Source organism: Schistocerca piceifrons, chromosome 7 (assembly GCF_021461385.2).
Source record: "Schistocerca piceifrons isolate TAMUIC-IGC-003096 chromosome 7, iqSchPice1.1, whole genome shotgun sequence".
In the NCBI taxonomy this organism is placed as follows: Eukaryota; Metazoa; Arthropoda; class Insecta; order Orthoptera; family Acrididae; genus Schistocerca; species Schistocerca piceifrons.
The window spans coordinates 563,014,625-563,086,713 of NC_060144.1; positions in this window are offsets into that span (position 1 = coordinate 563,014,625).

Sequence of the window (72,089 nt, forward strand, 5' to 3'; positions counted from 1 at the left end):
AAAATGATGTCCGTCAATCTCAATGCATTTGGCAATACGTGTAACGACATTCCTCTCAACAGCGAATAGTTCGCCTTCCGTAATGTTCGCACAAGCATTGAAAATGCGCTGACGCATGTTGTCAGGCATTGTCGGTGGATCACGATAGCAAATATCCTTCAACTTTCCCCACAGAAAGAAACCCGGGGACGTCAGATCCGGTGAACGTGCAGGCCATGGTATGGTGCTTCGACGAGAAATTCACCTGTCATGAAATATGCTATTCAATACCGCTTCAACCGCACGCGAGCTATGTGCCGGGCATCCATCATGTTGGAAGTACATCGCCATTCTGTCTTGCAGTAAAACATCTTGTAGTAACATCGGTAGAACATTACGTAGGAAATCAGCATACATTGCACCATTTAGATTGCCATCGATAAAATGGGGGCCAAATATCCTTCCTCCCATTAAGCCGCATCATACATTAACCCGGCAAGGTCGCTGTTCCACCTGTCGCAGCCATCGTGGATTTTCCGTTTACCAATAGTGCATATTATGCCGGTTTACGTTACCGCTGTTGGTGAATGACGCTTCGTCGCTAAATAGAACGCGTGCAAAAAATCTGTCATCGTCCCGTAATTTCTCTTGTGCCCAGTGGCAGAACTGTACACGACGATCAAAGTCGTCGCCATGCAATGCCTGGTGCATAGAAATATGGTACGGGTGCAATCGATGTTGATGTAGCATTCTCAACACCGACGTTTTCGAGATTTCCGATTCTCACGCAATTTGTCTGCTACTGATGTGCGGATTAGCCGCGACAGCAGCCAAAACACCTACTTGGGCATCATCATTTGTTGCAAGTCGTGGTTGACGTTTCACATGTGGCTGAACACTTCCTGTTTCGTTAAATAACGTAACTATCCGGCGAACGGTCCGGACACTTGGATGATGTCGTTCAGGATACCGAGCAGCATACATAGCACACGCCCGTTGCGCATTTTGAGCACAACAGCCATACACCAACACGATATCGACATTTTCCGCAATTGGTTCAAAAATGGTTCAAATGGCTCTGAGCACTATGGAACTTAGCGTCTGTGGTCATCATTCCCCTAGAACTTAGAACTACTTAAACCTAACAAACCTAAGGACATCACACAGATCCTTGCCCGAAGCAAGATTCGAACGTGCGACCGTTGCGGTCGCGCGGTTCCAGACTGTAGCGCCTAGAACCGCTCGGCCACTCCGGCCGGCCCGCAATTGGTAAAGGGTCCGTTTTAAGACGGGTAATGTATCACGAAGCAAATACCGTCCGCACAGGCGGAATGTTACGCGATAGCACGTACTTATACGTTTGTGACTATTACAGCGCCATCTATCACAAAGTGAAAAAAGTGGTCCAACTAAAACATTCATATTTCTTTACGTACTAGATGAATGTGTAATAAAAAATGGGGGTTCCTATTTTAGAAAAACGCAGTTGATATCCGTTTGTCCTATGGCAGCGCCATCTAGCGGGCCAACGACAGCGCCATCTGGTTTCCCCCTTCAAGCTAGACGAGTGTCGTTCTTTGTAGTTTTTTCGTTTGACGCTTATTTCGTGAGATATTTGGCCCGGTCACGATCAATGGACCACCCTGTTTTTACTGCGGGAGAGATCGGCGGCGCGGACGTGAACGTGAACGGGACTGGAGTCGAGGCGAGGCGATGCACGCGGGCGACCTTGACTGCAGGCCACGGGCTGGGCCGGACCGCGGCTGGCTCGCTTCCCACCGCCTGCACGGTGTGGCGCGGCGCGGCGTGGCAGGTTCACGAAAAGCCCCTCACAGCATCCACTGGGAGCACACACTGTGGAATCCTCAAGTCGTCGGTGGTACACCATCGCAAACGAAAGGCTATTTACCGTTTGCACGAGAGGCAGGCCGAGGCACGTTTGCAGCATATGTCGTATGTTATTCAGTGAGCCCGCATCTCGTGGTCGTGCGGTAGCGTTCTCGCTTCCCACGCCCGGGTTCCCGGGTTCGATTCCCGGCGGGGTCAGGGATTTTCTCTGCCTCGTGATGGCTGGGTGTTGTGTGCTGTCCTTAGGTTAGTTAGGTTTAAGTAGTTCTAAGTTCTAGGGGACTGATGACCATAGATGTTAAGTCCCATAGTGCTCAGAGCCATTTGAGCCATTTGTTATTCAGTGTGCACACTACGGCAGAAGAAAGGGCGAGGGCGCACCGAGCCAGGGGCCAACAATCTCCGCAAACCAAACTCACAATCCTCCCTGCCACATGGACAGACGCATCGGTTCGCTATCAGTAAATCAGAACATATGATGGAAGCTGTCAAGTGCCCTCAGTGCCGGAAAACCTCAAAACTAGCGACAAATCGGGGAAAAGAATTAAATTCCAGGAAGAAGATCGGAAAAACTGTAATGATACTTCCTGGCAGATTAAAACTGTGAGCCGGACCGAGACTCGAACTCGAGACTTTTGCCTTTCGCGTGGAAGTGCTCTACCAACTGAGCTACCCAAGCACGACTCACGCCCCGTGCTCACAGCTTTAATTCCGCCAGTACCCCGTCTCCTGCCTTCCAAACTTTACAGAAGCTCTCCTGCTTCGCAGTTGGTAGAGCACTTGCTCGCGAGAGGCTAAGGTCCCGAGTTCGAGTCTCGGTCCGGCCCACAGCTTTAATCTGCCGGGAAGTTTCATATCAGCGCTCACTTCGCTGCAGAGTGAAAATCTCATTCTAAAAACTGTAATGTTTGCGACGACATCGTAATTCTATGAAGGCACTGAAACTGGAGTATCAGTTGAACGAAACGGATGATCTTCACAATGGGTGATAAGATGATCAACAAACGTAAAACAATAGTAATGAGGCATTGCTGGAACGATGAATTTGGAAATGAGACGCTGAAAGCAGTAGTGAGTCTTAGTATTCGCACAGATGACGACAGCAAAAATTAGAAGGATATTTATAACTGTACATTTTTCCGGAATGTACTATTGCATGCGAATGAAACGTGGACTATAAACAGCAGAAAAGAACAGAACGGAAACATCTGAAATATGATGCTACAGAAAAATTTTCGAATTTTCATAACAAATTAACATTTATTTAATCGAACAAGCGAAAGAATACTGTATGGCACAAGTCGGCTACAAGGGGAGTAAGTTGAAATGACATATCCCGAGGCGTCGGGGAATGATTTGGCATTAGAAGAAGTTGGAAGGGGGGGTTAATGGAATGCCAAGGTTGGAAATAGCAAGCAGATTCAACTGGATGCAGATTGCAACAGTTACACTGGCTTGTAAACGGACTTGGGCAAAATATTCTGCCGTGAAGAGTCTTTGGGTTGATAACTGCAAAATAGTTATACGAACTAAGGCTGTTTTTCAAGAGTAAGGAAAGTCGCTTTGGCGGATTCTGCAGGACATATGAAGAAATAATTTTAAAAAAAGGACCACTTCTTACATTTGGAGACAGAATACAGCAATTACATGGAATCTGGATTGCATACCTGTGGTAAAAGATGGTCTGTCGACGTCGCCCTCTTCGCAGCCAGCAAGACGCGTTGGTTCTTCTGAGCGGCGCTGAAGCACACCTCAGCACAGCGGCATCTTGCGTCTTCTCGGATTCCTCACCGTTCCCGAAGATGGCACACGATCATCAAGGACGGCGCGTCCACCAGTCAGCAACAGGGCAGTTGTACTTAATCTCACACGAAATAAAAACAGATCAAACACTCCTTACTGTATTTAGCGTCAGGGCCTCGCCTAAATGCCCGACAAAAAAAAACTCCGGAGACAAGTAAAAACAACACCAGATTCGGAAACGGGGAGTCTAGTACGCACAGCAGCAAGACCGCACCACCGCCAGCGCTCTCGGCCTGGAAACCGCGGGACTCGGCAGCCAGACGCACGCACCCACGCACAGGACGACGCACGCACTCTACAACTACCTCGGCGTCGGCCACCGCTCGCGCCCGCACGACCGACTTGCGCGCCTAAACTGATGCAGCCGGCCCGACCGGTGCCGTGGTTCACACGGCCACCGCGGCGAGGCGCTGCGGTCGGGCACTGCTGCCAATAGACGGGCGGGAAATGAAGTTGTCAAATTTTTTGTTTCGAAGGAGTCCAAGTCTTCGTTGTCTACGGCGCCTCTCAAGAAGTTGCCAAAAGACGAGCGGCTCACGAATATAATACGAACTGCTCAGAAAGAAACCTTGAGACAAAGAGTACTTCAGTATTCCAACAGTTCATTGATCTATAACCATCGAAATGAGGCGAAAATGGTACCCATTACCACACTTTGAGGCTGAGTTCCCCCAGTTCTTGCAAAACGCAAATTCTTCTATGTTAGTTTTCTTACTCAAACGTGCTTCATCGCTTTTGTACCACCAGTATCGTGTTCTTACTTTTCTGAAATCTTAAGTTTCAAGTTGATTAGGCATTCTAGGACCTTCGTTAACTATCATAGTTTATTTGGCTTTCTTGTGTAAGTACCTAAGTTGCTCCAGTGCAAGCAGAGACGAAGGAACGCTGCGTAAGTTATTGTTAATACCAGCGGTTACACTTTTGTTAAAGACTAAACGTCAACTACAACGTATATATACGTTGTAAACATTACTCCATCTTACAATTAGTTTTGCAAACACAGCTTCCGTTACAGCATCAAAACACCGAACGATTATTATTAAACAGCCTGAAAGGACAGTGCAAAGAGTTACGAACTCACACATGGCACACAATTAACTTCCCAAAATATGTTGACCCTAAGTTTGGGGACTCAGTGGCACAAAAATCACTGTCGATGCACTTTTTGACGACAGCGGGACTGAAACAAGTACCAGTAACAGCAAAACGAAACAGAAATAGCGTTAAGTGAATTTTCCGTTGGCACTTCACAGAACAAGGCAAAAGTACGAAATATGATACACGTTCCTGATATTCCGCTCAATATTATTTATGTGATCACGAGCAATCCGTCGGCTTCTTAGGCCATCGGCTGGTAACAACTGAATGTTGCAGCCACAGATAAAAAGCCGCACGACTTACACGCATATCACCATTAGATATAACCACAGTCTAACATAACAGTCGCGACACTCACTGCTGTAAAAGTTGTTGCCGTTTGACAGATGGAGCGACACTAGCGCTCAGAGCGGCAGGTAAGGTGAACGTCAGGCGCGTCGTAAGCATAATGTTTGTTTGCATCCATTTCCTACGTAATTTCCGAATTATTAGAGTTAGTTTCTTGCCTCCAAGAGTTTGTGTAGTATCAGAAGGCATATATGTTTCTAAAAATGATTCTAAAATAAGGGCAAGTATGGACAAAAACCATGAATAGAGTGGCAAGCTACAACACATTCGTGAAGAAACGCTTATGACATTGGACAGAATTGCAGCTTACCACGTTGATATCAAAAGAATATAAACACACAGATTCATATGTAAGAAGCACAGACATGTACCTCTACATGCAAAAGCGATGGACAGCTCGTTTATCGTTCTGTAGGGCCACTGTGTCACTTGTTTCCACGACCTTCATCTTTATATTATTCTAAGTGGGACAAGCAACTGACAAATAGTGGGAGAAATATACTGGAAACATTATAATGAGCTGATTACATTACATTTCACGAAAAACCAAATATTTGAATAATTTTCAAACAATCTGTCTGTAGGCACTTTCTTTGTCCCATAATAGTTTCGCTTGAAGTCTAGCGATCTGCACATTCTGACACTTCACACGCTTTTGTAAGACACGAACAGCTGCACTTAATCTAACCACTTCATCGTCAAAGCAGGTCTTGTGTTGATGATTCTCACGAATCTGGCACTAATAAATGGAGAGTTGAACTAGCTGCTTCTGTGTCATAGGACTGTTTTACAGCTTTAGATTGACTGTCGAACCTTTGTGGCAGTTTCTTCTTCATCGTCAGTTGAGGTGGCTTATTTGGAATGTCAAACAGTGTGGATACTGCATTCCACACGAGTTTGTTATTGTCTGCGTTCATGACCTGGTTTTGTTCGAAATGTAGCGAACAAAACTCAATATTATTATACAGGTAAACCGGGTCTTTCTTCATAAGGTCTTCTCGTCTGCTATTAACTAGTCATTTTTTCTTCCTAAAACGAAACATTCATGGTTTATACACATACATTTGCAAATGAATCCTGACGATACAGTTTAGTAACATGATGGTATATACCTCTCAGGATCCTTAGTAAACCTAAAAAAGACAGCTGTGGTGTCTTCTTCCTATTGCTGATGCAATTTATTGCGCTACAGACGCTCCCGATGGTAAAAACCACTGTATAAATCAAAATAAACAATCACTATTCGCTTTCACTATCGCGCCAAACTCACAGTTCAACCTACCGGCCGCTTGGAGCGCTGCTGGCGCTGAAGGCAACAAAATCGAGGCGAAGTGTCGCGACTGTTATGTTAGACTGTGATATTACTGACACCAATACAGAAGATATGTAAAATGATGAGACATGGAATGTTTACTAAAGAAAGTATTACGTACACTACTGGTAATCAGTAAACCTAAGAAGCAGAGTGCTAGCTTAGTTTTAACGACCAAACACAGTTTCCTTTTCTCCTCTATTAGATGAAGTGTCAAGTTTTGCCAATGTCAGAGTAGAATAGAAAATTTCACCTATTATTAAATTAACGTGTTCCACATAATTTTTTCGCTAAATTCAACGATTCCTATCTAACATATAAGCGTATTACTGTAGTCTAATGCGTACTGTCAACACACATAGTGGTGAGAAAGTTGTTACCGTTTAACAGCTGGAGCAACACTAGCGCTCCAAGCGGTGAGAAAGCAAACACTGGCATGCGCCGTGAGGACTGTGTTTGTTTTTAGTTATTTCCTGCTTAATTAACGAAATAATTGTTATATTTTTGCGTTCCGTGCGTTAGTAAGTTATCAAGGCACACGGAGTATCATTAAACATGTATGAAAACGGAGGAACCATTCTGATTCGATGGCATAAGCAACAACTTATTCATGGAGAAATGCATACAGGTAATGGGCCACAACAGAGCAAACCCACAGCAGAGTCAGTCGAAATTTTGAAGAGTATTGGTAGGTAGGTCATCACAGAGCAGACCCACTGTAGTCCTGGTAGAAATTACGGTACTGGTGGGCCACCAGAGGTGCAGACCCACTGCAGTCCTTGTAGCAATTGGTGGGCCATCAAAGATGCAGACCCACTGTAGTCCTTGTAGAGATAATGGTATTGGTGGGCCACCAGAGGTGCAGACCCACTGTAGTCCTTTTAGAAATGTCCAGCAGCCATCTGTTGCGATTGTGCAGGTGCACATTCACCATCGAAGAGTCTTGTGGAGAATATAGCAAGTCCATAAACCACCACTTGTGCACTCACAAAGTTTTTGGAATTGTCCTTAGAACCAGCAGTGCTGTTATCCAGTCCCTTGCTGAATTATTAACACACGTGCAAACACTATCAGTCCCTACTTCTCACATATTGTCCATATACTATGACCAACAGAAACGTGTGCAGTGAAATGTAACTAACAAGTTAATAATATCATGAACTGGTGACAATTACAATTTAATAACATAAGAATATAATTACAAAGGTACAAAAACATCATTAAAGAACATAATAGTACAGATAACATTTGTAGTAATATGGGCTTTACAAAAGAATCGAAATAACATATACATCAGTGTTACAGGAATTATGACATGAGTACATACATAAAAGATCAGAGTAACTTTCGAAACATCAACTTCACACATGAGCATTAAACAGAACAGAATTAATAATATCTAACATCTTTACAAAGTAAATAACATATTATTAATGCCAATTATATTCGAGGATAACAGTATTCCTCATCATAGTGAATGTAGCTTAATATTAAAAGAGGAAAAAATTCTATGAAACTACACAGAGACAGGAAGAAAACAAATACACAAGGGTACACAAACACATAGTGGGATAACACCAATAGGAAAGGACAGGGTTCGTTTTCAGTGTAACATGTGGTACTGCAGTCCAACCCAAAACTTCATATATCTTTCCTCTTATTTCATCCTTTGTTTCCACCAAAAAAAATTCTATCTAAGCATGCTTTCTGTATTTATATGTTCACACATTTCTTACCTCAACATTTATTTCCAAGAAAATCCTACCTAAACCTGTTTTCTGTACTTTTTTTTCCTATAACTTCTCAATGCATTTCTTCCAATTCATCGAAACTCATTCTCTTAGAGGCTACCCCCTCTTAAGCTAACTTAAATCTACTGATCTCAGATGCTAAACTAAGGAACGAGGCAATGCAGCAGCACAAAATAAGTAATACAAACAACAATGACCAAAAAAATGGAAAACTGCAAAGCAAGCTACAGTAAATCTAAATTACCAAGCAATGCAACATTACAACTAATATGAGCCAATGTGGAGCAACAAGAAAAATAAATGAGTAGTAAAATTGGCTTAGCAGAGTAACACAAAGTCAAATTCAGTAACACTACGCCTGGCAAACAGCAGTAACTTATACCTAAACATGACATAGCTCAAGCAGAAAAAATATTACAGTAAAAACAACAATGCAGATAAGGGAAGTGTATATTCACATCTTAATGTCTATGTAAATTAAAGTGGTGCACCACAACAACTTATTGTAAAAAAAATATTACCATGTGCTTGAAAAGAGAATTATGTGTCCAGTTACTGTTACTAGTCCCTTCTTATTGTTCTTTCCTTTCCAAGTGCTCCTTTTTTAAAGAATGTGGATTACAAAATTATTATTTAATAGATCTGTTGACAGAAAGTGTTCACATTAGCAAATGCATTTTATTTTATAAAAGCAATGCTGCAACACAGCTGGAAACCAGATATCAAGTGAAATAAGCAACTACGAAAAGCAAAGCATAAAAATATCATTCAATAGTCATGTGGTATTTCGTAAGTCAGTAGCTCTCAACTCTCATAGAAAGACACTTGTCATAATCAGGTGTGCAGATGTACGAATATTTCCCATCAATTCATAAGCATTGCAGTAATTAGCACAAAGTACGAGTAATCATATGTTTTCAGGTAATGAGCGTGTAATATTTGCGATGCTTTCTACAAAGGAATGTCAATAGCAAGGTTAATGGAAGTAATGAGGGTGTCGCATTTGCAATATTTTCTCTAAAGGAATGTCAATGGCGAGGATAAAGGCCTGCCTTTTTTCCTTTTTTTTTCTACCTGTGCTTCCAGAAAGGCACACCCTAATGGCTTGTTCTCCAGGTGTTTGACACAGCTGCGTGCCCACGGCGCATTACGTGCAGGTGGTCACTTAACTTTCTTACGGAAATATTTACGACACCAGTTTCCGCTACAGTGACAGTCTCACATAAAAATATTTCACAGGTCAAGAATTAGCGTTGCAAATCTGTAGAAAGAAAATCCTATGAATATAACGTTGTCCAAAAAATTTTCGCCGGCATTGTGATACATTCATGCCTTTACACACATTTCATAACTCTTAAAGTACGATTCTTGGTTTCCAACATCATTTTTCACAAGTCAAGAGTCCCTACCCACTACTCATTATTCCTTACCTTATTCGTCGACACTGCTTCAGTATTTCATCATAAGAAATACGTAGCATAATCAAACTCCTCATATAGCATCAGCTTACTGATCATAAACATACCGCAACAGCATAATACACATAGTTATCATAGTAATACCATAACACCTAAGCCAAACCTCAAAATCGTCATAGCTTTCTGCAATAATTTCAAAACCTAAAAAAAATTCTCTGCTCATTTCAATAGTGTCATCTACCTCAAACGTACTTTAAAAATCATGATCCCATACCAAATATATCATTCAAAGCTCTCATAGTATCACAATGGTTTCGAAAAATGTGAGCATTTCTCAAAGTACAGACAAAATACAATTTCGTAAGTGTGAAGTTATCCAACTGTGTAATTACGTAAACATCTGTCACTGATGTAGTAAAAAAAATGTTTATCTCTCAGTTAAATGATCAGATAGCTGGGTAATTTGTGTGTTAGAGAAATATGGTACCGATGTGTAAAGTTGTATAAGCAAATACCATATTAGCTAGGGTTCCTTGTGGTTGCCAAACACATGGTACACAAAGTAGGCGTATACCCCCCTGAGGATAAATGTAATTATACTCCCAGGTGTTACAAATTACAGCAATGGAATGAAATGTATCACGGAAAACTTTCTTTGTAATTAAAAAATCTTTAAAATTAAATGTTTTAAGTATAAAATTAATCACTCAAATGCGTGTACTGTGGCGCTAAACTGTGCATCTTGTCGCAACATAATCTCTGTGGAAGTGTCGTAGTTATCGTCCTCCGAAAGCTAAGTTCTGCAGAAGTCAATGTACTTACCACATGATAAACAAGAGTGAAATGCTTTGCGTATAGATATCGTAGTTATTATGCTTATTGGCGTTATGAAGAAAGTACTGTACAGTAACGTATTGTTATGCCACGAAAAAGGCTGTCTCATTGTTGCTATACCACAAAAGTTACTACTAAAACATGTTTTTCTTCCTAGAAGAATTCAGAAAACTGTGCAGATATAAAACAGATACACTGCAAAAGCAACATTGTAAATTGTCACTCATTAGTAGCGTCGTGATAAAATCGTGTAGCTGTCACATAAACTAACCACTGTGTCATCTGGTATCTCACAGAAAGTACTTTAAACCCAGAATGTATTTTCAATTAAACCAAAATGTTGCATTAAAATCTCATTAGCACAACCAGTATGTGTCCTAAGTATGTAAGCCTGATAGTCGTTACGTAATCGTGCAACTAACAAGCAAGAATGTACAACTAACAACACTGTGTCGTCTGTTCATTATAACAATGCATTCGTAATTTCTGTTTAAATAAGTTCTCTTGGTTCTTGACTGGATATTTCACTTCAAACATTGTTACATGTTAACAGATTCTAAATCTGACAAAGCATACTAGAAATGTGAAGTGAAAAGTTTTATGGCAAAGACAAAGTTAAAAAGCAGATTATCTTTCAATAAACGGTTTTACATGTGAAATGTGGTGTAAACCTTTAGTCTTCCTAGTACGCAGAGTTTCAACTTCAACGCAATTATCATGTGGTATACGTCGGATTCTGTAAGGTCCATTGTAAACTAGAAAGAATTTGTGACTCAAGTGTTTCTTCTTATGTGACAATGAATGAGCTTTAATGAGAACTTTCTGACCAATATACAATTTCTTTGCATTTGCTTTACCGTGTAGTTTTCTCCTTTTGTCTGCTGCAGATTTTATATTTTTAAGAGCCAAATCAATTATGTCTTTGTGTCGAAGTTTACGTGTATTCGGGAAAGGTACAAGCTCTCTGATTCTGTTCGGTGGTTCTTCATTCTTCAGTACAAGAGTAGGTGGTAAAGCAGTGGAATCATGAGGCATTTCATTCAGCACGTTTTGAAATAAGTGTAAATATCTGTCCCAATGCTGATGCTTCCTGTGACAATAAAGTCTGAAAAGCTTATTGATTTCTTTCATAATCCGTTCAGACAGGTTACAATGTGGTGAGTACAATGAAATAAAAACAGGTTTGATTTTATGATTCCGAAGCATGCGTGACCAAACAGCGGATCTGAATTGAGGTCCGTTATCTGAAATGACTTTGCTAACGTGTCCAACTTCACGTAAGAAATTTTTAACAAAGGCGTTGGATACAGATCGTCCAGTGGCTTTACGTAACGGGGTGAAAGAAACAAATTTTGAAGAAAGTTCAACAGCGACTAGAACGTACGAAAATCCATTGGATGTTCTGACAAGCGGTCCCAAGAGATCAACAGCAGCAAATTCTTTTAATTTAGAAGGAATAATAGGAAACAACGGAGCACGATGTGAGACAGTAGATGGTTTCGCCTTTTGACAAAGTTTACAAATAGACAAGACTCTTCGAATTCTTTTTTCCATATTGTTAAAATAACAAGTCGTTCGAAGAATATGATAACATTTTCGTGGACCAAAATGTGCGTAGCTGAAATGAATGTACCAAATGAGCTTATTAACAAAATCGTCAGGAATGCAAAGTACCCATAGCTTGTCATCAACAGTGCAGCGTTTGAACAGTATGTTGTTTCTAACCAGATAATAATGCCGAATTTGTGTGTGTGTCTTTTCATGCCATTTGCTCTTGATGTCTTTCCAAATCGGATCTTTATCTTGTTCATGAGCAATGTCCTTTAAGTTTTCCTGAGTTTTTGCAAGTTGCTTAACCGAATCGGTAGATGCAGCCTAGTCAATTTTAGCCCACAAGGTCTCATGATTTTCATGAACAATGGTTTGCAGTTCTTTTATGGCTGCTTCGTGATTCTGTAATGCATTTTCATGCCGCGAAAAAATGGGTTGAAAATGCTCACAAATTTGTGTTTTTACATCATTACAGACTTTTTGACATTTCGATTCAATGTTATGTAACTCAGTAGTTAAATCTTCACGTGTTTGTTCAAGTGTGGTGTCTAACTTTTGAAGATTTTGTTCCATTGTGTCTAACTGTTGCTGTGTTTGTCTCTGGTGTTGTTCCATTGTGTCTAACTTTTTAAGATTTTGTTTCACTGTGTCTAACTTTTGAAGCTTTTGCTGTGTTTGTCCCATTTGTTGTATTAATTGTAATAACAATGCATTGGTGTCTGAAACATGTTCCTCAGTGCTTTTCGGCAGTGAATTTACACCGGAAACATTCACATTTTGACAAGCAGAAAATGTGTCTTGACTTATTTGAGAAAACGATGAGGATCCAAAACCTGAATCTACAGTATTTGCGAGATCGTGTCGTGTCATTTCGGCTTCCTGAGGCGAGCTATTGCCGACCGATCGATCGATAATGCTTCCCTCTTCACTAATTGTTTCACTGTCCACGCCATTGTTTGACGCCCGCTCCATTTCCCTGTGCACAGTTACCAAATTACTACTTTGAACATTAGTAAATTCATTACTCTGCGGCGCTGATAAGCTACGCTCGTCGTCACTATTATTTCTCAGTTTAGTTTGGAGCCTAGTGTTACGTTTTTCACACGCCATAATTGTCACAATATTTCACACGATAACACAGAAAAGCACAATTTGAAGTGCAAAATTAGGAGAACACATTAACGTAGCACTGAAAATAATATCTAGTTAATTGCAGCTGCGAAATACTTGGTGCAAATCTATATGCATGCCACAACTGTTTTACTGTACAACAACGAAAGGCTACAACTACAAAGGAGATTCTCTCTACAATTACGCGCTAGCAATAAACAAAAGCTACACTAAATACACAAACTACAAGAAAAAATCAGAAGATTCCAGTGAGGTATCCTAGGCTAAGGGTCGACATATGAAACGTCCCCTTTGAACAATTATACAAGACTGTGCTTAAACTGACACACAATATTTTGTTAGCGCAACGCAATCTGACTTTCAAAATTCCCTACAAAAGAATGGCCCTGACTAACATTAAACTATACCTTTCACAAATCACTTACCTCACAAAAATCTTCGCTGCTCAAGCTACTGCAATACTGCGAGCGCCACTACTGCCAGCTAAATAAAAGATTCAAACTATGGAAGGCACTAACTACTGATAGGGATAGTTAGCAAATGAAAGATATTAATAGAGAACAAACAATGTATTTACCTTGATATCATCATATATAAATATAGCAGTTCATGACAAATTTCAAAACTCCGCCATCTCTCTCCCCACATCCACCACTGCTGGCGGCTCACCTCCAACTGCGCAACGCTACGCGCTGTTCACAGCCAGCTGCCTAACACTACAATGTCGAGTATTACATCAATGCAAAGCAGCCACAGACTGCACACAGCACAGCCAGTGATTTTCATATTGAGCACTACGTAACGTTGCCAATAAGAAAACATAAACAGCCTACTTACATAGAGAAAACATAAACAGCCTACTTACATAAAAAACATAAACAGCCTACTTACATAGAGAAAACATAAACAGCCTACTTACAAGGGGAAACTTTATTGACACATTCCTGGGGTCAGATACATCACATGATCACACTGACAGAACCACAGGCACATAGACACAGGCAACAGAGGATGCACAATGTCGGCACTAGTACAGTGTATATCCACCTTTCGCAGCAATGCAGGCTGCTATTCTCCCATGGAGACGATCGTAGAGATGCTGGATGTAGTCCTGTGGAACGGCTTGCCATGCCATTTCCACCTGGCGCCTCAGTTGGACCAGCGTTCGTGCTGGACGTGCAGACCGCGTGAGACGACGCTTCATGAAGTCCCAAACATGCTCAATGGGGGACAGATCCGGAGATCTTGCTGGCCAGGGTAGTTGACTTACACCTTCTAGAGCACGTTGGGTGGCACGGGATACATGCGGACGTGCATTGTCCTGTTGGAACAGCAAGTTCCCTTGCCGGTCTAGGAATGGTAGGACGATGGGTTCGATGACGGTTTGGATGTACCGTGCACTATTCAGTGTCCCCTCGACGATCACCAGTGGTGTACGGCCAGTGTAGGAGATCGCTCCCCACACCATGATGCCGGGTGTTGGCCCTGTGTGCCTCGGTCGTATGCAGTCCTGATTGTGGCGCTCACCTGCACGGCGCCAAACACGCATACGACCATCATTGGCACCAAGGCAGAAGCGACTCTCATCGCTGAAGACGACACGTCTCCATTCGTCCCTCCATTCACGCCTGTCGCGACACCACTGGAGGCGGGCTGCACGATGTTGGGGCGTGAGCGGAAGACGGACTAATGGTGTGCGGGACCGTAGCCCAGCTTCATGAAGACGGTTGCGAATGGTCCTCGCCGATACCCCAGGAGCAACAGTGTCCCTAATTTGCTGGGAAGTGGCGGTGCGGTCCCCTACGGCACTGCGTAGGATCCTACGGTCTTGGCGTGCATCCGTGCGTCGCTGCGGTCCGGTCCCAGGTCGACGGGCACGTGCACCTTCCGCCGACCACTGGCGACAACATCGATGTACTGTGGAGACCTCACGCCCCACGTGTTGAGCAATTCGGCGGTACGTCCACCCGGCCTCCCGCATGCCCACTATACGCCCTCGCTCAAAGTCCGTCAACTGCACATACGGTTTACGTCCACGCTGTCGCGGCATGCTACCAGTGTTAAAGACTGCGATGGAGCTCCGTATGCCACGGCAAACTGGCTGACACTGACGGCGGCGGTGCACAGATGCTGCGCAGCTAGCGCCATTCGACGGCCAAGACAGCGGTTCCTGGTGTGTCCGCTGTGGCGTGCGTGTGATCATTGCTTGTACAGCCCTCTCGCAGTGTCCGGAGCAAGTATGGTGGGTCTGACACACCGGTGTCAATGTGTTCTTTTTTCCATTTCCAGGAGTGTAGTTAAACTGTAAATCCGACTTTCGAAACCTTCGTATGTCATAGAATTTTTTTGAATTACTTAAGGCTTGTTTCACCTCTGGCAGTGACTTGTATGTGTTCAAAATGCGATTTAAACTGTGATCACTCTACAACTGGTTGGGTATAAGGTTACTATATTTCCAAATGAAAAAGACCGGGAGGTATTACAATCTTTATGTGAACCACAATGGCTTACTTTTTTACAAAAGCATTTTTTCGTTTCCTCGTACCCTCTTAAGTGACTGTTGTCTTGGATTTGATGTTACCATAGTATTGAGAACAAGTGAGATCTATATATTTGTAACTGGCAGTCTCAAATTTTTTGCATATTGCACATTAAATCTGTTTTTTTTTTCATCAGTCCAACTTATATTTAATAAGGAAAATATCCTTTCCACAACTGCATTTGCACTGACGGCAGGAATTGTAAAAAAGTATTGCACAATTTTTAAAAGTTCTGAATATTTACTTCCAGAACGATTGCTCATGAAATTACGCTATCAATTAGTTTCAGTTTCCCTCTAAAAATGTTGATATGATTTCCAATTTCAGCTGTTCACTTAGAATATTTTTAGGCAATTTATTCCATCAAGCAATTCACTATCGTTCACAAGAACATTTCTATTTCTCAAATAGGCTACAGCGTTTTCCAATCAAGTTCTTTGCCAAGAGTTAATCAATCGAACACAGTGAATTCATCGTTTTGCATCAACCATTTGCTAATGTAATCACTACAAACACAATAAAAATCATTCACACCTTTTCTGAACACATTATCAATCTGATCACTGTCACATTTAGAGGTGACATCTCTTATTTTTAGGGGAACGAAATTGTTTTTAGTTCTCTCTTACAACCTTAACGTGGGGTATCACCCTGGACAGAATACTCTTCCACTACAGTCTGTTTTCCATCTTCATTGCCCAATATTTGTTCGTGCAGGTAACTGAAGACACTATGCAGAAACCACAGTTATCCTTCAGCCAGAGGATTTTCCAGGAAAACCCTAGTTGTAATGGGGACATGGTTTTCATATGTGATATAAGATTTAAGAGTATAGTACATTTGCAAAATTGTTTCAACTGCTGGGATAAGCGATAGCCATCTTCTCTTATTAGGGAAAACTACTTTCAGTACCTAAAAAATTCAACCAAGTTTTGTGCTCCCACAGCGTAAATTGAAATCTGAGAGAATACTATCTGGACAAAAACTTCCACATCCATCTCCGAATGTCTGAAGGAGTTCTACCAGCGTTATGAATAAAATGACACGAAGAGCCACTTACTAAAATGTTTTACCCCAATTCTGACTTCAGTTTACTGAACGCATCGTTGGAACCATATTGTTCTAGTCCGCCAAAGTTGATAGTGGTGTTATCACCGCCAAATGCAACACACTTTCGTGACATATTGTTTTTCTTAAGTACTGTGTCTGACATTTCGTTTGGATGATTTTGCCCGTCAAAAAGTTTAGTCTGCATGCCTCCCATCGGTAGAAAAAAGAACTAAATAACTACAGGAAAATGTTTAATATTTCCATGGTTGCTTGCATCAGTAGTAACACCAATGGCCGAGTGCACCAACCCCGATCAAAAGCCTGATAACCAAGGTCCCGCGATGGTTAAATGTGAAACGTCCCCTTAGAAAAATTATTGAATTACTGTGCTGATAAATCTCTTACATTATTTGATTTTCAAACAGCTGAGCAAGTCTGAACGTACTCAGACATTTCGCTCTTTACCTATTCTGATCAACACTAAACTGACACACAATATTTTTTAGTGCAACGCAGTCTGACTTTCAATAATCCCTACAAAAGAATGGCCCTGACTAACATTAACCTATACCTTTCACAAATCACTTACCTCCCAAAAAACTTCGTTACTCGAACTACTGCAATACAGCGAGCGCCACTACTGCCACCTAAATAAAAGATTCTAACTACTGAAGGCACTAACTACTGATAGGCATAGTTAGCAAATGAAAGATTTTGATAAAGAGCAAACAATGTACTTACCTTAATAGTGTTCAAAAGTCATAATATATATAGCAGTTCATGACATCCATTCTTACAAATTTACTGTTTCTGATGGACACACGTCCAGATCACCCGCTCTCAAAAATTCCGCCATCTCTCTCCCCACATCCACCACTGCTGGTGGCTCACCTCCAACTGTGCAACGCTACGCGCTGTTAACAGCCAACTGCCCAACACTACAATAGCCAACAACAATGCAAACCAGCCACAGACTGCACGCAGCACAGGCAGTGATTTTCATACAGAGCGCTACGTGGCGGTGGCGTTACCAATATGAGAACCTAAACAGCCTACTTACATAGCCCCCATGCTCCCCCCAAAAAATTTTACAATTTGTTTTGGGCAGTGGCCAATACAGATTTGAAAAAAAATTTTCATAATTACAATAACAAAGAAATCAAATGTACACACTTATCGATACAATGTTGGTCAAAAGCTAAAATTTTCTCACAGTCCATAAAGACAGTCCTGATCATTCCTCACAGTAAAATTGCAGTGTTTTTCTGAGTAGTAAAAGAAAATGCACACGGAAGTAGTGGATTTCCATGCAGTCTTGAAGAAGTAGTGTTGTCCTTCCAATGGAAAGACAGTGCTGACTCTTGACATGCAGACAGGTAATGGGCCACAACAGAGCAAACCCACAGCAGAGTCAGTCGAAGTTTTGAAGAATATTGGTTGGTAGGTCATCACAGAGCAGACCCACTGTAGTCCTGGTAGACATTATGGTATTGGTGGGCCACCAGAGGTGCAGACCCACTGCAGTCCTTGTAGAAACAATGGTTTTGGTGGGCCATTAATTATGCAGACCCACTGTAATCCTTGTAGAGACTGTGCAGGTGCACAATCACCATCGAAGAGTCTTGCGGATAATATAACAAGTCCATAAACCACCACTTGTGCACTCACAAAGTTTTTGGAATTGTCCTTAGAACCAGCAATGCTGTTAACCAGTCCCTTGCTGAAATGTCAACACACGTGCAAGCACTAACAGTCCTTTTTTTCACATATTGTGCATATCCTATGACCAACAGAAACGTGTGCAGTGAAATGTTCTTTAATTTGCTGAACTGGTGTCCATTACAATTTTATAACATGAGAATACAATTACAAAGATACAGAAAACATAATTAAAAACATAATAATACAGATAACATTTGTAGTAATACAGGCTTTACAAAAGAATAGAAATAAACATGTACATCAGTGTTACAGGAATTATGACATAAGTAAATATATAAAATAATGAGAATAGTTTTCGAAACATTAATTTCACATATGAGTATTGAAACAGTACAGAATAAATAATATCTAAACATCTCTACAAAGTAAATAACATATTATTATAAAAATTCTACAACATAACTCTTATTAGCTAAACACATAAAGACAGGAAAAACACAAATACACAAGGGTACACAAACTCATAGGCGGATAACACAAAAGGAAAGGACAGGGTTCGTTTTCAGTGTAACACTTGGTACTGCAGTATTTTGCAAACAAAACTTGTTTTTCTTGGAGATCTCCCTTCGTTCATCATTATTCCCAAAAAGTCCTATCTATACCTGCTTTCTATACATTTTTCGTATAACTTCTCAATGGATTTCTTCCAATTCATTGCAATTCATTCTCTTATATAGTCTACCCCCTCTTAAGCTAACTTAAATGTACTGAGCTCAGATATATATACCAAGGGACGAGGCAATGCAGCAGCACATAACAAATTAACACAAACAGCAATGACAAGAAAAATGGAAATTGGCAAAGCAAGCTGCAGTATATATAAATTAGCAAAGCAATTGCAATATTACAACTAATACAAGACAATGTGCAGCAAACAAGAAAAATAAATCCGTAGTAAAACTGGCTTAACAGAGTAATGCAAAGTCAAATTCAGTAACACTATGCCTGGCAAACAGCAGCAGCAAATGCTATATCTTATACCTAAACATGACAAAGCTCAAGCAGAAAAAATATTACACTAAAGACAACAATGCAAATAAGGGAAATGTATATTCATATTTTAATGTCTATGTAATTAAAGTGGTGCACCACAACTTATTCTACAAAAGAAATTACCAAGTACCTGAAAAGAAAATTGTGTATGCAGTTACTGTTATTAGTCCCTTCTTATTGTTCTTTCCTTTCCAAGTGCTCCTTTTTCGAAGAAAGTGGATCATAAAATTATTATTTAATAGATCTGTTGACAGAAAGTTTTCACATTAGCAAATGCATTTAATTTTATTTTATAAAACCAATGCTGTAACACACCTGGAAACCAGATATCAAATGAAATGAGCAACTATCTAAAGCGAAGCATAAAAATATCATTCAATAGTCTTGTGGCATTTCGTAAGTTAGTAGAAATTCTCTCAATTCTCGTAGAAAAACACTTGTCGTAATCAGGTGTGCAGATGTAAGAATATTTCCCATCAGTTCATAAGCATTTCAGTAAGTAGCACAAAGTACGTGCTCCACAGTATAATCATATGGTTCCAAGTAATAGCGTGTCATATTGGCGATGCTTTCTACAAAGGAATGTCAATAGCGAGGTTAATGGCCTCTTTCTTCTCCACCTAATGACTTTATCTCAAGGCGGCTTGCACACATGGCCGCTCACAACGCATTACGTCACGGTCACTTACCTTTCTTACCGAAATATTTGCGACAGCAGTTTCCACTACAGTGACAGTCTCATATAAAAATTTCACAGGTCGAGAATTTGCGTTACAAATGTGTAGAAACAAAATCCTATAAATATAACAGTGTCCAAAAAATTTTCGCCGGCATTGTGAAACATCCACGCATTTAGACTCATTTCATAACTTTTCAAGTACGATTCTTGGTTTCCAACACCCTTTTTCACAATCGCAGTCCCTAACCACTACTCATTATCCTTACCTTATTACACATATAAATATTCGTCGACACTTCTTCAATATTTCATCATAATAAATATGTAGCATAATCAAATTCCTCATATAACGTCAGCTTATTAATCATAAACATACCTCAACAGCATAATACACATTGTCATCATAATAATAACATCGTAAAAAGTCAGCCAAATCTCAAAAACGTCGTAGCTTTCTGTAATAATTTCAAAACCTAAAAAAATTCTCTGCTCATTTAAATAGTGTCATCTACCTCAAACATACTTTAAAAATCATGATCTCATACCAAATAAATCATTCAAAGCTCTCATAGTATCACAGTGGTTCCGAAAAAAATATGAACAGTTCACAAAGTACAGACAAAATATAATTTCATAAGTGTGAAGTTATCCAACTGTGTAATTGCGTAAACATGTGTCACTGACGTAGTACAAAAAATGTTTGTCTCTCTCAGTTAAATGATCAGATAGCTGTGTAATTCTGTGTTACAGAAATATGGTACCGATGTGTAAAGTTGTGTAAGCAAATACCATATTAGCTAGGGTTCCTTGTGCTTGCCAAACACATGGTACACAAAGTAAGCGTGTACCCCCCTGAGGATTAATGTAATTATAACCTCAGATGTTACAGATTACAGCAATGGAATGAAATGTATCACGGAAAACCTTTGTAACATTGTAATTCAAAAATCTTTAAAAATAAATGTTTTAAGTACAAAATTAATCACTCAAATGCGTGTCCCGTAGCGCTAAATGTGCGTCTTCCTGTAAGATAATTCTGTGGAAGTGTCGTAGTTATTGTCCTCTGTAAGTAAAGTTCTGCTGAAGTCAATGTACTCACCTCATCATAAACAAAAGTGAAATGCTTTGCGTATAGATATCGTAGTTATTAAGCTTATTGCCGTGATGAAGAAAGTACTGTACTGTAACGTATTGTTGTGCTACGGAAAAGGCTATCTCATTGTAGCTATACCACAAAAGTTACTACTAAAACACGTTTTACTTTCCAGAATAATACATAAAAATTGTGCAGATATAAAGCAGATACACTACAAAAGCAACAATGTAAATTGTGTCACACATTAGTAGCGTCGTGATACAATCGTCTAGCTGTCAAATAAACTAACCACTGTGTCATCTGGTATAGCTTAGAAAGCACTTTAAATCCAAATGTATTTTCAAGTAAACCAAAATGTTGCATTAAAATCTCATTAGCAGTACCGGTATATGTTCTAAGTATGTAAGCCTTATAGTCGTTACGTAATCGTGCAACTAAGAAGCAAGAATGTACACACAACAACACTGTGTCGTCTATTCACTATAACAATGCATTTGTAAATACTGTCTAAATATGTTCCCTAGGTTCTAGACTGGATAGTTAACTTCAAAATATTGTTGCATGTTAACAGTTTCTAAGTGTGACAAATTGTACTAGTGGCGTGACGTGAAAAATTTTATTGGAAAGACTTAAGTTAAAAAGCAGATTATCTTTCTATAAACGGTGTTACATGCGAAATGTGGTGCAAGCCTTTAACTCTTCCTACTATGCAGACCTCCAGCTTCAACGGAGGTATATGGTACATCGGTAAAGAATGCTCAAATTTTTCTCAAGGTTAGTGTCTATGTTATTTTTCTCAGAGCCATCCGGTGCATGTGGCTGCCTGCGGTGAGAGTCATTGTCTGCTATCTCTTTGTTGGCGTGCGTCGTTATTGGGATTAGAAGACCTAACTTGAACAAATTCACCTTGCTGAGAGGGCCCAGCCCTGTTTGAATCCCGCCAGTTCTGATGAAATTCAGGTCTGTCGTTATGATTATATCGTCTGTCGTCATGTCGGTAATTTCTGTAATTAATTTCTTGTCGGTCACGTCGTGGAGAACTTTTCGCTGAGTCGTAACTGCGTGGAGGACCGTTGTGCATGAAGTTATTCTGCCTCCCTTGATAATAATTGTTTTGGTTCCCATATTGTCTGTTTCTATGGTTGTCTTTGTCACATTCATTACTATGGAAATGCGATCTTTCTCTGTAATTATTACTACACTGCCAATGGTTGTCATACGGGTGGTGTCTGTTCTGGTCACGATTTACATTGTAAGAATAGCCTTGTCGTGTCCAGTTATTATTTCTGTCATCGTGGAATTGAGACGGATGTGACCTGTAATTGTTGTGCTCCTGTCTTCGCGTTCCGCGATTGTCAGTGTCAATTTCCAATTCTTGTAACAGTCTCTGAAAAGCTTCAATGTCGTCTTCGCAACGTCGTGCCAAAATAATATGTCGTAAATGTTCAGGCAATTTGATTAAGCAAATGCGGATGAGTTCTGAGGGGCTGTATGGGTTTGACAGGTACTGATTCTTGTGCAACATGTCTTCATAATATTTCACAAGATTGGAAAATTCAGATTGTTCGAAATGTTTCATCATTATGATGCTGTGTTTTACTCGGTCTTGTGTGGCTTGAGACCAATATGCTGAGAGGAAGGCATGATAAAATTCTCCTTCACTGTGACAATCATGAATGACCGATCGCATTCTTACAGCTGGTTCATTTTCTAATTAGCTACACATAAATTCTAACCCGTGCTCCAATGACCAGTTGGGAGGAAAACAATCAGAGAATTGATGAAGCCACACTTGTGAATGAATGTCGTTGCCGGAATTCTTAAATGCTTTGAATTTACGTGTACTAATAAACAGTTTATAGTCAAAATCATGTCGGCGAGTCGCATGTCTGTCATTGTTACGTCGTTTCGGCGGTTCCATCTCAAAATTCGGTGTACTTTGCCAATTTCTTTCATAATTTCCGAAGTGCCCTGTGTTATTATTTTGTGACTTCCGTATTTCTATGTCCCTCTTCCCGTATTGGAGCGCGAGTGTCCTCTGAAATATATAATTCTTGTAATACCTGTGTCAACTGATCTTGTACTTCCCGGATTTCTCTTTGGTGTTGCGTATTAATTTGATTCTGATTTTGTTTCAATTTCCTAATTTGTTCGTAGTCTTCCATGTCAGTGAAGGCTACAGGTCTTGTGTCAATCAGATCATCATCCACCTTTGTAGATAAGTTAGTGAACTGATCCGAAAGTTCGGCTACTTTCTCCGATAGTGAACTTATTCCTCAGTGTGTTTTTCTGAACCAAGTTTCAGAGTGTCCATTTGTGTTGAAAGCGTATCTACTGTGTCCTTTAAGTTTTCTTGAGTTTTTGCAAGTTGTGTAACCGAATCGGTAGATGCAACTGAGTCAATCTTTGCTTGCAAGGTCTCAAGATTTTCGTGAACAATAGTTTGCAGTTCTTTTGTGGCTGCTTCGTGATTCTGCAATGTATTTTCATGCCGCGAAAAAATAGGTTGGAAATGCTCACAAATTTTTGTTTTTACGTCATTACAGACTTTTTGACATTTCGATTCGATTTTATGTAACTCAGTAGTTAAATCTTCACTTGTTTGTTAAAACGTGGTGTCTAACTTTTGAAGATTTTGTTCCATTGTGTCTAACTTTTGAAGATTTTGTTCCATTGTGTCTAACTTTCGAAGATTTTGTTCCATTGTGTCTAACTTTTGAAGCTTTTGCTGTGTTTGTCCTATTTGTTGTATTAATTGTAATAACAATGCACTGGTGCCTGAAACATGTTCCTCAGTACTTTTCGGCAGTGAATTTGCACCGGCAACATTCACATTTTGACAAGCAGAAAATGTGTCTTGACTTATTTGAGAAAACGGTGAGGACCCAAAACCTGAATCTATAGTATTTGCGAGATTGTGTCGTGTCATTTGGGATTCCTGAGGCGAGCTGTTGCCGACCGATCGATCGATAATGCTTCCCTGTTCACTAATTGTTTCACTGTCTACGCAATTATTTGCCGCCCGCTCCATTTCCCTATGCACAATTACCAAATTACCACTTTGAATGTCTGTTAATTTATTACACAGTGGTGCTGATAAGCTACGCTTGTCGTCACTATTATTTCTCAGTTTAGTTTGGAGCCTAGTGTTACGTTTTTCACACGCCATAATTGTCACAATATTTCACACGATAACCCAGGAAAGCACAATTTGAAGGGCAAAATAAGAAAACACATTAACATAACACTGATAATAATATCTAGTTAATCGCAAGCGCAGCTGCGAAATACTTGGTGCAAATCTACATGCATGCCACAACTGTTTTACTGTACAATGATGAAAAACTACAACTACAAAGGAAATTCTCTCTATGATTATGCACTAGTAATAAACAATAGCTACACTAATTACACAAACTACATGGAAAAAATCAGAAGATTCCAGTGAGGTATCCTGGCAGGGTCGCCATATGAAATGTCCCCTCAGAAAAGTTATTGAATTACTGTGCTGATAAATCTCTTACATTATTTGATTTTCAAACAGCTGAGCAAAACTGAACGTACTCAGACATTTCGCTCTTTACCTATTCTGATCAACACTAAACTGACACACAATATTTTTTAGCGCAACGTAATCTGACTTTGAATAATCCCTACAAAAGAATGGCCCTGACTAACAATGCCATTACCTTTCACAAATCACTTACCTCCCAAAAATCTTCGTTACTCGAACTACTGCAATTCAGAGAGCGCCACTACTGCCACCTAAATAAAAGATTCAAACTACTGAAGGCACTAACTACTGATAGGCATAGTTAGCAAATGAAAGATTTTGATAAAGAGCAAACAATGTATTTACCTTAATAGTGTTCAAAAGTCATAATATATATAGCAGTTCATGACATCCATTCTTACAAATGTACTGTTTCTGATGGACACACGTCCAGATCATCCGCTCTCAAAAATTCCGCCATCTCTCTCCCCACATCCACCACTGCTGGCGGCTCACCTCCAACTGCGCAATGCTACGCGCTGTTAACAGCCAACTGCCCAACACTACAATAGCCAACAACAATGCAAACCAGCCACAGACTGCACACAGCACAGGCAGTGATTTTCATACAGAGCGCTATGTGGCGGTGGCGTTACCAATATAAGAACCTAAACAGCCTACTTACAAAAGTAAATTGTGTTTAAAATGTTCTTGCAGTGCACCAACGTTAATCGGTGGTCAACAGACCGTCGACTGCCAACCGTGCATTTGACCTCGCTAGACTCTGTACATTGCAATGGAACGTGCCCTGGCGACGCAAAGTTGTTAGTAAACATGAAATTGCACAGATAATCGCTGGTGTCACATTCTCTCTTTGCTGTGTTTTCCGTCGCCAAGCAGGAGTGTGTATAAGTACCTCAGTACCTATTTCTGATCTGTTCGTTTTTTTTGGAGAATAATGGAGAGTAAAAGAAGAACACCGAATTTCTCGAAGTACGAGATAGCTGTACTTCTTGAACTGGTGGGTGCAAATGCATCCGTTCTTGAAAATAAGAAAACTGACGGCTGCAGCTTAAAAGAAAAACAGGCAATGTGGTCCCATGTGGAGGCGCGATTTAATTCTACTCCTTTTAAGTTACTCATAAATTAATAACTTTTCTAGGTTCATCGTAAGCGTAGGATACGGCACTTCTGACTTTTAGTTTGAAATTTGAAAGTCTTATTGGCGTACCACTGAAATATGTGATAGGGCTATGTACATTTACGGTTGGAATTTGTTTGTTTGTTATAAATTTAAAGTCCAATGCCGTGCCACTGTTAACAAAATATTATGTGACTAACGGAAATTTTCTTGTTGAAAGTTGTGAACATACGTTTCTCAGTTAGCCCTATGCCGTATTCTTCATATATGCCTATACCACATTCTTTTTAATGAACTGATATGTAAACAACAGCCATATATAAATCTTAGATTTTTATTGTAGTTATAAGTTAAGAGTCTCACAATGTAAAATGGACTCATGAATGTAAATAATATAAGAATTAATTTATGGTACTACAAACTACAACATTTCTTTAATTTCAGGTGTGACAAAAAGATCCTGTGACAGGCTGAAAACCTGTTATGAAAACATGAAAAGAAAACTTCGAAAAGATCTTGCAGAAGAAAAGGTGGAAGTGTATGAAACAGGTGGGGGGAAGCCTACCCACAAACCAAGATCCATGGTCGGGCAAAACTGTTAGAAATTGCTGGTTCGTCAATGAAACCGTGAACAAATGCATAAGATTGCGATGCACAGTTTATTATGATAGTGGGTGTTGTTAACATGGAGTGCAGTGCAGAGAGAACATGCCACCTGCTTCAGTTGTCGAATTAGCAGAGTGCACACAACCTAGCACTTCCCACACACCTGACGTAATACGAAGTAAAAAGACACCAAAGAACGTTCTGGTAGATGTCACCCAGCTGCAGTCTGTTTCGCAGTCTCCTGATCCACCCAAAGGAAACATTTGCACACCGAAGAATATATGGCATCGTCGCAGGATGCCTGCAAAACCAGGGCCATCAAGTTCAGGAAAAGTAATCGAAAATGAGTGCAAGAAGAGAGTGGAAGTACTGGACGCCCAATTACACATGATGAAGGCAGAACATAAGAAGGAGCTGAGGATTAAAAATTTAAAGATTCTGGCCCTAAAAGAAAAACTAAAATACTGGAAGAAGAAAAATGCCATTAACGTGATTTTTCTTCCCATGACAGTGAATTTTTGTAATTTTTTTCTGCTGTGTTGTATTCTATCTAATGTATTAAAGTTGTCTGACAGTTCAGACTGTTTCTCTGTGTTTGTCCCGTTAGTGAAGACTGCTACTATTAATTGTTGCCTGTCTGATATCTGCTTACAGCTAATGTGGTCTGGACTAAGTTTCATTGAATCACTTAAAATTAGAATTACTTCATAAATAAAAACAGGTTAGCAACACTGTTGTTTACATAAGTAAGCTGCATGTCAGTTGCAGGCTTGTAGCCATAATGTCAGGTGCCAATTTCTACTTAAATGGCTTAACAAAGACGTAAACTGTTAATGAAACAAAATAATAGTAATAAAGCATCCTTGTTACTCTAATTTCGACATGAACATACGTGCTGTAACAGTTATACACATGAGGCCCAATATAATCATGTTTTGCATTATTTATACCAAAAATATCCTAACATATTAAATTATGAGGGAAAGTGCTCCAAACCATAACTTTGTGTGTGGCATTTTTCCAGAAATACTCTGCACCTGGTAATGTTTATAATGGACCTATAACTTTTATGACAATACAGTTTGTAGTGAGACATTTTGAAAAATACATTGCTGTGATGGGCACTCTTTTCTGCAAAAGTAAGCATAGCATATGTGGCTTTCCTAGCAATATACTGCACCTGGTAATGTATATGGTGGAAACCCATAACGCTTATCTCAACATTATTTGTAGAGAGGCATTATTGAGTAATACATTGCTAATATGGGCGCTCTTTTTTTGCAGTAGTGAGATTAGCATTGTGTGGCTTTTCTAGCAATGGTCTGCACCTGTTAAAGTTTATACAGTAATGCATTTTTCAGTAATGCATTCCTATGATGGGGCACTGTTTTCTGCTATAGTAAGCAATGGATATGTGGCTTTCTTAGCAATATTCTGCACCTGCTAATGTTTATGATGGCAACCCATAACCTCTGCCACAACTGTATCTGTAGTGAGGCATTTTTCAGTGAGACAGTGCTGTAATAAGGAATTCACTTCTGCAAAGGTGGGCATTTAATACGTGAAAAAACTGCATCAATATCAGTGACAGAGTGAGGGAGGGATTTTTCCTCAGTAACAACTTAAAGTATGACACTTCTTACAGACAACCTACAGCATTACGGTTTCGCTTTCATATCTTCCGAAGTAACACAATCGTTAACTAATTATTGCTCTTGCACTGATCCCCAAAGTATTAGACATTGCTGACAAAATTCCATTGCCTTTTGTAGCTATGAGAACTTGTTTTTGGTGGCAAATTTCTTACCACAAATTTGTCTTCAATTCCATCCATTTTCTGATTCCATACAGTTGAACCTAATATTGTGTAAAGTACTGCTACAGGCATGACTGGCTAGAATTAACAATGTAATTCAGTTCTGTGCACAGTTTGTCATTACATCAACATTTTTCTAGAAATCTACAACCCCAGATCACATAAGTGATCTGGGTTACAACCTTATAGCCCCACACACTTATGTTTGAAGGAAATCATATTGTAAACAAAGAGTAGTGGTTAATATGGAAACGATTTAACAAACAAACTATCCCAAACTGACATTTTGTGTTATTACAAAAATGATTATTTATTTTGTGCCTATGTGTTTACTGCATAGTCACAAGTTTAAGCTAATCTAGGTGATAATTGTGAGCAGAAGTGCAGTAAAATAATCTCTAATCTGAAAAGTTCTCATAATAAACAACGTGCTCTTTTAATATTGCAAAACTGTTGGACATTCACATATCTGTTGTTACAGTAGAAAATTTAAGAGATGTTTAGGATCTATAGCGAACATACTACAGAACTATCCCATTATATTTTATCCCACTCGCTTTTACTCTCACACTCTCTAAATGTAATGGAGTCATTTGTTCTCAAATTTATGTACATACACAGAAACTGAACATGTATATAAATAACAAATTACTGCATTGCTCTCACAGCCAATGTGATACGAGAAATATATCTTTAATAATGAATTATCAACCGTTCGACACTAAAAAAATCTCTCTGACAAGCAGCAGCTGGCTAATTGTTTGTAGGCAGCACATCCTGTCCCTGGCAACCACAGCCTCAAATTTCTCATCACACACCCAGTTCAGTGAGTACTTTTATGTTCCGTAGACAACAGAAAAAAATAGATTACATGCTGAAATAATCGGAAAAATTAAAAATACGGCGAAATCCCGTAACTACAATCGTAATTTTTCATTATGAAGAATGTCTGAATTTATGTTACCTTATTGGAAATGTTCATTAATTATAGCACGGCGAACTGCTCTTCCAGGTAATGTGTCATCACGATACATCTGCTGTCCAGGTAGCACAGGTCCGTTATCTGTAATGTTGGGGCCTCTCTCGTCACGTAACTGATTTAAAAGTCGAGAAATTTCTGGATCTTCTGGTGGTTCTTCACTGCCTGTACTCCTCGCAATATTATGCAAGACAGCCGTACCCACAATTATTGACATTGCTTTCTGTGGATTACATCTTATTGAAACGTCCCCTTTGAACAATTATATACATGACTGTGCTTAAACTGACACACAACATTTTTAGCGCAACGCAATCTGACTTTCAATAATGCCTACAAAACAATGGCCCTGACTAACATTAACCTATACCTTTCACAAATCACTTACCTCACAAAAATCTTCGTTACTCGAACTACTGCAATACAGCGAGCGCCACTACTGCCAGCTAAATAAAAGATTCAAACTACGGAAGGCACTAACTACTGATAGGCATAGTTAGCAACTGAAAGATTTTAATAGAGAACAAACAATGTATTTACCTCAATAGTGTTCAAAAGTCATAATGTATATAGCAGTTCATGATATCCAGTATTACAAATTTAAAAACTCCGCCATCTCTCTCCCCACATCCACCACTGCTGGCGGCTCACCTCCAACTGCGCAACGCTACGCGCTCTTCACATCCAGCTGCCGCTGCCAAACACTACAATGGCAGACAACAATGCAAATTAGCCACAGACTGCACACAGCACAGCCAGTGATTTTCACACAGAGCGCTACGTAACGTTGTCAATAAGAAAACATAAACAGCCTACTTACATTATTCCTACAGATAATACGGGAAATCTTCTCTTCCACAAGCCATATTTTCTCTCAACAGTGTTTCTAGTTTTAATATGAGACCTGTTATATCGATTCTCTGCTTCATTTTGCGGATTTAAAAGTAGAGTTAAGAAGTAGGACCTCCATGCATAACCACTATCTCCCAATAAGTGACCTCGTTGTATTTCTCCGTTTTCAAATTGAGCTCTGCGAGCGCAGTTGAGAAATATGGTACTGTTGTGTACAGAACCCGGCCATCGAGCGACAATATCTCTTATTAACAAATTGTGATCACTAATGGTTTGACAGTTAAAGGACAAATATGATTTCCTATTGCGGAAAGGTACCGCATTATGTCGTCCAGGAGACTGAATTTTTATGTGGGTGCAATCCAAGGTACCAAGAACGCCAGGTTATTGGTCCAATTGACTAAAACCTTACATCACAGAGCGCACTTCTTCTCTTGTAGGAAATTTTATAAAGCGAGGAGACACTGATGCTATGATGTCTGATACATCACTGATGATTGGCTGTGGTGTCGTACGATGTACATTACTGTTGTCCCCCATAAGAATGTTGAATGCACCTGTTGCATATGCCCTTAAAGTAATCAAAAGTCTGTTCATCGGCGAAATAGGGTTACTCCGATCAGTGGGAAATTCTAACTTGGTTTAATATCCACCAAAAAAAACCACCACTATGTTTCTTTTGACAGGCGAAATATCTCTTCAGACTTCCTGTCACCATAATCTTCAAAAGGATTTCCCCTTTCCACAATCACTCCAACACGGTTTCGGCCACGATTTAAATGGTCAAGGTATAACAATTCTTCCTCAATGCCTTCCATAACATCAAAACGCGCCGCCATCTTAATAGCGTAAGCTTCTAAAAGCGCGGTCATGCCGAGAAAACCGGGAAAGAAACCCGGTTAAATATAACCGCGGTTGATTCCCTCGTTTAACTTAGATCGATGTTGCAGCACCAGAATTTTGCGTTGAACAGGATTATATATCGACTTAACCGCGGTTAACTGTTAATCGCCGCGCGGGATTAGCCAAGCGGTCTTGGGAGCTGCAGTCATGGACTGTTCGGCTGATCCCGGTGGAGGTACCGAGTCCTCCCTCGGGCATGGGTGTGTGTGTTTGTCGTTAGGATAATTTAGGTCAAGTTGTGTGTAAGCTTAATGACTGATGACCTTAGCAGTTAAGTCACATATGGTTTCACACACATTTGAACATTTTTTGAACTGTTAATCGAGATAGGCGCACTGGACCATAAGAAGTACAACTGCTTCCAGTTCAACTTTCAATTGATCTAGGGCTCTAGCCTCTCAGGGTCTGCTACATTGCTGACTATTGCTTCACATTTAATTCTAGGACAAGAAAAATTCCCAGCAATATTCGAGTCATCGAAAGCCTTACCAATCAATTTATTATGAATGGTGGGCTCCATGTGGTTCCCAAGTCCCGCAGCGCCCGTAAACCATAAAATTACCAAATTTGCAGCAACCAGTCGCAACATCATTTTAAATACACCGAAGATGGCTGTTGATCGTTGAAATCGATTTGCAAAAGTGAATAAATAAAACATGATTTTGCGACTGGTTGCTGCGTATTTGGTAATCAATTTATTAGTACACTCCATGGAGCTGAAGCTCTGGTGGTGTTTTACGGTACGAAATGCATATACTGCCGCAGCTGCTGCTATCTTCAGGTTCGCAGGAAGAACTCTGCAGTGTGCCTTGTGAACCTCAGCATTTTGGTGCTTTTTAGTGTTAAGACGACTCACAACATATGATCTCCCACCATGTGGCATAGAGAAGAAACACTTGAAAGCAAATAAACTTGAAATGAGAATAGTAATAAGCTATGAAGGGTGAATCACCCAAAACTTGCACCGCATATATCTCGGAAACGTACATTGGTACTGATGTGCGGTTTTCACAGAATGGATTGGTAGTCAGGGGTTCGTATTGTCAAACAACAGATTGCAATAATACTTATGAAGTGTATACGCATTTTTTAAATAATGGAACAATCCCTATTCACATTAGCACACTAAAGTTAGAGTAGATTAGAATGTCAGTGATGTTTGCTGACGGATTCTAATGGGAGTCGTTTGCGAGGTATCGTATTTTGAAAAGTTTACGCACCGACATTTGTTTGCGCCTTCCAACCTGCATATGATGTTATGTTTGCTTGCAGTGTGTTTGTGTGTTCGTCACTTCGTCGAGTGCATTGCGACTTTCTAATCACAGTGTGTAACAGACCAAACAGTAGGTCGTGAATGAACGATAGGATCTACCATTGCAGAAAAAGCCGACGTGCTCACCCTTTATGGAGAGTGTAGGAAGAATGCGTTTCGTTTTTGTACGGTGTATGCGGTAAGATATTCCAATAGAGGTCAACCATCTCGGCAGTTATTTATCAGCCTCTTTAACCGTTACGCGGAAGTGGTGGTGTAACACACAGACAACGTAACAGAAGGAAACAGGTGATGACAGAAGAGGGGAAATTAATATTCTTGTCGTTTTTGCAACTGATCCGCATGTTTCCTCTCGCGCAATCTTACGCGGAAGTGAGATGAGTCAGGCAAGTGTCCTACACGTTCTCTAACGACATGGGTAGTAGGGGGGCTACAGGGGCGCGCCCCACATTCCACTGTTGCCAGAGTATGCAAGATGGCGGCGATGACGTCACCCAATATGGCGTAGTGTAGACTTGGCAACAGCGCATGACGCAATTCAAGATGGCGGATTTTGGCGGGAAGATAGGTCAATTGGGCTACCTCCACTAACCCAACCATCCAGAAAAAAACCTGAGTCACCAGACAGCCACCTCTTCCTAGGGGTTGGTCGGAAAAGGACTCAGCCTGCACTAGGCTGATGGATAGAGGGAGGAATTTACTTGATTTATTTTGGAGCAGTTTATTTAGGGTGGCTGTCTGGTGAATTAGATTAGTGGAGGTGAGCTTTGTTTGCAACAATTTTCTTAGGTTGGTAGTGAACCCCAAGTGAGCTTTGTTTACTGCCTAAATTAAACTTGGCGCCAGTTCGTAGGAGGAAGTGGCGGTAGGGTGAGTTGGGTTAGTGGAGGTAGCCCAATTGCTCTTCTTCCCATAATTTTCATAGATTAGCAGTGAAGCCTCAAGTGACTTATCTTCCAGCGATTTTCTTAGGAGTGATGCAGTATCCTGTTGGAATTTGAACTTCCCGCCATTTTTTCTGGAGGGTTGGGTTAGTGGAGGTAGCTCAATCGACCTATCTTCCCACCAAAATCCGGCAATTTGAATGACGTCATGCACTCTTGCCAAGTCTACACGACGCCATCTTGGATGACGGCATCGCCGCCATCTTGGATACATCTGGAAACAATGGAATGTGGGGCTGCACACCTGTAGCCCCCCTACTATTGGTTCCATACCTAACACAACTCTTTGCATCAAGAGCCAGATGGAAACGATTATGAGAATTTTGTTCTGTGTATAGGCATTAAGACAGGATATTCCAGATGTATAATGTATCCTGTCTAGTTATGAAGCCACTTTTACCAATCATGGCCAGGCAAACCGCCAAAACATGCACTATCGGTTTGTTGGCAGCGCCTGGCGGCTTCCTCAGGTGGAACATCAGTGTCCATGGAGTGCAAATGTGTGGTGTGGGATAGTGAACCATCAGACTTAGATGGAACACTGAAAGACCAGAAGTATCACAGCCTCCTTATAGACAATCTTCCATGGATGCTAGATGACATTCCTTTGCAGACTAGGAGGGAACTGTGGTACCAACAAGATGGCTGCCCAGCCCCTAGTGCTCGAAATACTACAGCGTGTTTTTACGAATTGTTTCCAAATCGTTGGACTGGAAGCAGGGGACCTGTGTCTCGGATGGCTCCGTCCCCAGGTTTGACGCCTGAAGACTTTTCTCTGTGGGGAAAGACACCGTCTACAAGGACATACCAGTTACACGCAATGATAAGAAACGACGTATTACTGCAGCCTACTCGGACATCTCTGCTGAAATGCTAGCACGTGTGTAGCAGTCGTTCCATACCAGACTGGATGCATGTACGATCACCGTGGTCATTTTGAACACAACCTGCGATGGTCAGTTGTCTCGTTACTGGTCAAAATCCACATTCCTCGTGTTTGCACTTGGGTTGTTCTTTAGTGTACACTATAACAGGTACTGTACAAGTGGCAGTGTGGCAACTTTTCAAAATACACTACTGGCCATTAAAATTGCTACACCACGAAGATGACGTGCTACAGACGCGAAATTCAACAGACAGGAAGAAGATACTATGATATGCAAATGATAAGCTTTTCAGAGCATCCACACAAGGTTGGCGCCGGTGGCGACACCTACAACGTGCTGACATGAGGAAAGTTTCCAACCGATTACTCATACACAAACAGCAGTTGGCCGGCGTTGCCTGATGAAACGTTGTTGTGATGCTTCGTTTAAGGAGGAGAAATGCGTACCATCACGTTTCCGACTTTGACAAAGGTCGGATTGTAGCCTATCGCGATTGCGGTTTATCGTATCGCGACACTGCTGCTCTTGTTGATAGAGATCCAATGACTGTTAGCAGAATATGGAATCGGTGGGTTCAAGAGGGTAATACGTAACGCCGTGCTGGATTCCAACGGCCTCGTATCACTAGCAGTCGAGATGACAGGCATCTTATCCGCATGGTTGTAACGGATCATGCAGCTCGATCCCTGAGTCAACAGATGGGGACGTTTGCTGGACAACAACCATCTGCACGAACAGTTCGACGACGTTTGCAGCAGCATGGACTATCAGCTGGGAGAGCGTGGCTGTAGTTACCCTTGGCGCTGCATCACAGACAGGAGCTCCTGCGATGGTGTACTCAATGACGAACCTGGGTGCACGAATGGCAAAACTTCATTTTTTCGGATGAATCCAGGTTCTGTTTACAGCATCGTGATTTTTCGCATCCGTGTTTGGCGACATCGCGGTGAACGCACATTGGAAGCGTGTATTCGTCATCGCCATACTGGCGTATCACCTGGTGTGATGGTATGGGGTGCCATTGGTTACACGTCTCGGTCATCTCTTGTTCGAATTGACGGCACTTTGAACAGTGGACGTTACATTTCAGATGTGTTACGACCCGTGGCTCTACCCTTCATTCGATCCCTGCGAAACCCTACATTTCAGCAGGATAATGCACGACCACATGTTGCAGGTCCTGTACGGGTCTTTCTGGATACAGAAAATGTTCGACTGCTGCCCTGTCCAGCACATTCTCTAGATCTCTCACCAATTGGAAATGTGTGGTCAATGGTGGCCGAGCAACTGGCTCGTCACAATTCGCCAGTCACTACTGTTGATGAACTGTGGTATCGTGTTGAAGCTGCATGGGCAGCTGTACCTGTACACGCCACCCGAGCTCTGTTTGACTCAATGCGCAGGCGTATCAATACCGTTATTACGGCCAGAGGTGGTTGTTCTGGGTACTGATTTGTCAGGATCTATGCACCCCAATTGCGTGAAAATGTAATCACATGTGAGTTCTAGTATAATATATTTGTACAATGAATACCCGTTTGTCATCTGCATTTCTTCTTGGTGTAGCAGTTTTAATGGCCAGTAGTGTACCATATCTCGTAAACGACTGGCAGTATAATCCAGCAACAAACACCACTGACATTCTAGTTTACCCAACTGAGCAGTGTAGCTGGATCAGCCATATTCCAGCCGCCGGTATGGGTCATCTTTCCGGTGGTGTGCGGAGAGCGCGCGCTGGCGCCACCTACCGGGCCGATCGGTAGCGAGAGGAAAAGCTGGGGAAGAGGGTGGGATTTTGCTTTTTGACGCCGAGCAGTCAGGGTGTTTTGGGAACTATGGCGTGACGTCGCCGTGGCAACTATCGCCGGCGTGGAAAGAGACGTTACTGGGAAGCTAGGGTCTAGTGAAGCACGGGATACCACCAGTCGGCTTTGACCAATGACGTCATACATTACTCATAGATAATAATGTCTTCACTTTCGGCCATAGATGTAAAACAGTTCTGTGTTCTGGATAAGCGCTATCACTGTACATTAAAATAATTAAATGGATTTTAAAAGAGATCGCAACATATTGCTCAAAATATTCTTCGTGTGCATTTATTTAAATAATTGATTGTTTGCAATTCATTCAGTACTTAATTTGATTCTTAGTGATATTGAGGTAATTTGGATTAGTTTCTTATTTTAGGACAATTTTTAGTATCTCATTTTCGTTTGTAGGTATGGATTTATCTGTTCCGACGAACCTGGATGATTTGAGAGAGGCTATGGGCATAGAGATGTTGGCCACGATTTGTCTTTCACAAATGTGTGGTCTCGTTGCCGAGTATGTTCGATGTCGTGAGTGCAGCGAACATATGCGCCTCACAAGTGTATCTCGTCGCCGTACTCACGACTTATTCGTATGGCGCTGCAGCAAGATTCGTTGTGGCTGTCCATTAGACGAGGGACGTGGTTCGAAAAATCTAAGCTCGCTTTGAGAGACATATGAAAATCAAGTGCTGTTGGTGTTTGAGATGTCCTGAGTGGCTATGTGTCCATTAATGTCGTGTGAGTAAGCGTACAGTTGTGGATTGGTACTCTTTTTGTAGGGAATTTTGTGGGGAATACATGAAATATAGGGGACCGTTAGGGGAGCCGGGTGTTATGGTCGAAATTGACGAGTCGCATTTTGGCAAAAGTAAGTACAACAGGGAGGAACCTGCGGTGGGGTTATGGGTTTGGGGAGGATTTAGTTTCAGGTTAAGGGTGTGAGGATGTACTGTTTAAAGTAGTACCTAATCGAAGGAAGTTTCGGTCAGCTTAACTGAAGATCACGTTGCCGAGGGTTCCATTGTAATTTCAGATGGTATTTCCACATATAGGGATTTAGGGGAAAGGGGTTATCAGCATCTCGTAGTTAATTACGATCATTATCCACAGGGGCTTGCACAAATAGCATAGAGGGTTATTGGTCAGCTGTGAAATCTCTTGTATGGAATGGGAAACGCCCGAGTTCCACACTTCAAAGTCACTTACAAGGGAATGGTCAGACTTGTCATCTCGAAACCTGTGTTGCTTTTTTTACCACTGTGAGTTAACATTGCAAGAAGTCTGTATGCAGAATTTTAGCTGCTGACATGACTTGGAAGTCTGCAAACAATTTTATGAAGTAAGACATTATTGTCGCATGGTTTCCGCGCTTATAACTGCCTCTTGCACAACCCTGACCTCTCTCGCTATGTTATACCAACGCCATCTAGGGACAAGGTGGCGTTAGCTACGCGCCGCTCTCTTGCCTCAGCAGTGAGAGCTGATTCCCCCAGTGAAAGCGATCGTATGATAAACATTCGTTGACAAATATGGCTGATATGTTATCTACAACATTATTTCCAAATAGCTATGAAATAGACACAAATAAATATACGGTTTAGAACACGTCCAAATTTTATTTCTTGTAATTAAAGCAAAAATGCGAAATATTGATACAATGTTCAAAACAGAGGTTTTTTGTGCACCAAGAACATACAAGCAAAGACGACATATGACAGCCCTGCTAATCACAGACGTTGTCAGATGTCCGCAGACATAACTGGGTTGGTGTTAGGAATGAATCAGGCCTAGTATCAGTATATTTCGAGGGGTGCCACGCATATTTAATCAAATTCTGAAACCGTGGGGAGGATAATTGATAACGTACTACTGACTGCAGCTTGAGAATATTGTCACGGTGATAGACAGGAAATTGCAGTGATCTGCACACAATAATTTTCTCTGTTAGTTTTCTGTAAAATGCCTTCCAGTGACGGAAAAAACACTCTCTCTAAAGGTTGAATTACGTTCGTCGTGCCGGGTGGAACCTGAAGTATCCCTACTTCTTTGTCAGCGTGGGCTTGAAATACAGCTTTTAATGAATCAAACCTTTTATGACCTGACCACGAATCTAGAAGGAGAACAGATTTGTTCCCGCAGAACGGAAGAAAAGCATGACGCATGAAAAGTGTAGCGTTCTCATTTCCCATTTTTCCAGACTTCGATGCGTCTACCACAAGACTGTTTGTGTAGAACATTGTTCTTTTGACACGTTGTCCAAAACGTCCAGTTGGTTCTTCAAGACACACATATAGTTTAGGCAGCAATGAACCATCCAGTCTAATTATGGGCTTTATAGTGTCACGGCAGTTCAAAAACAAAAATGTTCAAATGTGTGTCAAATCTTATGGGACTTAACTGCTAAGGTCATCAGTCCCTAAGCTTACACACTGCTTAACCTAAATTATCCCAAGGACAAACACACACACTCATGTCCGAGGGAGGACTTGAACCTCCGCCACGGCAGTAAATGTTCGTCTGAAACGTTGCCAACCTGCTTTTATTTTTCCCAATCTATGGCTAGTTTCATTTTCAATTCGCCAGATGACAACAGCTTGACACCAGAGAACAACAGCTTGACACGGAATTCCGAAAATCTTTTTGATTTCGGACATTTTGCTTACTAAGTGTACGTTCGACTGATGAAACTAGTAGACTTTCTGTACAATGTGTAAAGAATTTGTTGATCGTCTGTTATAAGAATAAAAATCTCACTTTTTCTCAATACTGTGGTAACATCAAATCCAAGAAAGAGTTACTCAAGAGAGGAAGCAAGAAATACGCTTTCATAAAGAAGTAAGCCATTGTGGTTCACTTAAAGACTGTATTATCCACCAGTTCTTCGAAATATGATAACCCTAGGGGAACACGAAGACCGTAATACTTGAAAAAGTTTAGGAAAGTCATTTATCCAGCAGTGGACTTCAAAGCGCTATTGTTGTCGACGATGATGAGGAAAAGGTTTCAAAACCGTGGAAATCATCTTCGAAGATACCTGCTTAGCCCCTACGTGCAGTTATTTTAATCTGTATAACACAGTTCATTTAGTGTATGCTGTTTCATATAACGAAATTGAGAAATGAAGTGTCCATTTTTGGTAGAACGATTTCTTATTTAAGATTGAGATTAAAATAAATGACATTTTGTTCCATAAATATTTTTCTATTAGGAACGTACTTTCGGCTAATCGTACCGTCGCTGGATGACAGTATAGGGCAATGTTAAGTCAAAGTACGTACATTTTCTGTTATACATCACCTCTGTTGTAGTGACTTAGACTTGTAAGACATCATCTAGGATCCAAACTATCACTTAACGTCTACTTTTTATTCAAGTGAATTAATGAATAACAACTGACACGCGATACGCAGAAAAACCAACTGTCACGGGCCGGTTGTACAACGCCCAATAAGCAGCCGGTCAACCTCTAACCCCGGAATAGCGCGAGAAATGCGTTGCACGAACCCGGGCTAACGCCTAACCGGAGAATAATCCCGGGGATAGCTTAGCCGGTGATTTCTGGCCGGTTAGCGAGCTTAACCACGGAATAAGTTTTAAAGATGGTAGGAATACCCATAGATTCAGACAGCGGTGACGAGTTTTTGGCTGAAGTGTTCATAAAAATGAGGAAGGAGAAGGAAGTGAGACGCCGCCCGAATTATTTTGATGAGTTCGACGACTCAGAATTTATATGCAGATTTCGCTTGTCAAAGGAAGCCATGCTTCGTCTTTTCGATCTTGTACGTCAGAAACTGGAACATAGGGTGGACAGGGTAAACTATTTCTCTGTTTTCTAAGATAATACAGTTAAATTGTGTAAGATGTATTTCCTATCCGTACTTCGTGAATTCCGTTGTGTTATTCTGTAAATTAGGCACATTAGAACGACGATTCGTGCCAAAATAGTCTTGCGTATCTGGCGTGTGTTACAGTTGTTGTAGTAGTAGAAAGGATTGACTCGTTTTATTTACAAGACAGTCCCATAATAGACTTAACAAAATCGAAAATCCACACCAGTTATGGGTACTATTTGTATGGCAGTTTTAACAAAAACGTGAATTCTCATGTTGCAAAACGCTTTGATAAGACAGTAGTGTCCCAGTTTCAGACACATGACGTCAATATTGATACACTATGTTTTCTATTGGAAATGACCCTTTTTGTAAACACTACAGCAGTCTCAGAACAACTTTATTTTTAAAAAAAATGCATTGTGTAATTACTGTGTTATAAAATCTGCAGTGTTTGTTACTCTTGATGATCAGCTGTTTGACCACTGCAGATTTTATAATAATAACACAGTAATTACACAATGTATTTTTGAACCATCTGTGTGTATTACTTTCCTTTCTTGATTATGGTTGAAAAAACCGGAACTGGTAGAGAATAAAGTTACAATGTACACCTGATGGCAAGAAAATGGATTTTTCAAATACATAACATCTGTTGACAGTTACCTTTATAAGTTAATAAGAACAGCTTCGGCCTTCAGTGAATATATTTGGATGAGAGGCCCATTTTTGCTTCAGAGCAACAACATTGTATCCCACCATTCCTCACTGAAGTCTGTAAACTATTTGTGCTTACTCAAGCCAAGTTTTACACAGTAAAATCATCAGGAAACTATGGAACATAGCTGTTGTGTTTCTCAACATTAGTATTATCCACACCAGCCCATCTGAAAACACCTCGACCTCTCCTTCAGTTTATCTGTATATACTTTATATGGCTTCCAGATGTTAATTTTGAATAATGTATTAAACAGGCTTTGATTTTGCCTATACAGTCAATAGTGGTCTGTGTAATGTCACATTAATGCTTTATTTCAAAATAGTAGCTGAGTAACTGTAGAAGGGCATTAGCTTTTTTAAAAAGAAATTGTATCCTCCTAAGATACATATTTGTAAAGTAATTTTCATGATAGATTATCACCATTTGGAATGTGTTGTTCGTCTGGTTTACCAGAATTAGCTTCTTGAGTCCACTTCTGCACCTTAATAACTTGTTCCACAACCTTCCATGCTCTTTATGACAGATTTACAGAAATGTATGAATTAATTAGTATTGAGTCTTTGTGAGTTTAAAACTGAAACAATGGGTGTTTCAGCTTCAAAGGAGGCTGTAAGCACCATACTTACCTTGAATCATGCATTAAGAAAAAAGCTTAATTGTTACAGATTACTTTATTCCTTTTTCTTTCTTTCTTTCCTTCTTTCAGCAATGATGCTGTTCCATCAATGAACCAATTACTATTAACACTAAGATATTTTGCCTGAGGCGATTTTCTGATATCTGTTAGAGATTTCGCTGGAATCGACAAGGGGACAGCCAGCAGAATTATTAAAAAGGTTTCAGTGTCCATTGCTTGCCTAGCACCAGCATTCATCAAATTTCCGAACACGCAAGGGGAAATTGCAAAAGCACAGGAGAATTTCTTCAGAATAGCGTCATTTCCAAGAGTTTGTGGCGCCACAGATTTCACGAATAAGAATTGAGTCTCCAGATGGTGACAAAGCGGAAGAATATAGAGGAAGAAAAGGATATTTTTCTTTGTATGTGCAAACAGTGACCAGCTATGATTTAAAAATATTCGACATTGTCTGTAGGTGGTCAGGTTCAGCACATGATCAGACCATTTTCAATCATTCTAGGCTGAAACCTCGGCTTGAAAGTGGTAAGATGGGTAATCGTGTGTTGTTGTGTGATTCTTCTTTTACAGTGAATCACATATGTGTTGTTGTTGTGGTCTTCAGTCCTGAGACTGGTTTGATGGAGCTCTCCATGCTACTCTATCCTGTGCAACCTTCTTCATATCCCAGTACCTACTGCAACCTACATCCTTCTGAATCTGCTTAGTGTATTCGTCTCTTGGTCTCCCTCTACGATTTTTACCCTACACACTGCCCTCCAATACTAAACTGGTGATCCCTTGATGCCTCAGAACATGTCCTACCAACCGATCCCTTCTTCTAGTCAAATTGTGCCACAAACTTCTCTTCTCCCCAATCCTGTTCAACACTTCCTCATTAGTTATGTGATCTACCCATCTAATCTTCAGCATTCTTCTGTAGCACCACATTTCGAAAGCTTCTATTCTCTTCTTGTCCATACTAGTTATCGCCCATGTTTCACTTCCATACATGGCTACACTCCATACAAATACTTTCAGAAACGACTTCCTGACGCTTAAATCTATACTCGATGTTAACAAATTTCTCTTCTTCATAAATGCTTTCCCTGCCATTGCCAGTCTACATTTTATATCCTCTCTACTTCGACCATCATCAGTTATTTTGCTCCCAAATAGCAAAACTCCTTTACTACTTTAAGTGTCTCATTTCCTAATCTAATTCCCTCAGCATCACCTGACTTAATTCGACTAAATTCCATCATCCTCGTTTCGCTTTTGTTGCTGTTCATGTTATATCCTCCTTTCAAGACACTATCCATTCCGTTCAACTGCTCTTCCAAGTCCTTTGCTGATAAGAACAAGAAATGTGGTAGAGAGGTCGTACGGTGTTTGGAAGAAACGTTTTCCAGTTCTATCTAACGGAATAACACTACAGACTGAAAGAGCCGAGGCAATAATTGTTGCATATGCTGTGCTGCACAATATGGCAATAGACACGAATGAGGGATTGCCTGCTCTGGATCCTGCATTCCAGGCAGCCATTGATATGTCTATTGCAGGTGAAAGAGACCAGGATGCAGAAGACAATGGACAGCATGCCACAAGAGACACATTTGTTAATTACTTCAATTCTCTTTTGTAATTAAATGAAAATTTTATTTTATCTGATTTAATTGAAAATAAAATGGACTACCTCCTGGATTGTCTGCCCCCTCTATGTCAACTGTTGAAGAAAAGAATTAAAAATGTTTGTTTCACAGAAATGACAGAATTTTAAATTACATGTACCTAACTTTTTAAGTTAACCGGTGTGAACCCTCCAGGCTGTTAAAATATTTACATTTCATCAAGTATTGTACTGCCAACAAAATAGTTCCACAAAATAATAGCATCTTTCAGGATATTTCTTTCCACGTTGTGAATGCGTACTGTCTTCTTTGATCCTTGCTAATGATGATTACTTTCACTGGGGAAAAGAAAATTTAAGACTTTATCTGACTATAGGGCCTGTTACCTGCAAAGGGTGAAGTAACCCCAGTTTATGGCACTAAAATATAGAATACACATGGTTATACCTTAAGACATCACGTTATGTAAGAGGGCAAGCATATTTACAGCTCTGTGAGACAGACACAGTGACATAGATTCTACCTTAGCACAAATTTTAAATTACATTCCCCAATTTTTTATGTTAATTGGTGTGAACCCTCTAGGCTGTTAAAATATTTTCACTCAACATCAAGTATAGTGCTGCCAATAAAATATTATTTTGTGAAACTATTATTATAAGCACTGCTGGCCCTAGTGTAAACATAAGTTTACAGTTCCCCCTATATAAGATCTAGATTTTGTGTAGCAGAGGATGATGTAAACAGGTAATGCAATATTTGAAGTTTACATTACAATACTGAGAAAATTTATGAACAGAGTAATTAATTTGCTTACCAGTTGTTTCATTTCGCAGTAACTGCAAGCTTGCAGAACTAGAGTCAGATCCATGTAAAGAATTTGCATTTAGTTCCAATGTAGGATGTAGTGGGCTTCTTAAAACTCGTATTGGATTTTTGCAAGTTGTGGTATCTGAAATCAAATCATGCAGTTGACAATAACACAAAAAGACATTAGATTAGAGCTACTTTGTATGCAATTCACATTTTGCAGTGTAGATGTTGATTAATCTGCAGTGCTCAACTCCTTACATTTTGTGTAATTTATCATCTGATGGACTACAGCTCAATGAGTTGCACACAGCTTACCTAATTTAATTCAACAAGAAAATTGTTTGCATTGAGCTTATGCACGAGACACAACATATCTGTAAATGAATACATTATTTGAAACTACTGTGTTTCATTATGAACAAAAATGGGGGGCTAGAATATTACAACACTCACTTTTGAGACACCTGTACGAAGTGCTACCGTATAATGACTTATTTTGAAGTAGTTTTCATGTTTCTTACCTGTTGGATGTGTCCCCACAAGCAATGGCACGCTTACTTCAGACATTTGTGAATAGGGATTTATAATCTGAAACCAAAGGGACACATTTAAGTAGAGATTATTGTAGAAAACCAGGAAGAACAGAATGAAGATCTTACTTCTCCATTTACTTTCCCCTCCCCCTATATTACACATAGATGCTAGAGATAATTATAAAGCCAGAATTAAGTTCTTAAAAGCAACTGTTACTTGTATATTTAGAAGACATTAAATGACAACAGCCTCTAGTTAAGATACGACCCATATAAGTACATTAATTATATTCCAGCAATATAAAGAGGTTTATGGCTGTCCACTATAAATGTTGACATCCTATTCTCCATTTGTATCCCCCAATAAAATATTTAATTACCGCCTCATCATAAAAATGGTATTTGTATATGGAAAAAAAGAAGCAGCAGAAGTGGAGGAACAAACAGTGTTCAATAATTCAGTAAATGTAGTATACTTCCTGTAAAACACCCATTGCTACTGTAGTGAATTAATTATTTTAAAATTTAATGACGACAGAGAGCTAGCCCGTAAATAACACACCCTCGGAATTATCGGCCAAATTAAACTCCGTGACGCCTGTGTTGTCGCTGGTTGTTGCAGTCTCTGAAAAGATGACATGACGTTCAGTATTTCAAAAAGCTGCTTGCCTTTCAAAATAGTTACTACATTAGCTGCCTACGAAAAATTCATCATCTACCATATTGGACGGAATATTCTTACCTAGAAACGTTGCGTCAGCATCAAAATGACTAGTGTGGCCATCTGAATAAAGTTTAATTAAATTGTGTATTTTTGTACACACAATTTCAAATTTATGTTCGACAAAAGGCCCACCGCCAGTCTGGAGCCTATGCTTCCTTAATGCAGCATAATATTTTCTGGTCTCTTCCTTAAGTGTGTCATATTTCTGTCGCAGCTGATCACTGGTTCTGCATGATGTTGTTTGTGAATTGTAGAGATCGCATACTTTCTCCCATGCTTTGTTCTGAGATTTGGAAATATGTCTAATTGGTCAAACGACGAAAACTTAATCATTTAACCAATGATATTTCACAATACATACATTACAAGCTTAGTTAAATGTTTTGACTGACCTTTTCACTACATGATACTGCAACCGTTTTCTTGTTCTCTATTATGCTTCTGAAATCGTGAACGATATCGACAAACTTTAACACATCTTCCAGGGAATAATTTTGGGCTCTCGACCGCTTTTCACTCATTTTAATCGAGCTCTATGGTAGATTAAGCAGGTCTACCCGAAGAGGCACCGAAATTTTTTGAAACAGGTGCGGAACTCGAAGTAAATATACAAAATTTTTAAAAAAGTCACAGCTGCATTTTATTCGCATTTGCACATTATAACCGCCACGGATCCTCACACAAGAAGAAAAACGAGAGCTGCTATCACAGATATGAGTGGCAGCTGAACTCAATAAAACCGTAGGGAGCGATGCAGTCCCTTTAGATCTAGACACAGTTTGAAAGTTAATTAGCCGACCTCTGTGACCGAGCGGTTCTAGGCGCTTCAGTCTGCAGCCGCACGACCGCTACGGTCGCAGGTTCGAATCCTGCCTCGGGCATGGATGTATGTGATGTCCTTAGGTTAGTTAGGTTTATGTAGTTCTAAGTTCTAGGGGACTGATGACCTCAGATGTTAAGTCCCATAGTGTTCAGAGCCATTTGAACTATTTGAAAGTTAACTACGTCCACCTTTAACCGTCAGGAAGGAGTAGTTTAGCTATTATGAAACTAGTCCAAGTCGAATATATGTAGCCAGTGCAACTGGTCCATGCAGTTACCGCCCATTAACTGTCACCTATGCACTCCGTCTTCAGGCCACAAGTGGCCCATCGGGACCATCCGACCGCCGTGTCATCCTCAGCTGAAGATGTGGATAGGAGGGCGTGTGGTGAGCACATCACTCTCCCGGCCGTTACGATGGTTTTCTTTGACCGGAGCCGCTACTATTCGGTCGAGTAGCTCCTCAGTTGGCGCCACAAGGCTGAGTGCACCCCGAAAAATGGCAAGAGCGCATGGCGGCCCGGATGGTTACCCATCCAAGTGCCGGTCACGCCCGACAGCGCTTAATTTCGATGATCTGATGGGAACCGGTGTATCCACTGCGGCAAGGCCTTTGCCCAACTGTCACCTATGACCACAGAAGGATTCTAGAATTCTCTGTTGAAACATAATTATCCATTCTGAGCAAAAGAACTGTGTCCATAGCAACCGGTATGTATTTCGAAAACATCAATGACGCATCTGTCGGAACTGCAGTAAGCTTAGGTAACCGGGTCGGTGGCGTACTTCAGAAAAAGCTTTTGACTAGGCACCACCCTAAAGTGTCGCTGTTGTTGTTGCGGTTGTCAGCCCCGAGACTGCTCTGATGCATCTCTGCACGCTGGCCTGTCCCGTGCGCGCTACCGCATCCTACAGCAGTTAGAAATTCCTTGCTGTATTCATCTCTCGGTCTCCCTATACAATCTTTCCCCTCCCCTCATACTTTCCTTCATCGCCAATATGGACTGTTCCTTTATGCCTCACGATGTGTCCTACCAATCGATCCACTTTTTTAGTCGAGTGGTGCAAATACTTTTCCTCCTTTTTTCGATTCCATATATCTTCATTTACTACACGATCTTTTCATCCAACATACAAAATTCGTCTGTAGTATCGCAGATCAAAGCCTCCATGATCTTCTTCTCTGAACTGTTAAACGTTCAAATTTCTCTTCTGTATATGGCTACACTCCAGAAAAATACTTTCAGAAAAGACATTCTAAGACTTAAATTTGTGTTAGATGTTGAACTATGTCTCTTCTTCGGAAACAATTTTCTTGCTATTGCCAATCTGCGTTTTCTGTCCTTTCTACTTCAGCAAAAGTCTCCTACTAATAAACTCTTCTACTACTACTTTCAGTTCCCTGTAGTTATCTTTGCTATCTCCAAGATTACAAATTGCGCATTCCAGCCAGTATTGTCAAAAGCTTTCCCTAAATCTACGAATGCTACGAATGCTAAATCTACTTACCTTTCTAAGATAAGTCGTTGCACAAGTATTGCCTCGCGTGTTCCTACATTTCTTAGTAAACCAATTCGATTTTCGCCTAAGTCGGCTTCTACCAGTCTCTCCGTTCTTATGTGAATAATGTAAGTATAGAAATGAAAATATTACGATGTCGTCTGAGTCGAAATTTCTCAATTTTTCTGGTGGGCGGAGCGCAGCACATTGTCCTGCAAAGAAGGGAAGCTAATATGCAAACACGGAAGCAATATCCTATATCCTCCAACAGACGCGTAATACGGCCATTATTGTTTGTATAAGTAATTTGTCCACATTTACTGAAGCGTTGTAATAAAGAATTTAACCAAAAGACAAGGACAAAGTTTCAGAATTCAGTCATCGCAGATAAAAGGTGAAAGTTGGTTATATGAACGTGGCGGCTGGAAACGCTTTACTTCCACGTCAGAACTCGTTTCTTACAAATCTTAACAGTGCTGTCGGTGGCAGAAGATTTATCGCGGCTTACCACATGAAACTCGTTTATACACGAAATGTTCAAAATTACCTCTATTTCGCTTTATACATGTACCAACCGGCCACTGAACTGAATTCGGGAACGTGAGAGGATATAATTCCCAGGGTAAGTTAATAGCCAACATCAAATATTAATATCTGACGACGAAGATGTGGTGCATAAATGGGTAAAATTAGAAAGCATTCTTAAATACACGTTAGACCAGTGTGTGTGCCGAACATGGTTTTTAGGGATGGGAAACGCTCACCGTGATTTAATAGCTGTGTCAGAAAGTTGCTAAGAAAGCGAGAGAGCTTCACCACAGATTTGAACGAGGACAAAGTCTAGTTGACAAACAAAAGCTCAGCGTGAAACGTTCCCTTAGAAAAATTATACATGACTGTGCTTAAACTGACACACAATATTTTTAGCGCAACGCAATTTGACTTTCAGTAATCCCTACAAGAGAATGGCCCTGACTAAATTAACCTATACGTTTCACAAATCACTTACCTCACAAAAATCTTCGTTACTCGAACTACTGCAATACAGCGAGCGCCACTACTGCCAGCTAAATAAAATATTCAAACTTCAGAAGGCACTAACTAGTGATAGGCATAGTTAGCAAATGAAAGATTTTAATAGAGAACAAACAATGTATTTGCCATAATAGTCATAATATATATAGCAGTTCATGCCATCCAGTCTTACAAATTTCAAAACTCCGCCATTTCTCTCCCCACATCCACCACTTCTGGCGGCTCACCTCCAACTGCGCAAAGCTACATGCTGTTAACATCCAGCTGCCCAACACTACAATGGCCAACAACAATGCAAACCAGCCACAGACTGCACACAGCACAGCCAGTGGTTTTCAGAGCGCTACGTGGCGTTACCAATATAAGAACCTAAACAGCCTACTTACAAGCGCAGTGAAAATGAGGGCAAGAAGCGTCCAGTGAATATGAAATTAAAATTTGCCAACCCATTTGACTAGAGGCCCTGTGAAGTTTTATGTTACGTGTAAGCGGATGGAAATTATCTGCTCAGCTGCTGACTGGTCATAGCGTCAGTGAAATGGAAGATGACGCAATGCCCAAATAAAGGATTCGGTCTTCCGCAACTGTTTCACCGCGGAAAAACGTAATGCGGTTTCTGCTTCCAGCCACCACACGATCACTAAAATTTGGGGTCTATTCTAGAAAGACTAAGCAGCTATTCCCTTTTGTATTCTACATATAATTTATCAATTGTTGCTTTCAGGGCTCAAGTGATAAACAACAATTATGTTCAATTACTTTTAACACTCAGTAACAAAATAATTAATTCTTGGACATATTGAAATGACGATCATTAAAATTGTTATCTCTACACATGAAAATTTTTTATCACAGGAAAGAATGATTATTAAAAATCCTCATCAGCTCATTTAAATGTACGTTGTCATAGCTGGTCAATGCAATGAATTGGTGGAGAATAAATTTACTTTTTGAACCAATGAAAAAAACTCTCATGTACTCAGTGTGAGGGTAGGTTAGTATACTAGCTTTTGATATTCAGTGGTTTTAGATATCAAAACGCTTTTATACAGGGTGTTACAAAAAGGTATGGCCAAACTTTCAGGAAACATTCCTCACACACAAAGAAAGAAAATATGTTATGTGGACATGTGTCCGGAAACGCTTACTTTCCATGGTAGAGCTCATTTTATTCTTCTCATTTTATTCTTCTCTTCAAATCACATTAAATCATGGAATAGAAACACACAGCAAAGAACGTACCAGCGTGACTTCAAACACTTTGTTGCAGGAAATGTTCAAAATGTCCTCCGTTAGCGAGGATACATGCATCCACCCTCCGTCGCATGGAATCCCTGATGCGCTGATGCAGCTCTGGAGAATGGCGTTTGTATCACAGCCGTCCACAATACGAGCACGAAGAGTCTCTGCATTTGGTACCGGGATTGTGTAGAAAAGAGCTTTCAAATGCCCCCATAAATGAAAGTCAAGAGGGTTGAGGTCAGGAGAGCGTGGAGGCTATGGAATTGGTCCGCCTCTACCAATCCATCGGTCACCGATTCTGTTGTTGAGAAGCGTACGAACACTTCGACTGAAATGTGCAGGAGCTCCATCGTGCATGAACCACATGTTGTGTCGTACTTGTAAAGGCACATGTTCTAGCAGCGCAGGTAGAGTACCCGTATGAAATCATGATAACGTGCTCCATTCAGCGTAGGTGGAAGAAGACATCACCAACAATGCCTGCCCAAACGTTCACAGAAAATCTGAGTTGAAAACGTGATTGCACAATTGCGTGCGGATTCTCGTCAGCCCACACATGTTGATTGTGAATATTTACAATTTGATCACGTCGGAATGAAGCCTCATCCGTAAAGAGAACATTTGCATTGAAATGAGGATTGACACACTGTTGTATGAACCATTCGCAGAGGTGTACCCGTGGAGGCCAATCAGCTGCTGATAGTGCCTGCGCACGCTGTACATGATACGGAAACAACTGGTTCTCCCGTAGCACTCTCCTTACAGTGACGTGGTCAACGTTACCTTGTACAGCAGCAACTTCTCTGACGCTGACATTAGGGTTATCGTCAACTGCACGAAGAATTGCCTCGTCCATTGCAGGTGTCCTCGTCGTTCTAGGTCTTCCCCAGTCGCGAGTCATAGGCTGGAATGTTCCGTGCTCCCTAAGACGCAGATCAATTGCTTCGAACGTCTTCCTGTCGGGACACCTTCGTTCTGGAAATCTGTCTCGATGCAAACGGCTATTGCCCCGTGCTAATCCATACATCAAATGGGCATCTGCCAACTCCGCATTTGTAAACATTGCACTGACTGCAAAACCACGTTCGTGATGAACACTAACCTGTTGATGCTACGTACTGATGTGCTTGACGCTAGTACTGTAGAGCAATGAGTCGCATGTCAACACAAGCACCGAAGTCAACATTACCTTCCTTCAATTGGGCCAACTGGCGGTGAATCGAGGAAGTACAGTACATACTGTCGAAGCTAAAATGAGCTCTAACATGGAACTTAAGAGTTTCCGGACACATGTCCACATAACATCTTTTCTTTATTTGTGTGTGAGGAATGTTTCCTGAAAGTTTGACCGTACCTTTTTGTAACACCCCGTATAATGGGGATCTCCCCACCGTGTGGCGTCTGCATCGCCAAGTATGGCTTCAGCCAATCACCGTCTCGCTAGAGGTGAATACATTTTTATTTCCTTGCTGGGTCGCAGCCTAGCCTTGTTAATCATGAGCAGCCACTTACCCTCATTCCCAGCCTTATTTATGTGAAAGGGAATAATGTATTGTTCTGGGCTTATCCCTTTCTGCACCGAAGCTAGCCGTTCTCTAGCGAAAGGAAGTTTTACAATATCATTAACCACCTGCTCTCCAAAATGCATTTCACTTTAACTTGTTCATGCCAATCCATACATTGGTAGATCGTTTTGTTAGCTTTCGGTACATGAGATTAACTGTAATTGCCTTTTGCTGATATAATATAATTATTATTTTCTGAGGATCTCATACTGCATCGTCCTGTCGTTATGGATCAAGCTCATGTAAGGTCCGTAACATCCGGACGCCTTACACATCTACTAACGAAAAAAAGAAAAGATTTAAAAGAAAGTTTTATATCTCAGCAATCATGTCAACGTTTCTTGCATAATGTTAGCACGTTTGTGCATTTGTAGTATGTTTAATTTTTACTAAATAATTAATGAGTTATCTCTGTGTTACAGGATGGGTGACTGTACCTCTCATTAACTGTGGTCTAGTTAAAGATGCCTGTGTACCATGATTGAAAATTTTAACGAAGCTTTCTAGTACTATGGTAGGGGCAACAGACGTCCTATGTTAGTAGAGAAGGAAGAATTTTTGCTATTGGCATTGCCTCTGCCACCGCCTCTGTGATCATAAATTTGAACATTTGTCAGTCATTTTGGCTACTTCGAAGGCAAAGGCGTTTTGATAATTACTGGCAATAGCCGATGGCTGATATATGTGAGATATTCATTTGATCCTTTTTTTTTTTTTTGCTGTTTGGAATGTAAATGTATTTTTACTTCATTTAACATTCTATACTAAAAGGAAGTGAATGTATACGGTTGCCGTTTTGAGGTGTTTGCTATCAATTGTGTTATTGAAATTTAGTCTTTTCGGTTCTGGAGGCAATTTGTTAATGTTACTCTTGTATTTTTGCATTTTAAAAATAAATTCGTTGGTGTTTCTAGAAAAGTTAATAAATTAATTCTGGCTCAGTATCTTTCCACTCAACACCAGCTCCCTACCGCATTTCAGATTGTAGGACGTAAACTCATGCACTCGTAAGGGTACACGGGGATGCACTTAAACAGGCTATAATGTTAAAGCCCTGTGGTCCTCGAAATATTAGTCACGTGGAAAGCAAAGCTTTTAATACTCTAATGCAGGACGTATATGTTCAACATCTGACATACATCCACCGTTCAAGTTTTATATCCCACTCACTACCCTGATAGACTTAACATGATAAAGGTACTTCCTTCTACACCAGACAAAAACGTAAATTCTTTGTGATACACGAAAAATTTAGCTTTCTGGGGGTGTACAGCCTCCAGTGCTGACATCCGATTAAAGTTCAGAAATTATGCTGTGCTTGCATCAGTCCTATTAAATGATCACCAGCAATGGAAAATGCATCTTACGAGGGAACAGACAAATGCATAGCAGTGGTGTCTGAGATGTGAAATTACACACTACGCTGCACTAACTCCGTAAACAGAACAACTACCAAGCAAATGTACACAGACAGTGTTTGCAGTACCTCACAAACCTCTGTTAGAAAGGAGTCTAAAGAATTGTACGTAAATCACTTGTGTTAACAATTCTGAAGTATTGTTTCAGTGTTTGGTGTTCATACCAAAAAGGTATCAGAAGCAGAGAAATTATCGTGGAACATAAACACATTTCAAGGGCTACACTGTTCTTCACTTTAACACGCTATAATGATAGAGCAGTGTGGCTTCCGAATTATTAGTCGTGTGGAATGCAACCGTTTAATATTCCAATGTAAGAAGTATATTTCCACTCCATGACGTACGTACTTGCTGCAAGTTTCTCTCCGATAAACTATGGTGAAGAACTGTACGGTCACAAAACAGATACCTTGCCCACCAAAGAAAACATCGATTCTTTGTAACACAAACACTACACAGGTTTACAAAGGTGCATGACGCGTACTGTTTACCAAGGTCAAGACCGATTACGGTTCGGAAATTATGATATGTTCACAACAGTCATACAAAATGGCTGTAGGCAGCTGAAAATGCATACGAAGACACAGAGACATCTTACGAGGAATTAAACACCACAATCAGTACCCAGAGGAGATGTAACGTTCTTATCGCAGTTTACCACTGCCCCTGGTAACCCTCCTTTTGCACACAGAAGTCATGGTCCGATGTCAGGTTGTATTGTTCATGTGCAGAATAATATGGCCGTTTTGCCTTGACAACCGTCTCTAATGCCTCCTATTTCCACTATTGAGTTGTGTATATATAGCATCGGTCTACTCTCCTCCAGAAGGCGCAGTGTCATTGGTTGTTTAGGGGGAAGAGACCAAACAGCGAGGTCATCGGTCTCATTGGATTAGGGAAGGACGGGGAAGGAAGTCGGCCGTGCCCTTTGAAAGGAACCATCCCAGCATTTGCCTGGTGCGATTTAGGGAAATCACGGAAAACCTAAATCAGGATGGCCGGACGCGGGATTGAACCGCCGTCCTTCCGAATGCGAGTCCAGTGTGCTAACCACTGCGCCACCTCGCTCGGTGCGCAGTGTCATTGAGTTCGGTCAGTATTCATGTCGTGGTATTTTTCCTCTAATATTACGCATTCTCAGCCAACTTCCATGATTTCCCTAGGTTTTCACGATTTTACGTATTTCATCATATTTCCCCATTTTTACGTACCTCACATCAATTTTTCTTGATTATACCAAGTTTTCCTCGAATCCTACCGATTTTATGCCATTTTTCATATTTCTTGACAGTTTTCCGCTTGTCTATTGTCATTGGTGATATACCCACGTTGATTTTCTACGAGAATATTTGTGCGTCCCATACATCAACCTACTAAAAAATCCTAAGACTTCCCCTCATCCCACTGACTGAAATGCTGCTTTTTGAATAGAACTGTCATGAAAAGTATCGTAACAGTTGCTTCATATCCATATGAGGCTCAAAAGTGGTGCACATGGTGGACACTTTGGAAACTCGAAGTCTGGAAACAATTCCTTGTACTGCTCCGACCCATCAGAGAGCCTGTCTGGAGGACAGTGTGGTGCTGGACTTGATGGAAACTCAAAGCCTGGAAATAGCTCTACATGTTCATTTGACTTCCACTCCTGTGTCTTGTGGGAGCAGCATAGTTTACACGATGGGATGTCCAGCTTTCTATGAGAGCCAACAGATCAAAACATGTTGATGTCAGTTTAGCACCTGACACTGAACTTCAAATATTAAGAGAAAAACAAAATGTATATGGCTGTAGTAGTACACAGCTTCTATGTGTTACAGCAAAAAACAATGTATCAAACTGCTTATGAATAAAAATACTAGAACCCTCTCCTTGCGACTGGTAGTCGATGTTATCTTCCTCCAGTACATGCGACAAAACTTTACACAGATCTGTGGAAGTGACTTTGATCAGTGGTCGTCTGCTGCAGTGGACTAATACATGCATATTTAATGGGATCACCACATATGGTCGATATCAACACAAAGACGGCATTTATTTCCCCATAAATCGGAAGAGAGACCCGCTGTAAATTCAATTTGAGTTCTCTACCAGGTGATGTTAGCCAAATTTTTATAGCTCCTAGTTTTAGTCAGCAGGGTGTTACAAATATAACGAGGAGAGAGTGAGAGAGAAAGAGAGAGAGAGAGAGAGAGACAGTGTGTCGTCAATGAAGACTCAGACTCTGAGGCGTGGCGTCTTATATCGCTCCTCTCTGGAGCCTGTGTATTGGTAGAATTACTCATGCGTGCACAGTGACAGATGCTCTGAAGCAGGTTCAGTCGTGTATGTAGTTACAATCTCCATCTGTTAGAGGACAGTAGCGGACAGAGACATTGAAGAAACAGGCCAAGAAAATGTTTTTGTGAATTGTTCTGTTTATTTCTTGAAGGTTTTTTTGTTTATTTATGTTTGTACAATTTTGTGTGTGCTTTTAGTAGTGTGAATGATGCGTGAATGTGGTCTAAAGTGAATATGTAGATCATTGTCCTACTGATGAACGCTGTACGAACTAGTGTGAGAAAGTTTTAAGAGAGTGTGAATGCAAATAACGGGGAATTTTGTAACATAATATGTTAAGTAAGTTTATAGTAAAAGAAAGATAATTAGAGTGCAAATGAAAATAATTATTAACGTTAAGTATAACCAATACATGTCAATGTTAAATATTTATTTTGGGAAAAAAAATCAGTTCGAAAGTGTGTTATTCGTTGATTTGTTAGTCAAAAAAAGCGCGGACTAACGCGGGAGAATAATGTTTTTCTATTGGCCTTACAGAAAACTGACCTATCAGAAGGGAGTGTTCTTCGCACGTCTTTTCTCTTGGAGATATAGAATGCTTACAGCAGTCTAAAGTGGTCGGAGTCCAGCCTTTCAATGGTACTGTCGTGTGTAGTAAGAGCTCAGAAAGAAAGTATGATTTGCCAGTTTTAGTTGTGCTACATGTTTCAAAAGTATTTTTAAGTGCAGCCATATTTATTCGGTTCTGTTTCTTAGAAAGTACAGAGTTTAAGAAATTTTGTGTATGAGGAGCGACAGTAGTTCCTCGTGGCATATTGAGCAGATCGGTGACTGAAGAACTGTGTGCGTTAGACACCAATAAACTTAATAGCATGGCGAGCATTGTAATTTAAGGACAATCCGTACTTAGTAGCTGTTCAGATTTCTGGAAATACATTAGCATAAACTTGCTAACGTGAATGGAAGAGTTTGTGCATGACTATGTTTGGATTAGCATGGACTTGGCAGTGAACATGTAATTCTCGACTTCAGAATATACCGAAGTTTTGCCAGTATTTCCACCTTTCATTCAAAGTTAAGAGCTTTTGCCGATTCTTAGAATAGTTACATTGTATGCAGCCTGGTGTGAGTTGCAGTACGGTAGGTTTCTGCTCGGCTTTCCTACCGACGATCTGCTGCAACGAGTTCACATTTAGGTGCAGGTAAAGGATGAAAGGAATCACGTCGCAGAAACACCATTACACTGTCGTTTTTCTAGCGTGGTAATCATAGGAACACGATAAAGGAGATTAAGACATGTACATAGCGATATTTGTAGACCGTCATTTGATATTGATGAATTGTAGGCGTTATGCTTCCGAAGTTCTTTGTCCAGTCTGCGTATACACTGCCTGGTTGTGAATTTCCTCCTGTACGTTAGTGTGCCATATTTCTCGTTGCTGTAGCTGTCAGCCTTCTAAGTAATGGAACAGTGGTGTCGGAACTTGATGGGATTTCGACAGTATTAGCAGGGGTCTGTGAGTTGGCAGGGGTCATCTCTGACTCGTGCAAATGATGTGGATTCAAATGCCATATATCAAAGCCTGGAAGATAAGTGAGAAAGGGGGTTGAGAGGTGTGCTCTGTACCGCTGCTTCTAAGTGTTATGGGCAAGCAGATCACAACCTCTCACATTCATCTCGTGAAGTGACTGCAATGAGAAAATTAGGAACTAATACGAAGATTTTTACCAACGGACAATCATTAGCACAAGTTCCGTCTTTTGTTTTCTCGATAAATAAGAGACAACATCCTTCCGTCAGTTTTGTGTGCCTGTAAATGGATGGACTGACATCTTAATAGGTAGACTAAATTTACATTTACATCTGTATGGTTACTTCGTAAGCTATCGTACGGTGAGTGGCGCATGGTACACTGTACCACTATTATTCATTCCTTTTCCTATTCCACTCCTATACAGAGCGAATGAAAAAAGAGTGCCTATATGCCGCCTTATCTTGTCTTCGCACTCCTTGCGCGAAATATACACTCCTGGAAATGGAAAAAAGAACATATTGACACCGGTGTGTCAGACCCACCATACTTGCTCCGGACACTGCGAGAGGGCTGTACAAGCAATGATCACACGCACGGCACAGCGGACACACCAGGAACCGCGGTGTTGGCCGTCGAATGGCGCTAGCTGCGCAGCATTTGTGCACCGCCGCCGTCAGTGTCAGCCAGTTTGCCGTGGCATACGGAGCTCCATCGCAGTCTTTAACACTGGTAGCATGCCGCGACAGCGTGGACGTGAACCGTATGTGCAGTTGACGGACTTTGAGCGAGGGCGTATAGTGGGCATGCGGGAGGCCGGGTGGACGTACCGCCGAATTGCTCAACACGTGGGGCGTGAGGTCTCCACAGTACATCGATGTTGTCGCCAGTGGTCGGCGGAAGGTGCACGTGCCCGTCGACCTGGGACCGGACCGCAGCGACGCACGGATGCACGCCAAGACCGTAGGATCCTACGCAGTGCCGTAGGGGACCGCACCGCCACTTTCCAGCAAATTAGGGACACTGTTGCTCCTGTGGTATCGGCGAGGACCATTCGCAATCGTCTCCATGAAGCTGGGCTACGGTCCCGCACACCGTTAGGCCGTCTTCCGCTCACGCCCCAACATCGTGCAGCCCGCCTCCAGTGGTGTCGCGACAGGCGTGAATGGAGGGACGAATGGAGACGTGTCGTCTTCAGCGATGAGAGTCGCTTCTGCCTTGGTGCCAATGATGGTCGTATGCGTGTTTGGCGCCGTGCAGGTGAGCGCCACAATCAGGACTGCATACGACCGAGGCACACAGGGCCAACACCCGGCATGATGGTGTGGGGAGCGATCTCCTACACTGGCCGTACACCACTGGTGATCGTCGAGGGGACACTGAATAGTGCACGGTACATCCAAACCGTCATCGAACCCATCGTCCTACCATTCCTAGACCGGCAAGGGAACTTGCTGTTCCAACAGGACAATGCACGTCCGCATGTATCCCGTGCCACCCAACGTGCTCTAGAAGGTGTAAGTCAACTACCCTGGCCAGCAAGATCTCCGGATCTGTCCCCCATTGAGCATGTTTGGGACTGGATGAAGCGTCGTCTCACGCGGTCTGCACGTCCAACACGAACGCTGGTCCAACTGGGGCGCCAGGTGGAAATGGCATGGCAAGCCGTTCCACAGGACTACATCCAGCATCTCTACGATCGTCTCCATGGGAGAATAGCAGCCTGCATTGCTGCGAAAGGTGGATATACACTGTACTAGTGCCGACATTGTGCGTGCTCTGTTGCCTGTGTCTATGTGCCTGTGGTTCTGTCAGTGTGATCATGTGATGTATCTGACCCAAGGGATGTGTCAATAAAGTTTCCCCTTCCTGGGACAATGAATTCACGGTGTTCTTATTTCAATTTCCAGGAGTGTATGTTGGCACTGGTAGAATTCTTCTGCGGTCACCTTCAAATTTCGGTTCTCAATAATGTTCCTCAAAACGAACATATGTTTAGCGCTACCATCTATTTTGGCGGAAATTTAATTTCTTGATTTGCAGAATGTTTGGGTGTGATAGCCAGACATTGGAAATATGTTTTTATTACAAAGAAGGATTATCGTAAGGTTGTGGTGAGTGTTTTAAGCGATGTATTTGACGTCTGTCAATTGTTAACCAAATAATTTGATAGGGTAGTGCAAATGGAGTATTTCCCTCTACTTTTGATATCGAAATTGCGTCAGCTGTCCCTTCATCCCCAGCATTAGCCAATAGAAATACAGTATTCTAAAAATGGTTCAAATGGCGCTAAGCACTATGGGACATAACATCTGAGGTCATCAGTCCCCTATAACTTAGAACTACTTAAACCTAACTAACCTAAGGACATCACACACATCCATGCCCGAGGCAGGATTCGAACCTGCGACCGTAGCTGTCGCGCGGTTCCAGACTGAAGCGACTAGAACCGCTCGACCACACCGGCAGGCCTACAGTATTCTGAGGAGAGATGAAAACCTCCGTCTGCGTGTATGGAGACGTTGGTTCACAGACGCAAACAGGAAGTAGCCTCGAGAGAGAGAGACGGAGACGGGAAACGAGTCTGGAATTTCCTGATAAACAGAATGCCGCCTCTTGATGCTTTGCTTGGGGCCGCGAGATCGAAGGAGGCTGATATTTGGCCCGTGGGTGGTGGTATTTAATATCGTGGTCTGTAACTATGACACTGAGCAGTTTTTGATCTCTGCGGTGGCGCCCGGACGATGGAGACACGAGCGGGATACCCCAAACGGTGTCCAGTATACCTCACTACATTCCATTCGTCGGTGCTTACAGTTATTACATAATGGGAAGTGGGGGTGTGGGCAGATATGTGATCTATGTAAGTGAGGGAGTCCTGTCTCCTGCAAACTGATTAAATTAAGTGTGTGCATCAATATATTATTGACATTGATTTGAATTTTGTGTCCTGAGATCCTCCCTCTCCAGCACAGAGCGAGTCTTTTTCCTGCCTGTTTCAAAGCAGGGGAGGGATGGGGGAGTGTGTGCTGAGGGATGTCCCAGGAGGCGGAGGGGGTAATTAATTGACAAGTTTAATTAGTAAGTCAATTAATTCGTTATCAAAAGTTTGCTTGTATTGGCGAGAAGAAGAGGGGGAAGCTTGAGGATTGGGGGTTTCTCGGAGAAGTGGGGAGGAGGAGGGGGGTGGTCAGGGGTTTCTCAGGGGGATGGAGTATCCCCAGGTGGTCATAAATCAACCCTCGGGGGGTCATAAGGCAATTAGTAGAACTACAGGTTAAGGGAGGGGGAAGGGAGTTGGTCAAAATCCAATGAAGTATGCCCCTGAATGTACGCTTGTCTCTGAATGTCTGCAACCTACAATGTGGGGAGACACCCCAGCTACACTACCACTAGCATGGTCACACGAGTAATTCAGGAGAACCGTTATGCAATACGTGTTATTAACAAGAACCTGTAACATAACAAGAGAACATTTCGCTTATTATAATCTATATAGCAGGCATCCTTTAAGTACCAGCAGTGGAGAGATATAGACTGGGTTGGCGAAGCAACACGGGAGATGTAAGAGCACACTTTGTTTAAGACCATACAGACGAGTACTGCATGTGGTGTGGGCCGTAATATAAAACGGAAGACTTCTACAAATGAAAAAAGCACTGTGTAACCGAATTTGGCCACAAAGTGCGGGGGGGGGGGGGGGAATCGTTCACCTACATTGTTGTTAACCCTATCGTCTACCTCGATAGGATTCTTGATTCTTGTCCCTTCACTCTGTGGTAGCAGATACGTGCTAGGCAGTGTAAAGCAGCGTTGATGAAACAAAATGGTTCAAATGGCTCTGAGCACTATGGGACTTAAAATCTGAGGTCATCAGTACCGTAGGCTAAGAACTACTTAAGCCTAACTAACCCAAGGACATCATACACAACCATGCCCGAGGCAGGATTCGAACCTGCGACCGTAGCAGGGATTGAAGCGCCTAGAACCGCTCGGTTACATCGTTCGGCTCGTTGATGAAACCACTACCTAAATACCTACCACACGTATGCCGCGTAACTGTAGCTGAAAGTCAGTTCCTGAAAGTTCATGATTAAAATATCTTGTGTTTGGGTTATTCAGTCTACTTGTAGAAAAGCGTTTAAAATTAGATTACCTCTGTTTTTTATTTATATTGAAACACATGAAATAGCTATCAAGTCCGTATTTAATATGGTGAAATGTTATCATTGAAAGTTCACTGTCTGTCTAACAAATATTCACTCGAAAAGCATGCAGAATTTTAGCGAGTCCGACCCGACTAATTTCACGCTCTACCAGTCACAGACCGACAACTATTCGCGAGTTAAACATTCGGTCATTTCAGTGGTCTCGCCAAAATATTCCGTACAGAGCCCGAAACACGCCACGCTGAGTTGTTACTACGACCAGATAGTTCACACGTTCATATCTCTCAAACTATTTAACTTAGAAACACCAAACTTTCATTAAAATGTTCCTAACTCCAGTCGCTCCAGTAACGATATGTTCGAACCGAAATTAGCTCACTATTGTCTCATCTTACAGGGTATTTTTAAGGAGCGATCTTACACCGTGTTACCGTAGGCCGGCTAGCAAGCGACTCTCTCGAGGTACTCTTCTCTCTGCCCACTTCTCTATTCAGGAGGGAACGGCTTAATTCTGATTGGCTGTTGATCTAAACGAACAATCAGAACGTTCCTTCCTAATAACTCTCGCGAAAAATCTTGCCTTATCCAATCCCTAATTTGATAGTAATTAATGTCAGCAAAACTTCAATTTCTTGTATTACGTTTAATCAAAATAAGTAAAGTGCGAAATGTTCTTCAAATTGGTAAATAAACTTATTCCGCCTATAACTTCCATTCTGGGAGCTTTTATACAAACGCATTCTCACAGAGACATACGTCAACTGAATCATGGTTGCAACATAACTTTCTCATGCTTCGTTTATACAAGGTTTTACGTAAAATTAAATATTAATTTTTGATCGATTTTTGTATTATGTAATGCAAAGTGACTACAATTTTAAAAAGAAAATTCTAATTAATTGATTTTTACGCACTGACGACTTTGTAATGGCTTCAAATGTTAATGAAAGTCAATCTGTTATTGTTCCTAACTTGTTTTTAGAAAGCAATCGTAGGTTTTAGGACTTTTAGGTAATTCTCTTTATCTCCGGTACTATAATAAATAAAAATCTGGAATTTTGACAACATCATTCCATTAATAACAAAAGGATGCGTACCAAATTTGAACAAAATCGGATAATAACTAATGTGGATTATTTATATTCGTAGAGGGTATGACCCTTCGTATTGACTGAAAGTTACGTTATGGAGATCTCACGGTAGACAGCGTCAGCTGTGCTGTGAGCGGAGCGGAAAAAAAAAAAAAAATAGCCATACTGCAGCCACCGTACAAGACGGGAGCTTGCATTACTACAACGAATGTTATCTCGTAATAACTTGCTGCGTTGCACGAGGTGTACAGCGCATTGATAGAAGATAAACGGATTTGCAAACATAAAGCATTTTGGGTCGTTGGGGAAAGACCGAGATCGCCAAATATTCTGTGGAGGGCGAGAAGTCTCTCGCAGCCTCAACAGTTCTAATTTGTGCAGTTTAACTGTTCATGAACGGAGACGGCAGGGAAGCACCTGCGAGTACGATGAAGCGGGCAGCCGGCGAGATCGAGACATCAGTACAGTGCGGCCACCGGCGGACCGAGCAGTGGGTCGCACCTGTGACGAGTCGCAGTCAACCGCCTGGCTGTCGTCGACATCGAGACGCACACTCAGCAGCGGCAAGAATGTAAGCGGTGAGCAGGTTTCAGAAGAGCACTCCTACTGCTGAGGTGACAAAGAGTGAATATTGGAAGTGTGGTGTATCGATAACTATTCTATGCCTTTATGAATGACATTTAGACAGTAAGGCGTTTGACACTGTCCCCCATTGCCATTTAGTGAAGAAAATACGAGGTCTTGTATTCAAGATTTTCTTGCAGATAGAACTCAACACGTCTCTCTTAACGGAACAAAATCGACTTATGTAAAGATAATATCCGGAGTACCACAGGGAAGTGTGATAGGACCGTAGCTGTTTACAATATATATATATATATATATATATATATATATATGTATATATATATATATATATATATATATATATATATATATATATATACATATATATGATCAAGTAGAAAGCATCGGGGCTATTCGCAGATGATGCAGTTGTCTACACCAGAGTAGCAACGCCAGAAGATAGTAAGAATTTGCAGAACGACCTGCAGAGAACTGATGAATGGTGCAGGCTCTGGCAGTTGACCTTCAACGTAAATAAATGTAACATACTGTTCATAATAGGAAAAGAAATTTGGTGACAAACAGCTGGAGACAGCGTCTGCCGTAAAATATCTAGGTGTACCCATCCAGGGCGACCTTAAGTCGAACTACCACATAAAACAAATAGTGGGAAAAGCAGATACCAGTCTCAGATTTATCGGAAAATCTTAAGGAAATGTAACTCATCCACGAAAGAAGTGGCTTATAGAGCGCTTTTTGCCCGATTCTTGAGTATTTATCATCTATCTGCGATCTCTGTGAGGTAGGACTGATAGAGCAGATCCAATGAAGAGCGGCGCGTTTCGTCACGGGATCGTTTAGCTGGCAAGACAGCGTTACAGAGATGCTAAACAAACTCTACTGGCAGACGTTACAAAAGAGGCCTTGTGCATAACAGAGAGATTTACTATTGAAATTTCGGGACAGCACTTTTCAGGAGGAGTCGGACAACATAGGTATTACTTCCCCCGCATATATATCTCGCGTATTGACCACGAGGAGAAAATTCGAGAAATTACAGCCAATACAGAAGCTTACCGACAACACAGGCCAACGATGGAAAAAAAATTTTTTGCTGAAAATTCCTAATTCTTGTGTTTTTTAGGGTGGGAAATCCAAATATGATTCAGTTTTTTAAGAACCACCCACCATTTCTTCACATTTTACAGTTAAATTTATTAAATTAGGCGATTTATTAAAGAAATTAACAGCTTTTATATAGTTAAACTAATTTAAAGAGGTTGGTAGCACTGCTGGAAAACATTTGCGGGCAATAAAAGGTCGATTCTATTTTTGTGTTAACAGATGTTGTTTTGTTTACTGTCAACCTAACCTCACTTTCCCATTTCCTGTACATGTGCTCAGTACAATGTCTAATCATGGTTGTAAAAACTCTGCTGACCGTTTTTGCTATATTTGTGATTAAAAAACACCAAAGAAACATTACAGACTTTGTGAAAAAGGTTTATCTATCATACTTTGGACCTAAACTTGGTGATCAAGATAAATCTTGGGCAGTCCATAAGCTATGTTATGTGTGTGTTGAAGATCTGAGAAAATGGTCCAAAAAGGAGAAAATAGCCTTTAGATTTGCTGTTCCTATGATATGGAGGGAGCCAAGAAACCATTCCGATGATTCCCACTAATGCAGTGTTGATATTACTGCTCATAATTCGAAAAACCAGAAGGTAATAAGCTACCCTAACCTTCCCTCCGCCATTCGACCAGTAGGGCATAGTGTAGATTTGCCGGTTTCTGAACCACCTGATGATTTAAATTCTATTCAGATATAAGTACTTTCTGATGTACAATGTGATTTAGATGAACCGGATGATGATGATGATTTCCATTGCAATACAGAAAGTCTAGAGCTCAAATTGTTTACTCAGACCGAGCTTAACAATTTGGTTAGGGATCTGGGCTTAGCGAAAGAAAAAGCTGAATTGCTTGGCTCTAGATTAAAAGAAACGAACTTATTGGCAGTTGGAACCAGCATATACATGTATAGAAAGAGAGAGCAGCAATTTTCCAAGTTTTTTCAACAAGAAGGGGGTTTAGTGTACTGCTCAGACATTCCCAGACTGACGAATGAGTTTGATATTGAATACAAAAAGGAAGCCTGGAGACTTTTTATCGATTCATCCAAAACTAGTATAAAGGCTGTTTTATTACACAATGGTAATATGTATGCATCTATACCTGCTGGACATTCTGTACATATGAAAGAAAGCTATGAAGATCTAGAAATAGTGCTAAATAAAATAGGCTATTGGTTGGATGATATGTGGCGATCTAAAAGTAACATACATGCTTCTTGATCAGCTAGGTGGCTTTACCAAATTTCCATGTTTCTTGTGTGAATGGGACAGTAGAGCCAGGGATAAACGCTGGTGCAGAAAGAAGTGGCCTGTGAGGGAGTCTTTGAAACCTGGTGAGAAGAAAATTCTACGAAAAAACCTTGTAGATCCAAAAAACGTACTCCTACCACCTCTACATATAAAGTTAGGTGTAATGAAACAGTTCGTAAAGGCTTTGCCTAAAGATGGATCATTTTTAAGTATCTCTGCCAAAAGTTTCCACACCTTTTAGAAGCTAAACTAAAAGAAGGTGTCTTTGTCGGACTTGACATTAGAAAATTGATGTTTGATGTTGACTTTGAATCCACAATGACCTTAAATGAGAAAGAAGCATGGGTATCATTCAAGCAAGTCGTTACAAAGTTCTTAGGACATGAAAAAGACCCAGAATATGTTTCTATTATAGCTACAATGTTAAGAAGTTTAAAACTAGGATGTTTAATGAGCCCGAAAGTTAATTTTTGGAATAGTCACCTCGATTACTTCCCGGACAGTAAGGGAGATGTTAGTGGGGAGCAAGGAGAGCGTTTTCACCAGGATATTAAAGTGATGGAAAAACGCTATCAAAGCCTCTGGAACACCAACATGATGGGGGACTACTGTTGGTCACTTCACATGACACTGTGTCGCGTGGCATTTATGGTCGCAGGGGATGGAATAAGATGAGTGCCATACTTCATTACCTAAAACACCTGGATAGTTTCAGTAAAACCTGCGAGGATGAAAACTCTAGATTTGGTACCGACAATTTTAGAAAGAGTAATGATTATTCCAGAAGAAAAGTAGAAGTGAGAATTAACCGGTATCGTCAGGTTAATAAAGCAAGCGATAATAATGAACCTAGCAGGAAAAATCCTGGGAAAACCCATAGGTTACAGAATAGTCCTTTTTCAGAAAATAACGAGTGCTCTTCTGGCACAGTTAGCACAGTGCATACAGAAAACACAGGTCTTGTGGTAGGGTCTGCACCGAGGGACCAATAAGAAATAATTATAGGCCCAGATATTTAGATGAGAAAACACTTGTTAAAGAATGTAATAGTAGGAAAAGTACAAGGAAAATCGGTTTACATTCTTGCAGATTCAGGTAACAACATATGTGTTATGGGTAAATTTAGTTTTGAAACCAGGAAGGAAGTATGGAAATGCTCAACTTTCGCTGTTACTGGAGTACAAATAGTGGATATAGTAGGAAGTAAAGGAAAGAATATAGAAGAGGAGGTGCTGTTTTCTTTTCTATGCAGCAATTTAAAGTTAAATCAAATTTTCTTAGTAATACCTCTGTGGAGTGTCGATTGTGGTTGGATCCACAATACAAAACGCTGGGGGCCAGCCCAGATGATCATGCAAATTAATTTAAAGGAAGGGGACTGTCACATAACAGAAATGTTGTACAAGGTAACATTCAAAAATGTCAATAAATGTTCATGATGAAACTTGATTGGTGTGTAGAGACAGCAAAACAATGCAATAGATATTTGTTTTGTTCATGCCAAATTTCACTTTTAAGGGGTGGAAAGCACCCCAAAAGGTAATGTGGCATATTCGGCCTGTAGGGAATATCTTCAAAACGACGATATATACAAATTTTTCTCATATAAAGTCTGAAATGCATTTAATGTTCTTGAAAACTGCATAATGGAATTTTGTAATAATTTGAAATATTGCAAAATATATCACCACCCTTAATTAACTTTGAAAAATGTAAACATTTGTTACAATTTAAATTGAAGAATCCTTCAAGCTGCATACATCCACGTGTAATAAAGCTGATTCTGTAAATACCAGTTTTGGAAAATACTCTGCACACATTGTACTCTCAGAGCATTTTCAACACTCCCGACTAAAATATCTAAACATTCATTAATATTCTAGTTATTTATTTTACGTTTTAAATTGTTATTTTACTTTTTACACTCATTATTGGTTTGTTCTTTTAGTTTACTGTTTCACTTATACGTATTTCGTTAATTGAAAACATAAGTAACTCATTTTTATAACACAAAATCATTATAATTATGATATTCTGTAAACAATTGCTTAAAACATAAAATTTTAGTACACCATGCCCATAAAATGAACGAAATCTTTGCACATAATATACACGATGGAGAACATAACATAAAACAAAATTCAACAGAATTTCAAATTGTTGTGGGTGATTCTCTAAATACCCTGATTTGCATAAGGCATATTCCAGTACTTTGATAAGCCATGGCGAAAAGAGTTCATTATGTACTAGTGACTGCAGCTTAATTATATTGTATCTCAAGTGGAGATTGACATTAAAATCCATTAGCAGGACTGCATTTGAAAAATCTTCCCACAAGGTTCTTCCAACATCGAAAGCCGTATCGACCTCATGACTGTACCCATGCAACCGAGACCTTTGACATCACCAGATGAACAAGTTCCTCGTCCCCAGGTTCGATGCTGTATAAGATTCTTTCACACTGACAGCCATAAGGATCTAACAATAATGCAGATTTTTGTCCCTCACTGGGAACGGACACATCTTTCAAGTATCTTTAGAAAAATGGTTCAAATGGCTCTGAGCACTATGGGACTCAACTGCTGAGGTCATTAGTCCCCTAGAACTTAGAACTAGTTAAAACTAACTAACCTAAGGACATCACAAACATCCATGCCCGAGGCAGGATTCGAACCTGCGACCGTAGCGGTCTTGCGGTTCCAGACTGCAGCGCCTTTAACCGCATGGCCATATCTTTAGAAGACCTGGTCATTCGTTTGTTACCGGATTACGATACTATCACAAGCACATTGGGGGCTTCGAAAAGAGATTCTCGAATTCTTGATACAAACTCACCATTAGTTTATTTTAAAACTATGAAAAGGCGAGTGGGTAGGTTGAAAAAACCGTTTTGGCCATCATATCTTTTGCAACCATCTTGTAAGGTTCCAGCTATTCGGAACCTCCACTACATAGGAAAGGCAGAAAAATAAACAGTGAAATGAACTCAGCCACGTGCAATGCTAATCCATATCTGCTGTTAAAGAGCAGTGTACCTGAACGACTATGTGATTAAGGGAATGTGCAAATCATCTTCTGAAATATGTTACTGGACAGATTCAGAGAAATATGGCTACATAATAGCTCAAATGAAGACGCTTTTGTTGTTAGGAGTAGATTGGTTAACTAAACATGTAGTATTATTAGATTTTAAAGGAGCAGCCTGTATTGTGTCAAGTGTTAAGGCAATACGTGTATATTCCATTTGTAAATACAGATCTTAGTGATACACACCCAGAAGAAGAAGTACATACAATCGTCAGATGGCAGATAAGATAATCATGATAAATCTTCAACAGAAACATTGGATGAAAATCAGTTTGCTAATAAACTGAAGAAGAATGATCAATTGTCCTTTAAGGAAAAATCTGAATTATTGGAGTTATTAATTCAACATAAAACATTTTTTCGGAGAAACCAGTGCATAATATCAGAGTATGAATGTAAACTAAAGAACAAACCTTCCTTAAGACACCCTATCCAACACCAATGGCAGCCACTACTTAAGAAATCAAGAAAATGTTAGAGCGACGTATCATCGAAAAATCACAGAGTGAATGTAATAATCTTCTCCTGGTAGAGAAAAAACGCAATGTTTGAGGATGATTAGTTTTGGACGCTATAACTTTAAACGAAATCACAGAAATGGGAAGAAATAGGCCTTCTACTATACAGGAAGTGCTAGCTAGACTAAACGTTGCTAAGTATGTAGAGTGATCAGAAACAGTCTGAAAAGCTTGTAAAGTACACAAATTCAAGCGGCCCACCAGATACAAAGAGTGTCAGTTGTTCTCATAGTATAGATGATAGCGCACGATACTGCTCGGTTTCGATCAGCATTTCTGTCCCAAGTCCAGTTTTTGTATTGCTCTCTTGTTCGGTTTTTGGAAACCCAATGAAGAATGTGTCAGTATTCACGCTAGCATTAGATGTAGTTCTAGTCAAAAAATTGTTACAAAAGATTTACTTATATCTTGACGATCTTCTCATTACTTCTAAGACATGGGTTGAACATAAAGAATTACCCGAAGAGGTATTTTATAAGTTTAGAGAAAAGGGCATTATCATAAAGTGAGCCAAATCTTCATTTGGTAAGAAGAGGTTAAATTCTTAGGATACAATGTGGATGCTAAGGGAATTTTTGCTGGGCCACAACGAGTAGAAGCTGTAGCTAAATGTCCTTACTCTCACAATAAGAAGCAGTTGAAATAATGCTTAAGTACAATAAACTTTCTTAGGAAATTTCTATAGAAGATCATGTGACTAACTCTATTATTACACCACTGTCAAAGCAGACTACTCAGTAGCGCTGGTGCGAGTAGGAAAGAGTAGTTTTTAATAAAATTACTGGGAGTCTGGTACACACGAAACTATTATACCACCCTAACTGAAGTGTGTGAACTGAAGCGTCTCTGTAAAAGTCGTTTCATTGGCTTTCAGAGTCCATTTCCACTTTTACGATACTTAACAGCCTCGCTAGTGTGTCAGTGCTCCTACAATTGAAGCGTCCTCGTCTGCCGCAGACGAAATGGATGCCTTGGCCATGGCATCTGTAGAAAACCCACCCACAGCGATCTGTACTTGCACGCCATCAGCCACCATCACACATCACAGAAGCACACTGTCTTACAGACATTGCTGCATCATGCAAGAATGATATCAGAGGCCGATAGCCTGCCCCACGAGACGAGAAATCTATACAAGGTCTTAGGAACAACTGCTATGACGTCAATCAAGTAACTGAAGTGATTTCAAGCAAGATTCACAATAAGACCACCGACGAGCAGCAGGAAAAGAAACTTGCTTTTTTGCCATTCTGTGGCTCCGTCGGGGGAGATAAGCTGTCTGCTGAAACAACAGATCATATCGATCTTCAGGCCTCCGACGAAAATCCGTCAGTTACTGAGATCACTTAAAGACGCAGGAAGTCTCAGGAGACCTGGGGTCTACAAGATACCTTGTGAGTGTGGACAGTCTCATGTCGGACAAACAGTACCCACTGTGGAACGACACAGGAATGAGGTTTTATCGCCTAAGCTACACCGAGAAATGCGCTTTAGCTGAGCATGCCTTAGAAAACAGACACTGGATAAAATTTGAAGGAACATCCGCCGTGGCTCGCACTAACAGCTTATGGGATTGTGTAATTAAAGAAGCCATTGAAATAAAAATCACCAATAACAGCCTAAATAGAGAGGGCGGGCTGCAGCTCATCACGGTGTGGGACCCAGCAATCGCGAGGTCGAAGCGGGCACATCGAACGCCGAGTCGACATAGGCCTGTATATGGCGATGCCACAGACGCCAATGACGTCACAGCCGGCAGTCGGTGTGTAGAAGGGGCGTGCCAGAAACCTACTAGCAGCTATACTGCTTGACAACGGCCAAGGAGTGCCCGGACAAAAGCTAGTGTCATTTTAATCACTTGGCACGCCTGGAAACCCGAGAGCGTTTTATTCAGTGTTACCACCACGGGAGTCTGCATTATTACAAAGGTTTTCTCGACGTTCATAACTCACCCACTATTTATCCAATTCCTGTCGAGTCCGTTCGAGACCCACTTAGTCGGCATGTGTGCCTACTAGTTTATTTTTAAAAGCACTTCCTAGACTGATTGTCTTACAGAGTTAATTATGCAATTCTCAGTGCCTATGGAGATATAATTATTTTCCTGATTCGAAGCCTATTTACTAATCAGCTCTTATATTTGATTTTGTTGAAATTAGTGTTTGGTATTGTGATAGGATACCTTCAGATGGTGATCCTGTAAAATCTGTTAGAAAAGGTAAAGATTCCATGCCAGAAGGCCTGTGACAAGTCAACCTGTCGCCCCACCGTAAGAGTACGGTTAAATAAGTAACAGCTAAGTTTCATGATAAACAATGAATAAATAAATAATCCTATTTTAAAGTTGAAACAAATGAGCCCTCGGTCACAATTTTTAGTCTTATTAACCAGGTTTCAACATTTCTAAGAGTGCCTTCATCAGAATTTAAGTGTTTGCAGTAACCTGTAACATAAAATGGCTCTGAGCACTAGAACTTAGAACTACTTAAACCTAACTAACCTAAGGACAATACACACATCCATCCCGGAGGCAGGATTCGAACCTGCGACAGTAGCGGCCGCGCGGTTCCAGACTGTAGCGCCTAGAACCGCTCGGCCACCCCGGCCGGCCCTTGTAACATAATTACAAATTTGTGGGAAAATAATTTTTTTTTTAATATATAAAAGTGTAAGAACTGACAAACAAGACAAGACAGAGACAGTACTTACCTGTCACATATGAAATAAATAACAGACCAGAAGGGCTTTAGTTACAATTTTTTTGAAAAAGAATGCATGAAGGCGTGAGCCAGTATGGGCTGCTCATATCTGTAAAGTCACAGGTAGCAATGGACCGAGGCGCCCGTGTTAACAAGTGCGGGCAGGTGAACATAACAAGATTTAGTCACAATTTAAAGTAAAATGTGACTAAAGCTGTTTCGCTTTATATTTATTTTGTACGTGACGTGAAAGTACTGCTTCTTTTGTACTGTTGATCAGTTTTCGGTTTTGAAAACTGTATTTCTATGCTTTTACGTAAGCAAAATGATAGCACGTCTGCTGTTGTCATATAAAACTTTGCCTGTGACTTCAAGGACTAAATACTATTCATTTTAACATTGAGCTGTCTATATTTTAAATGTCAAGTAGCCTACTTGTATTTATGGCTACCAGATGGCACTCTTGGTGTCATGTTCACCTGCCCCCACTTGTTAACGCGGCCGCCTCAGTCCGCTGCTGCCTGTGGCTTTACAGATATGAGCAGCCCATACTGGCTCGCCTTCTGGCCTGTTGTTTATTTTATACGTGACATGTAAGTACTGTCTCTGTCTTGTATTGTTAGTCAATACTTACCCTTTTATAAAATAAATTCTCTTTTCCCATAAATTTGTAATTACACTACTGGACATTAAAATTTCTACACCACGAAGATGACGTGCTACAGACGCGAAATTTAACCGACAGGAAGAAGATGCTGTGATATGCAAATGATTAGCTTTTCAGAGCATTCACACAAGGTTGGCGCCGGTGGCGACACGTACAACGTGCTGACATCAGGAAAGTTTCCAACCGATTTCTCGTACACCAACAGCAGTTGACCGGCGTTGCCTGGTGAAATGTTGTGGAATGCCTCGTTTAAGGAGGAGAAATGCGTACCATCACGTTTCCGAGTTTGATAAAGGTCGGATTGTAGCCTATCGCGATTCCGGTTTACCGTATAGCGGCATTGCTGCTCGCGTTGGTCGAGATCCAATGACTGTTAGCAGAATATGGAATCGGTGGGTTCAGGAGGGTAATAACGGAACGCCGTGCTGGATCCCAACGGCCTCGTATCACTAGCAGTCGAGATGACAGGCATCTTATCCGCATGGCTGTAACGGATCGTGCAGCCACGTCTCGATCCCCGAGTTAACAGATGTGGACGTTTGCAAGACAGCAACCACCTGCACGAACAGTTCGACGACGTTTGCAGCAGCAGGGACTATCAGCTCGGAGACCATGGCTGCGGTTACCCTTGACGCTGCATCACAGACAGGAGCGCCTGCGATGCTGTACTCGACGACGAACTTGGGAGCACGAATGCCAAAACGTCATTTTTTCGAATGAATCCAGGTTCTGTTTAGAGCATCATGATGGTCGCATCCGTGTTTGGCGACATCGCGGTGAATTG